General features: G+C 47.8%; 3 protein-coding genes across 7 annotated transcripts; 1 reads left to right on the plus strand and 2 right to left on the minus strand.

Moving 5' to 3' along the window:
- Positions 1-5,438: 5,438 nt before the first annotated feature.
- Positions 5,439-21,556, minus strand: KLRG1 (killer cell lectin like receptor G1). Of its 2 annotated transcripts, none has more exons than XM_048822469.2 (5): positions 21,170-21,556; positions 13,447-13,551; positions 12,440-12,591; positions 10,227-10,330; positions 5,439-7,157 (listed from the first exon to the last, which is right to left on the minus strand). In XM_048822469.2, the coding sequence occupies exons 1-5, from the start codon at positions 21,198-21,200 to the stop codon at positions 7,046-7,048; spliced, it is 504 nt and encodes a 167-aa protein (XP_048678426.2). In that variant the 5' UTR covers positions 21,201-21,556; the 3' UTR covers positions 5,439-7,045. The 2 variants fall into 2 exon arrangements, with proteins under 2 accessions (XP_048678426.2, XP_048678435.2); XM_048822478.2 differs by lacking the exon at positions 21,170-21,556 and adding an exon at positions 19,113-19,285.
- Positions 21,557-22,141: 585 nt separating this feature from the next.
- M6PR (mannose-6-phosphate receptor, cation dependent) lies at positions 22,142-31,609 on the plus strand. 2 transcript variants are annotated; one of them, XM_048822446.2, is made up of 7 exons: positions 22,142-22,592; positions 26,402-26,575; positions 27,159-27,328; positions 27,415-27,524; positions 27,977-28,107; positions 28,692-28,818; positions 29,500-31,609. In XM_048822446.2, exons 1-7 carry the CDS (start codon positions 22,561-22,563, stop codon positions 29,620-29,622), a joined length of 867 nt encoding a protein of 288 aa, XP_048678403.1. In that variant the 5' UTR covers positions 22,142-22,560; the 3' UTR covers positions 29,623-31,609. The 2 variants fall into 2 exon arrangements, with proteins under 2 accessions (XP_048678403.1, XP_048678412.1); XM_048822455.2 differs by having other exon boundaries at positions 22,142-22,338.
- A 7,033-nt stretch (positions 31,610-38,642) lies between these two features.
- Positions 38,643-58,190, minus strand: PHC1 (polyhomeotic homolog 1). 3 transcript variants are annotated; one of them, XM_048822415.2, is made up of 15 exons: positions 58,004-58,190; positions 52,946-53,105; positions 52,101-52,211; positions 50,649-50,726; positions 49,568-49,717; positions 48,362-48,517; positions 46,566-47,064; positions 45,396-46,162; positions 44,092-44,239; positions 43,645-43,853; positions 42,800-42,914; positions 42,066-42,174; positions 41,154-41,304; positions 40,350-40,581; positions 38,643-39,936 (listed from the first exon to the last, which is right to left on the minus strand). In XM_048822415.2, the coding sequence occupies exons 2-15, from the start codon at positions 53,057-53,059 to the stop codon at positions 39,782-39,784; spliced, it is 2,994 nt and encodes a 997-aa protein (XP_048678372.1). In that variant the 5' UTR covers positions 53,060-53,105; positions 58,004-58,190; the 3' UTR covers positions 38,643-39,781. The 3 variants fall into 3 exon arrangements, with proteins under 3 accessions (XP_048678372.1, XP_048678363.1, XP_048678391.1); XM_048822406.2 differs by lacking the exon at positions 58,004-58,190 and adding an exon at positions 57,509-57,976; XM_048822434.2 differs by lacking the exons at positions 48,362-48,517; positions 58,004-58,190 and adding an exon at positions 57,509-57,976.
- Between the last annotated feature and the right edge of the window lie 11,903 nt (positions 58,191-70,093).

A 70,093-nucleotide genomic window follows, 5' to 3' on the forward strand; every position in this document is an offset into this window, starting at 1 on the left:
TTTGTGATTTTGAGAATTATTGACTTGAGACGTTTATTACTTTTTATGTAAAAGGCTATTTGTTCTGATACCTGTTGTATAATCAGATTGATGTTTAAAAATAATAAGTGTGCTTATTTATTAAGCCATATAGCTTTCTTATACAGAACATACGCACGCACACAGATGCTCCTCCTGAGAGAGGCACAGAGAGATAGAGTGTAAGTGCAATGCAGATGCAAATATAGAAAAAAAACGGAGTGTGGATCACAGGTCAGATACAAGTTTATTCTCTTGGATGCGGTTCAGATGCAGATCCAAATTTTTGTATCCGTGCAGTCCGTGAAGGGCTCTAGAAATATTGTGCTGGGATCCCAGAGGGGAGTGATAAAGTCTCAGAAACTGGAAGGGGGAAAGGAGAGGTTACTCTAACTCCTCTACAACAGAAGGAAACAGTGTGTTGCCATGTATGGGAGGGGCTGAGGCTGGCTCCTGCAATGCAGAGAAAAGCAGCATGCCCATGGGGCTAAGGGTGGACAGCTGTGTTGTCAGTTACTAGTGTTTTGCAATTGAACAAGGGGTACACCCCACTCTAGAGAGCATAAGAGAGTGTGTCCTAAAGGAAGCCCCAGGAAAGGAAAAGGGTGGGGGGGGAGGTTTCTGAAGAAGATGGGGGATTGTACACGGAGGCTCCTATGGGAAAAAACAAATGCCTTGGGCAGCCCTATAAGCAGTTGGTTGTGCCTGCCCAGCACCATGGGGAATTAATGTTGCTAGCACATGACTGTCCTTTTACTGGTCACCTGGGGCACAGAGAACCCATGAAGGTAAAAGAAAAATTTCTACTGGCCAGCAATACAGGATGATGTGAGGAATTATTGCAGGAGACCTGCAGGTTACGAAAAGAGTTAAAAGACATGAAGGATGCTGTTCAAACTAACCTGAAAGACAGTCAGTCCAAACAAAAGGCGTGGTCTGATAAACATACTTGTAAGCATTCTACTGAAATAGGAGACTTGGTGTTGGTATTAAGCCCTGTGAAAAAATACACAATGCAAAATTCTTGGGAAGGAACTTTTGAGGTGATAGAGGTAAATGAAGATACATATCATGTTAAAAAGCTTCATGGTAATGTTGTCCCACAGCTACTACATGTAAACAGACAAAGCCTGTCACAACAGGAAAGCCATGGTTAATATGATCTTCTGTGTAGAAGGGAAAACTGAGGCACACCACCTCATTGATTTAATGGCTGAAGGCCAAAAACTGACTTCTCTGGAAAGCATTGATACCTGCAGTGCATTAAACACCAGTTGAAAGGGCAGAGGCGTTGATTGTGCTGGAAGAACACACAGAAGTGTTTTCTAACAAGTCAGGGAAGACACACTTGCTGACTCATTACAGAAAGGATCACAGCCACCTCCCAGCAGACCCCACAGGGACACTGGCAAGGTGCAGGAACAAATTCATACAGCTATACAAAGCATGTAAGATCTGGAAGTAATTAAAGAATCTGTCAGCTCATGGGCGTCATCTGTGGTCTTGGTCCCTAAGACAGACAACGCTGTAATGTTGTGTGTTAATTACAGAAAACTCAATACTGTCACAGTGCCAGATGTGTATCCCATAGAATTGATTATATGCTGGACATTTTAAGCAGAGCTAAATATCTCAGCTCTTTTGATTTAACTACAGGTTATTGGCAAATTCCTTTAGATAAGGTACCCAGAAAAAAATCTGCTTTCAGCACTGAGAGGGGATGGTACGAGTTCCCAATATTATTATTTGGCTTAATTAATGCAGAAGCTGCGTTTCAGAGGCTGGTCAACCAAGTGCTAAATGGTTTGCAGAGCTTTGCAAGGGTGTATGCCGACGACATCGCAGTGTTTAGCAACGCCTGGGCTAATCACAAAAAAAAAAAAAACACTTAAAAATTGTGCTGTCAGAGCTCAAAGCGGCAGACCTAACTATAAGAGCCTCCAAGTTCAAAACTGAAGCAGCCAGAGTTCCTTATCTGGGACACTGGGCAGGGGGAGGTCAAATATCCCCTGATCCCTTGAAAGTTGAAACCATTTTGTAAAGTGACCTGTATCCCAAATCAAAAAACAGGTCCAATTTTTCATAGGTGTGATAAACAGTTACAGAAGGTTTGTGTATGGGTTCAGTGACATTGTACCTGCAAGCACAGATCTATAAAAAAAAAAAAAAACCACAAAGCCTAACAACATTGTATGGACAAAGGCATGTCAAGAGGATTTTGATAAGGTAATAAAATCTTCTCTGAAAAGCCTGTTCTAACTAGTCCAGATTCTGACAAAATGTTTGAAATGTATACAGATGCATCAGACATTGGTCTAGGCATTGTACTGATGCCGAGAGGGGAAAACAACAAAAAACACTCCATTGCTTTCTTAAGAAAAAAATTGGTACCTACTGAACAAAATTATTTTGTCAGAGAAAGAATGTTATGAAATAGTTTGGGCAGGAAAGCAATTAAGGCCCTATCTTTTTAATAGAAAGTTCAAGGTTTAATGGATCATTCACCATTAAACTGGTTAAACAAAACTAAAAGCTCAAATTCCAGGCTTCTACATTGGAGTTTCATACTCCAACAATTTGATATGGATATTGTACATATAAAGAGAAAAGAAAACATGGTGGCAGATGCCCTAGCCAGGAAAGAGGGTCCTGACCTGCAGCCTCCAGGGCAGCCAACGGCTGACCCTACTATAGCTTTGTAAGGGAGGAAATGTGACAGAATATACCCCCGTGTTCACGCACTATTGTAAAAATGTCTGTACAAGGTATGCCTTGTGAGATATCATTTAAGAACTCAACTTGCTGATCAGTAATATCATGGAAAAATACACATAGCAACATTATATGTTGTTATGAACATACCCTGAAATCATGACTGAACTATGTCTCAGGATTGTGTCCTGGTATATCTCAAGACTTCGTTACCTGGTTGCCAAGTATATAGAAATAATGTACTTGAAAGATATTACCTGTCATTAGGTTATCGAGAAACTGAAGTACACCTTTTCTTACATCGATATTCCAGAGCAACTAGTGACAGAAAATGGGCCACAATTCATTGCAGTAGAATTTTAGTCATTTCAAACTAATTATGATGGATTCTGATCATATTACTAGCAGATCAGATTACCCATAAGCGACTGGAGGGGCTGAGAGAGCTGTACAGACAGCCAAGAAAATCCTACAGCAGAAAGATCCATTTCTTGCTCTTCTGAGTTACACCATTACAACTACTGGATATAGTCCAGCACAACTCCTGATGGGAAGACAACTCAGAACTACTGGTTCAGCTTTGGTAAATAATCTATTTCCAAAGTGGCCAGACATGAAGAGAGTAGGTAAGTTGGGTAAAAAGGCTTAACAAGCTTATGAACACTTTTACAACAGACATCACTCAGTTAGAGAACTGCCAGCTCTAGAACCTGGTGACCATGTTCATGTCAAATTGGATCGAGAAAAAGGATGGACATCTCCAGCTGTTATAAAGAAAAAGAATCCAGCACCCAGCTCATATGTGATCAAGACCAACAGTAGAGAGTTCAACAGCAACCACTGACATCTAAAGTTTGTTCCTCAGAAAGAACGATGAACAGAACAAATGGTACAGATGGCAGATGCAGAAGACGATGACGACTCAAGGATTCCAAACTGACCACAGCCAGTTGTTGCAACTAATGGATAGCCAGATGATCAAGTTGTTACACATTTGGGTCATGTAACTAGAAAACCTGTACGCTTCAGAGACACTTAATAGACTTACCTGTACTGAACCTCAAAAAGACCATGATAGTGTAAATATTGTAAATGGTAGGAATGTAGAACTTAAAGGGGGGAGATGTAATGGAAGGCCAAACTGTATTATACTATTCAGCCACTAGCTGGCACTGTGTGCAACACACCATTGTTAGACGAACCTCAGGCCTGGTCTCCAGTACAGAGTTAGGTTGATGTAAGGCAGCTTACGTTGACCTAACTACGTAACATGTAGCTCCAACTGATGTAACTTGCTCCCTACGCTGACTTAATAATTCCACCTCCATGAGAGGTGTAGTGCTTAGGTCGATGTAGTTAGGTTGACGCAGTGTCAATGTACACGCTGCATTGCTTACACTGAGTATTGCTGCCTTTTAGAAGCAGTCCCACAGTGCCCCACAATGACAGTTAAATCAGTGCAAGCACTCCTGGTGAGGATCTGCACCACCAACACAAGGAACGTAGTGTGGATGTTCAAAAGCAATTTAATTACGTCGGCGTACAGCCACCCCAGTAACTTAGGTCGAGTTACTTTTGTAGTGTAGACTTGCCCTCAGCTATACCTGGCAGAGTTTTAAAAGATTTTATGATAAACACATCTGGTGTGTATAACCAAGCTCTGTAGCCAGCCAACATCTGGCACAGGAGCATAACAGCTCCACCCCACATCTTGGGAGGAAGAAGGGGGTGCCAGCGGCCCTGACCATAGGGGAGGGAGGGATAGGGGTGCAACAAAGTGGGGCCCAGGCCTCTTCTTCTCTGGCTGGCTCTGAGCACAAACCCAGCAACCACCACCTCCCTCCTGGCCACACCCAGACAGCAGCGGAGGAGGTAATGGGGAGGGGCATTCGCATCCCCACCCAACAGGGGAGCCCCTGCCAGTGTTCTGGCACTATGGGTGGGGGGGGGGGGGGAAGGCCCTGGCACTTCCCCAAGTTCCCTGCTCCAGGCGAGGCAGCAGAGGGGAGGAGGACTGCAGCCTGGATGTTGGGAAGCAAAGGCGCTGAGGGCCCAGGGAACTGCATGGTACCTCCCCCTTGCTCTCCAGACTGTGCCTTGCCCTGGCCCGGGTGCCCAGACGCAGCATGTCCCTTCCACAAGGCAAATACTAGAATAGGATGTGCCAAGCCCAGGTCCCCACTGCATTACCTCCTGTGCAAGTGATGGGTCTCCCGCCGGAGGGCCACTCTGCTATGCTGTTTTGAGCATGGCCAAGAGGGGAAATGACAGCTGCTGCTGAGTCTCTGCTCAGAGCCAGCCAAGGGGGGTGGGGCGCCCCCCCCTCCACATTGTGCCCATCAGTAACGCTGTTCCACAGGGTTCCAGAAATACTCAAGTGCTGCCATGTCTCCCTTTCTTTTTCCATGTAAGTGATCCCCTCCCAAGCAACACCCCACACCATTCAAAAAAAAATCATGGCACTACCATGCCATTTGCTGCCACCCCACTGCTCGCTCTGGTTGTATGTTCTATTCCTTTTCTGCCCTGTTTCTGTCTTGCCCACTTGGACTGTAAGCTCGTCAGGGCCGGGACCATCTATTACTCTGTGTTTGTGCAGCGGTGAGCATAATGGGGGCCCATTCGTAGTTGGTCCCAAGGCACTACCATAATACACGCGATTATTAAATAATAACTACCCCAGAAGTACAGGCCTGAACCACTCAAGCTAAAGGAGGCCTGTAATTAGGCCTGGCAGAATTTGATTTTTATTCTTTTACAATTTCAATGGCTAATATTGATGTTAAATATTATTTTAGACTTTTAACTATTTAAATGTTATAGTTGTGGCAAATTATGGAGGAGTCAGGCAATATTTAATGACAGTAGATGTTGAAATTCAAAAAGTTAAAGCTGTATAACCATTAAAACACAAATTGCCAACATCACAAGTCAAAATACACAAGGTAAATAACCATAAATCAAACTCTAATAAGTTCTCAAGTAGCATTTATCTTACTTTGCCTCTGTAAATTTTGATTATAATTGGAAATATTTTTTCATCAGTTTGTGTGTACAGTGAAATCAACGTTTACCAACATTTACCAATAAAAGTCAAATCCTTCCAAATCTCATATATTGCTGAACAGTTCTGATTTGCTCCAAAAGAGGAGAGTGGTGATACAGACACAGACTAGCTGGTTCATTACACTACTGGACATAGATTGGTGCCTCCCCACACTAGGGGGCACAAGCTAAAGGCGAGGATATGTGACCACCCCAAGTTTTTCCTCCCCTCCCCCAGCCCGGGGCCCCTGTGCTCCCTGCCCGCTTCCTTCTCTGGGCTTGGCTTCCGGGGACAGTGGTCGAATATGCTGATGGCTAGGGGACTCCAGCTCACTCAGCCGCTGTCCCCGGAAGCCAAGCCTGGGTGGGGAGCAGCCCAACACCGCTGCAGCTAGGCACTCTTCCAGGAGCTGCTGTGCTGCACCGGGCAGCATTCCAGTGTGACCGGAAGAGGCTCTAGTCCAGCCCCTTCTGCTACAGCTCTGGCCCTGCCCCGCTCCCCTCCCGGGCAGCTACTGCAGGGGCATTTGATCCTGCATGCCCCCCCACCCCCCGACGCATCACCTCAAATATTGGAGTTAGAAGTTTACTTTTATTTCTGGGTTGACACATTCTCATTTCACCTTCCTCTGTTCCTTTCATAGCACTCCTAGTCTTGGGCACAAATGAGAGACAGATTTTGGGAGTGCAATGGAAGCTAGTTTACTGTACAGCAAGTAGAGAACAATTCAGTAGGGGCAGAAGTCCCAGTTTCTACAGCATTCCTGGTGCCAAAGAAATGAGAAACGTGGACTGAAAATAAAGTCTGTCATCTGATCAGCAACACAGAAGTGTAACCCTAAGGGGTCACTGGGCCCAGCCTCTGTCACACTAATGACCTACGCACTGGGGCAGAGTGAGAAAAACTAAGACTCGGAATCACACTCAAAACTTTCCATGGCAACAAAGATAATGTCAGCAGGTCTCTGCAATGCTCCCAGCCCTGAAAGATGAGGACTGAAAATGGATCTAGGTTTTCTGCACAGAACTCATCCTCAGAGCTCCAGCCTCAGGGAACTGAGAGTCCATGAATCAGATTTCAGTCTCCTACATGGCTGTGCAATTCTGACTCATTTCAACAGAGGGCAATGGTGACACAAAACTCCTAGGAGCATCACCAGCCTGGCCCCACTGGGAACAAGGATTAGGCATGTCTGGATGCGCTGCTGCGGTCCGGATCCATTGGCTGGGTGTGAGTGAAGACTATTCTGTGGGAAAGTGCAGGAGGTGGTTACTTGGGGGATTTCTCACAGATCCACGGGCAATGAACTTCACAACTGGAGGCCTGGAGGGTACCCTGCAACAGGACGCCACAGTGCTGCACGGGGCTGTTAGAGATGACCCTGCAAAAGATACACAGAGAACACAGACCGAGGAGAAATAGTAAGAGTCATCACTAAAAGGCAACCATAAAGAGTTTTCTGCCTTGTCAGGGGGAGGTGACAGGAACAGCCACAGAAGGGGCAGCTGTCACTGAATCCAAAACGAACACTAATAGAGACTGCATATATAGAATAACCCCCCTGGCCCATTATCATCATGATACCCATGCCAGTACTAGACAAGGACACGGTGAAGTGAATTAACTTTAGCAATTTGAGCGGTGTGTGTGTTCATGCCAGGAGCCATCTGGGTCAGGATGAGAGTGGCAAAGCTGGGAGCCTCAGTGAGAGACCATTTCCTTCCAGGCGTTCTTTAGAACATGGAAGTTGGAATTCCAAAGGGAAACTGGTCAAGTAGTATAGCATAGGATGGGGAGTCATGAGGGCCTCATCCTACTTCTGTCAGTGACACACTGCGTGACCCTGTGCATGCTGGCTTGCTTCTCTGGGCCTCACCTTCCTTATCTGCAAAATAGGAATACCAACGCTGAGCTCCCCCACAGAGCGGGTGTCAGGCTAGCTCATTACTTGGAGTGCTCTGAGAAGGTGCTAGAGAGAGGGAAAGTGTTCTGCCATTATAATAAAGTCCCAGGGCCAAATCCTGAGGTCCTTATTCAGGCAACTGAATGAGTAAAAATGAAGGCTCAAATGCTGGTGTAAATCCAGAATAACTTTACTAACGCCAAAGGGCCTATGTCAGGTCTACACTATGGAGACTATAGTCGTAGCTATGCCAGTGTAGGAACACCATCTCCCCGAGTGACAGTAGCTAGGTCAATGGAAGCATTCTTCTGTTGACCTACTGGCAGCGGGGCTTAGGTCAGCAAAGCTACGACACTTTGGGGGGTGGGGTGGATTTTTTGACACAGCTATGTCAACCTAAATTTTAAGCTTAGACTAGGCCTAATTCTTCACTGCCTTGAACTTTTTGTGCCACTTGCACCAGTGCAAAGTGGGTGTGAAATGCTCCCAAATCAGAAAAGTAGGGCTTGATTCTGATCTGACTTAAACCAGTTTAACAGCAGTGGGACTCTAGACTGTAACCAGTGTAACTCTATTCATTTCAGTAGAATAATTCTTGATTTACAGAGCTGCAGTTAACATCAGTTTCAGAGCTGTAAGATTTTTATAGCTACTTTTCATAGGTATAAAAGACATCATACTGTGCAAAGTGGCTGTCACGCTCCCCAGGAATACCCAGGGCTGTGAGGTACCTCACCACCACCACCTGCCATTAGCTTGAGGCAGTCTTGCCTGTGCCTGCTGTGGATTAGCTCTCTGAAACCACCAGCCTGTGGTAACATAAGCACACCATTCAGGCCTCACTCTTGCTCTACAGGTTAGTAATAGTCCCCAAGTCCTCTGAGCCTTCCCTGAAGTGTCCAGCCCCAGTATACTAGACACTCACAGAATTACCAGGCCTGCTGTTCCCAAAGGAATAGTACACAGCAGCTTGTCAGATTCAACTCAGGACCAGCATTTTGCTTAAATATATCTCAGTGCTGTGGTGTTAGAGTGAAAACAAGAATAAATTTATGATCAAAGCACAGCGATACAAGTGACAGTGAGTATGAGTATTGGAAACAAATGGTTACATACAAAAGAAAATCATAACACACTTTCTAGAGACAAAACTTAACTAACAAGTTATAAGCTTCTTTAACCAAGAGTGTCTCACCCACAGTTCTCTCCAGTGTTTTCAACTAAGCCTAGCTGAGAACGAGACCCCTCTTTCATGAAGCAAATATGCTATCTATTTACTTCCTAGGTGAAGGATGACATGTTGTTGTCTTGTCTCCCAAATACAGAAGAGTAAACCTTTGATGTGCACCTCAAGATAGTGTTCTCTCCCCCTACTCCACTGTGTGGTTCTTCCTGTTATTTTTCTCTGTCATGTTTTACAATCCTTCATGACCTCTCGAGGTCCCTTCCAGTCCTATGATTAACATGCAGTTTAGACTGATAAGAGGAAACCCATTGTGAACCACACAATAATTAATTAACATGTAAACAGCCATATAGATAAACATTTCTTGTCTGTCAGAAAACCTGTTATTGCTAGTGACCAGTCCCTAGACAAAGTCTATAAGAACTTGATTTTTAATGTATTTACATAACTCCTTACATAACATTCGTACACGTGCTTCATAATTATATAGATGATCAGTGTGACGTTGGCTTTTATTTGAGACCTCACATGACATTCTTTGGTGAACTAGAATGAAAAGACCAGACCCAGGAGTTCCCTGTAGCTCCTCTGCACCCCTTTGCCAGTTGGCATTAAGAGGGTCTTGGGTCAGAGTAGTAGAGAAAAAGGCTCAATGGCCTTGGAGTCATGCTGATGGCGGAAGAGCAGAATTTGACAGTGCGTAAGGTCTGGTTTAAACTTAGAATTTAGGTCAACATACCTACAGCACCCAGAGATTAAAAAAATCCACAACCCCTGAGCGCTATAGCTATGCTGACCTAACATCTGGTGTAGATGCAGCTAGGTCAACGGAAGAATGCTTCTGTCCACCTAGCCATAGGCACTGAATCTGTGGGTGCTCCAGGGCTGCAGCACCCATAGAAAAAAAAAGTGGGTGCTCAGCACCCACCAGTTGCTCAGCAGCGGGCACTGGGGGGAGGGAGCGGAGAGGGGGGTGAGAAGAGGCGGAGCGAGGCAGCGCATGCTTGCGAGAAGTGGCGGAACAGGAGCGGGAACAGGCAGAGTGAGAGTGGGGGCTTGGGGAAAGGGGTGGAGTAGAGGCAGGGCCTTGGGGTAGAGCAGGGATGAAGCAACCATCCAGAAAGAAGAAAGTCAGCACCTGTGCGTCCCTCAGGAATATTGTGTTCCTACATTGACAGGATAAACGCTTCCCTCAGTGTTGGGTGCATCTGCACTGTGGGGTTATGCCAGCATAGCTATGGTACTGTACCTGTACCTCAGTAGGTTTGCCTGGGTAAGGACTGATAAACACTGTTAGTACCTGAGGATCTAGCTCTTCCGAGTGCTGCTGTTTTTTTTAAAAACTGAAATCAAAAACTCACTTTGTATTGTTGAGTTTTGAGCCATCTTCCCAGGTCCAGCCAGTGCCTTTGCTCTTCCTCAGACCAATCCAGTGGGAATCTAGGTGCATTCCCAAGAACAGGTCCTAGAAGGGAGTGGGGAAGGACAAAGGAACTAATCAAAATCAACAGGAAAATTCAAGTCCTGATAGGCAAACAGAGCGATCAAATGTGAGGGAGCAAAATATACCAGCTGAGCCTAACTATTCTCAAGAACCTTTATTTTCAGTGATTATTTTGTTTTAAATTTCCTGGGAATGTCTCTCTGTTTATTACAAAAATTCTAAAATGTGTGAAAATCAGTGCAAAAAATTAAACTTGACAGTTTTCTGCATAAATATCCTGGTTAATATGGGGGGACAGGAGGACAGAAAAAAAAGTAACAGAGAAAAGTAAGAGTATTGAAAGTAAAAGCAGTTTAATGTTGTGGTTTATTTAATGAACTGTACATAAACAGTTTGTGACTATATGTACACATGTGCATGCGCGTGCGTATCTTCTACCACATTGCTTTACGTTGACCAACAGCCTCACATTTACACTTAGACTAACTTATTATTAACATAAAACACAACTAATAGAATGCACTGGATTTTCTTAAGATAATCAGTATTTTCATGTACCTGAGTGGCCAAAAATTGGATGAAAAAAATCAATAAAAGCTAAATAATAACTTTTGTAAAACTTGGGAATTTTTCAGTAAAAATTGAAAGGACCTTAACCTTAAGAAGCTGCGGGGGCAGCATGCAGAGCCCCTTGGCGGCTCCTATGCGTAGGAACCGGAGGGAGGACATCCCACTACTTCTGGGAGCTGCGCAGAGTGGGGCAAGCCCCTGACGCCACTCCCCAGCTGAAGCGCCGGAGAGGGCAAGCCCCGGACCTCACTCTCCATCGGGCACTTGAGGGCCAAATTAAAACGTCTGGAGGGCCGGAGGCGGCCCCCGGGCCATAGTGTGCCCACCCTTGCCCTACAGGCTTTCATTTCCATTTGTCTGACTTTGAGCTTGTGTTCATTGTTCATAGAAAGAATAACTGTACACAATAAATTCCGCCTTGGAATAAATCCACAAAAGTTGAGGAAATCACTCAGAATGAATTTGCCCCACTGGGTTTCTACCTAAATCATAATAAATACACCATGCCTCCTGCTGCCAGGAATGGTGATGCAAAGAAGCAAACAGCAAAGCTGACATCTTCCAGCAATGAAGTGTCTTTGTGAGGCAAGGGACTAGGAGGAGCCATAGAGATTCCTGGGGAATGGAAGCTTGGAGGCACCAGGGAGGGCTTCTGGCCATGTGGAGATAGGCCAGATTGGGAAACATCTCCAGGAAATCAAAGAATGTTTTCAGCAAAAGGGAGCCTATGGGTCACAACCTGTGCAGCATAAGGAACGCAGTAGCACGTGGCTGGAGTACAGGGGTGATTTGTAGAAGGAAAATCCAGTGTATGTGGAATTCATGACAGGAGATATCAAGGGAGGCCCCAGAAACTGAGAAGTGGGTGGGGAACTTTCAGCCGAGGGGTTAGGGAGGTTTTCTGGCAGTAGAAAAATGGGTCGTACCGGGGTTGAGGACGGCTCCCAGCAGCAAGGACTGTGGTCAGGATTTGCTTAAGCAAGAGTCCCAACTAGCTTTGCCTAGTTTGCCTGGTGCCTGAAACTCTGAAGTGAGCTGTAGCTCACGAAAGCTTATGCTCAAATAAATTGGTTAGTCTCTAAGGTGCCACAAGTACTCCTTTTCTTTTTGCAAATACAGACTAACAAGGCTGTTACTCTGAAATCTCTCATGGTCATCAGTTTTGTGCCCCCTACCTGGCACCTGAAGGTGAAAGACCTTACAGATGGCTCCCAGTATCACCCATACAATTGTGTTCAGTTGCTTACACTGGCTGAGCTAAGCTAACTCTCATCAGTGGAAGCTATTGGTGGGGGCGGGGGAAAGGAGATACGGGCCAGAGGATGCAAAAAGGCTCCCATGCAACATCCTTCCCTGACTGCTGATCATAACCTCCCCATGGGAGCCTCTTGGATGTAGACTGAAAATGTCAGCCTCCTGTAAAACATTGTTATAATCAAGGTTTTTTCTCTCCTTTATAGTAAATTGGTGTCAGCATGATAGCATGCACTGGGGGCAAATCACAGAAGCATTTGCAAGACAACAAAAGAGCCTCATGTAATGATACTGACAGACTTTTACCATTTTCTTGGCATCACTGATCATCAGGAGATGTGATCCTTCTGCAGAACAGGATGCCTGGCTGGAATTCCAATCCTTTTTTATCTTGGAGAAGTAGTAACAGCTGCTCCTGTAACCCAACCACTGGTCAGGGCATCCAGGATAGGAGCTATCTGCAAAGGAATCATAATAATGACTTTTCTCTATTTCTATTCACTCTGAAGAATTTTAGGGCATTTTATAGCCTGGATACATGCCGGGATTGTACATCCGCTTGCGGAAATGTAGCCACCTTGGGTAGAACACGACAGCCATGTGGAAATGATGGACTGTAATTAAGGCAGGGACCTGAGAGTCAGGAATAAAAGTATAAATGGCTATACAAGGCAATGGAATCACAGGCCCTGTGTGTAATTTGCACCACTCTGACACTGGGATAACTCCACAGACTTCAGTGGCTGCAGTTACTTAGTCCTGTGAGAGCAGAATTTAGCCCTCTGAAAGCAAGACAGGCACTGCGTGTGGTTGAAACACAGGGGAAAAGGTCACGACATACTGTGGGTGTGATCGTTTCACAGGATGAGAAGTGGAATAGGTGTGACTACAGCTTATAGCAGCTTGCAGCATACGCATATGGAGTTTAGCACCTTCTTGTGCATGCTACCCGCAGAATGTCATACCAGCAATACTTTTATTTCTCAATTCACTGTCTTAAGACTCATTTTTCTGGAAAAAAAAATTATTATATTTCATTGTTCTTCCTTTAACTAGGAAACAAGGCCTAGGATAGATCCTCTGGGGTCTCCATAGCGGGTGACCTCAGTAAGCTGCAGGCAAGCTTCTGCTTTCCTTTACAGGAAGTAAAGCTTCCTTTACAGGAAGCTAGAGTATCTCCAGTGGCATTACTCCCGATTTGCCATAGTATAATGGTAATCAGAATCTTGCCTTCTCTGCTTAGGTGAATTGAGAACAGATCTCCCATCTTGTGATCTCAGGTAGTTCACATCAATGTCTCTTTGGTCACTCACCAATCCTCCAAACCGCCCACGCTACCACTGTAATCACCAGGAGGGTGTTCAGCATCCCAACACCTACAGCCAAACTGCACAGGCCAGATGACCAGCGCTGGGGAGCTGGAAGAGAGAAAACAGGAACCATGGTAAATGTATGGTGTGTACACCTACCTGACTATGCAACCCCATTAACAGTTGTAATTTTTAGGCTTGTACACACACAGTACTGAACAATTTATAAATGGGTCCAACAATTACAGCATTCCTGTCCCAAACAGCTTATGGCTACAGAGAAGGTTATAGATTTTATACCCCAAAATGGACGCACTGCTTACATCTCCCTATACTTCCTTTAATAATATATCCATATCCAGAAATGGCTACCTACATCTGCAAAACCCAGGCATCAGTAATTCCACAACACTGAACTCAACAGCCCTGCACAGTGCTATGGGATATTTTGCAGCAGGGAGCACTCCTGGTAAGGGAGCACCTTCCTCTGAAACAGAACTGACCCCAATATCTCAGAGTCCAGCTAGGGCACTGTGTGCACGGGGATGGTGCATGTGACTCAACAAGAAGCGCTGTTCCTGAAGAATCATTACTGACTCCAATGTTCCATTGTGGTGCTGAAGAATGATTTTGTGCTGCTGGAGCAGCTACTTTTCATATACAATGTAAAAATAAGACCTTCTCCACATGTTGATTTAAAGATGCCCTGGTACCTTCTGCCTGAGTAGGTAGTTTTAATCTCAGCATCCTGCCCAGGTTCCTAATCATATAACTACATTCTGCCTCTCTAGAATTCTTCCTGGAGTTTCAGATGGAAAAGTTACTCCCTTCCTCTGGCATTGATCATGTCTTCGTTCATCTCTGTACAATGCCTAGGAGACCTTTGGATAACAATTCATTATTATTATTATAGTTTTACTAGCACAGTGTGGCTGTTGAGTGCTTCAAGATATTGGACTCAGTCTGAGGGCCTGAGAAATCCTGCAAACCCTGATGTTAGGAGGGAAGGGAGAGCTCCATATCCATCACATAATCTTTTGCACACATTGATTATAAACAGAAAATAGCTCAAACAGGAGATAAATCTCTGCTCACATTTAACACTGAATTCTGGTTTCACAGTTCTGAAAGGTTGCCTGTCCAAACTTTTCAGTTCCTCCCTCTCTCCCCCCTTCTCAAAAACAGAGTGTGTCCCGGACCCTCCTCTCTCAACTTCCCAGTCCAGACGTTGCATCTTTCCCACAAAACCAAAGTTCCCGCTGCCATGAAAAACTAATTTCAGCACAATATGAATGAGGCAAGACGAAAATAAAAGTGTGATGGGTACTGTTGCTTGGTTACATCTTCCCCAAACTGTAGCTGTGCTGGCTATGTTATTATTTTGACTTTTAAATGTCCCTCTCACTGGGCTCTTGGCACATGTACAATGAAAGAATCACAAATCAGAAATAAATGTATCACTATAAGTTCATCTGCCTTAATCAGTTAGTCCCAATAAGTTATCAATATCCCTTGAACTCACATACACTTTTCTAATCTTGCCTCTTCCCCAAAAGTTGGGGAAGCTAAAAGGCCTTGAACCAGACTATCAAGGTCAGCAGACTCAGGATCCAGGAGGCAGATGGAAACAAACCAAAATAAATGCTCTGGTACCCTTCCAAGATTCAGCCACAAGACTTCACTCACAGTCAATTGTATAGATGTTCAAAATGTGATCATGCTTGATCCTTGGGCTTGGTTCCCCCTCACTGCGGTGCAAAGACACCCATGGGCTCTGCGTGTTTGGTTTCTCCTAAGTGAGGCACATTACACCACTGGGCTTCTTGAGCTTGGCTCTCCTTTGGAGGGGGTGCGAGGGGGTCAGATGCTCCCTTGGGCTCCACTAGGCTCCTTAGGTTTGGCCCCTTCTTGACTGGGGAAAGTGACAGTATTCTCCCAAGGCCAATCAATCACTCACAGTAGATTGCACAGACCTTCATAATAGGATCATCCCTCTCCTTTCCTACATGCTCACAGTGAGCTGATTTCTTTTGTCGTCACCCACAATTATTTGAGCCCTGGGTTCAGTGGCTCCTCTCCTTAGCCTGGGCAAAGGGCCTTTAGCCATGGGCAGCGGGTATCGGGCTGGGAGAGGGACAGGCGTGGCTCACCCATGCTCCACCCCCAAACCTCCTGCTGCTTCCCACTCTGCGGTGGCATCGGCCTCCCTCCCTCCTGGTGCTTCAGGGCTGGGGGACCTGTGGTGACACTGCCCTCCCTCCCTCCAGGGCTGGGGGCGCTAGCCTGGGGCAGGGGCCAGCAGCCACAGTGGGAGGACTCTGGGTTCTGGCAGAAGGGGCAAGGCCCTGGGCAGAAGGGGCAGGGCTGGCGGCTAGTCTCCCCCAGCCAGCGATTCACGCACTGCCCATGCTTTCTTTTGTGGGCAGGTTTGTGCATGCCCACCTCCCCGGGACTTCAACAGGTGAGCAATGAAATAATTAATACTTGAAATGTCACCATTGTTATCCTTGTGTATCTGGCTTGGCTCCCACTGAGATAAATAGGGCAGTTCACACTACACAGAGTTATTGTTTCAGATTCTGGAAACACAGATAGAGATCACTGCATACATTAGCCTTGAAAACAGGAGCTGAGTGTATCTCCCCAACCAACCATTACAGATAGAGACTTTTTAAAACACATGAAAACTTGAATTTTGGAGAATAAGGTAGCAGCATACAAGCAGTGTTGGTATGCCGCACTGGTGCATACTGGCTGAATCTGAGTCTTGGCACGATCCATCCAACTAAGGAGGAAAGAAAACTCCAGAGTTGAGGGTCCTTCAGTGAGAATTTAGTGCCTGTAGTTCTGCCCTGTTGAACCAAGTTGCTGTAGGCCTGAGGGCCTCTGCTGATCTCAGCTGTTATGGTATCACATGAGGAGAGAGGCTTTGTGTGGGGAAAGGGAAAAAACCACTATGAGATGAAACTGAACAAGAGGTGGAAATCTCACACTGAATAATCACGAAATATTTCCTAACAGCGAGGAACCTGTGAAACTAGAGAAGAGTCTCCCCATAGGAAGAGGAGGGAACCTTTTTACAGACAGGACATTTAAACAAGAACTGGACAAAGCTCTTGGAGAGTTGACTGTGGTGAACTGCATTGTTCCCCAGGGAATGACAAGATGTGACCCAATAAGAGGTAGTAACAGCCTTGCTTCAGCCCAGAGAAAGATACTTCATTTGGAGAAATGAGGTGGACAGTGACCAGATGCTGTTTCCTGGGGAGGCAGAGGGATATGGGTTTGAAGAGAAGCTTCCCCTTTTCTGTTCCTCTGGTTTTGGCTCAGCAGGGGACAATGTGAAAAGGGAGATTTTGAAACAAAAGAGAAACTGCAAACATATAACTGAAATATACACAGTACAATCCCCATCTCCCACGTATTGGACTTGAAACACAGCCAGAAAACATAGCCAAAATCAAGGAGGTTTCCTACCAACTAAGTGAGACTTCACTGGCAGGTGGATATTTGAAGTTTCCTATAGCAGCTTTGTTCAAACAGATCAATATCTAGGCATGTGGCAACAACAGCCACAGGCACCAGGAATGTGTGTTTTAGCTGCATACACAGAAGCATCTGTGGCTAACGGGCTCTGTGGAGGAGGGGAAAGCAGTGGACGTGTTGTTCCTTGACTTTAGCAAAGCTTTTGACACGGTCTCTCACAGTATTCTTGCCAGCAAGTTAAAGTAGTATGGGCTGGATGAATGGACGATAAGGTGGATAGAAAACTGGCTAGATTGTCGGGCTCAACTGGTAGTGATCAATGGCTCCATGTCTAGTTGGCAGCCGGTGTCAAGTGGAGTGCCCCAAGGGTCGGTCCTGGGGCCGGTTTTGTTCAATATCTTCATAAATGACCTGGAGGATGGCGTGGATTGCACCCTCAGCAAGTTTGCAGATGACACTAAACTGGGAGGAGAGGCAGATACGCTGGAGGGTAGGGATAGGATACAGAGGGACCTAGACAAATTAGAGGATTGGGACAAAAGAAATCTGATGAGGTTCAACAAGGACAAGTGCAGAATCCTGCACTTAGAACGGAAGAATCCCATGCACCGCTACAGACTAGGGACCGAATGGCTAGGCAGCAGTTCTGCAGAAAAGGACCTAGGGGTTAGTGGATGAGAAGCTGGATGAGTCAACAGTGTGCCGTTGTTGCCAAGAAGGTCAATGGCATTTTGGGATGTATAAGTAGGGGCATTGCCAGCAGATCGAGGGACGTGATCGTTCCCCTCTATTGGACCTTGGTGAGGCCTCATCTGGAGTCCTGTGTCCAGTTTTGGGCCCCACACTACAAGAAGGATGTAGAAAAATTGGAAAACGTCCAGTGGAGGGCAACAAAAATGATTCGGGGACTGGAACACATGACTTGTGAGGAGAGGCTGAGGGAACTGGGCTTGTTTAGTCTGCGGAAGAGAAGAATGAGGGGGGATTTCCACTACCTGAAAGGGGGTTCCAAAGAGGACGGATCTAGACTGTTCTCAGTGGTAGCAGATGACAGAACGAGGAGTAATGGTCTCAAGTTGCAGTGGGGGATGTTTAGGTTGGATATTAGGAAAAACTTTTTCACTAGGAGGGTGGTGAAACACTGGAATGCGTTACCTAGGGAGCTGGTGGAATCTCCTTCCTTCGAAGTTTTTAAGGTCAGGCTTGACCAAGCCCTGGCAGCGATGATTTAGTTGGGGATTGGTCCTGCTTTGAGCAGGACGTTGAACTAGATGACCCCCTGAGGTTCCTTCCAACCCTGATATTGTATGATTCTATGATCTCTTCTTGAGACAGTGAAGCAATAGCCTCGCTCTACACAGTTCTGATGAGATCCTACCTGGAATATTACATTCAGTGTGGGCACCTCATTATTAGACATTAGCAAACTGGGGGGAGTTCAGAGAAGAACAAAAATGATCAGGGGATTGGAAGGAAACAATTATAAGGAGAAATTAAGAGAGCTAAAAATCAATCTTAACTAAATCACAACTAAGGTGGGGACTTCATAAGAGCCTGCAAATATGTGAAGGGTGTAAACTGCAAGAGGGGAGAGGAAGCTATGGAAGGAAAAATATAAGATGAATTCCAGGAAAATCTTCCTGATAGTGAGATGTGTTGAGCTGTGGAATGGTCTCTTAGGAGAAGAGATGGAAGCTCTGTCACAAGGGGACTTTTAAAACTAGACTGAAGAAAACACTGAAAAAATATAATATGCCACATGGAACAATCTTGCACTCGCCCTTGGAAGACAGACAGGATGATCTAAAAGATCTTTTCCCTTACTCATGTATGATTCATATATGCTAATAATTTATCTGTACCTTCATCTTTATTAATCTACATAGGCTTAAATTCTCCAGTCTATTGTCATGCAGTGAAGTTCAAGCAAGCTACAGATTTCAGGTGCCCAACCTGAGAATCCTACTAGGGGCCTTACTTTCAAGAGATGCTGTGCTCTTTCAGCTACCGCTGATTTCCGATAGTTGTGAGTGCTCAGCACTTTTAAAAATCAAACCCAAGATGTCTCAAGCTGGACACCCAAAATCAATGGCCAGCTCTAAACATTTCTGCCATAGCTCCTGTAGATACCATATGACAGAGCCTTTGCTCTGGGATTCACCAATTTCATTTGGCTTGCTTACCTCTCTTTGTCACGTCGTCGTTGGCACAGACTGGCGGTGTCCGTGAAAACTGTACAGAAGTATAGATTATTTCTTCACTCATTTCAGCCACAGAGGTTTCTGCCCTGCTTACCTCCATGCCAAGATGAGGTGTGTATGGCAAGCAGTTTGAATCAGGCTGTTGCGCGAAAGAGCTCAGAATAAGGCAAAACAGGAAACCTGAGGCTGCATTTAAATAAAAAAAACATGCAATCTGGCAGCCTCCACCTCTAGCTGTGTGAAATAAATGAATTTAAGGAAGGGGTAGCTTAAATGGAGGCAAGAGCAAATACACTGATACAAAACAGAGGGAGTACCAGGAAACAGATTATTATGATCGGTGTAATAAGCAGCAGTCACCAGTACACCAACTGCCTAATCATTGCCAAGCACTTTGGAGGCAACACAGCCAAGATGAGTTTTAAGAGGAGATTTGAGGAGGACAAGGTGGCGGCTTTGCAGACTTTTACAGAGAGCTCTTTCCAGGCATAAGGGGCAGCATGGTAGAAAGTGCAAAGTTGTTCTTGGAAAATCAACAATTTCAGCAAATGGGCAATGAAAGCTGGAATCAGTGGCAGAACAGAGGCAACAGTCACATCTCAAAAGTGTATATGAGATGACAGATAAAAGTGAAGCTCATCCATGAAGGCCTTTTAAAGGGAAGACAAATAGTGTTTGATGCGGTAGAGACGGGGAAGAGAGTGGAGGGATGCAGAGAAGGAGGAAATGGTCAAAGTGATAAAACAAGTAAATGATTTTTACAGCAATGCTTTGAATGAAGGTAAGTGGAACAAAAAGTGGTTTCTCAAGACCAGAGAGGAGGAACTTGTAGTTGAGACATGAGATAAGGTGAAGTTTATCTATACAGTGGATCTTAAAGACATTATTCAGGAAGAACCAGCAAGCAATAGATACAGCTTGGATGTGAGTATCTAGACCAGTGGTTCTCAACCTATTTATCATTATGGGCCACATATGCTGTGTGGGGGACCAGGCAGCAGCCAGCTGTTCGGACCCCAAGCTCCACCCTGCGGGGCCAGTGGCAGCCAACAACCCACCACACAGCACAGCAGATGGGAACTCACAGCCCTTAGCACACAGCTGAACTGGGCCGCAGCTGTGTCCTAATTGGGCCGCATGCAGCCTGCGGGTTGAGAACCACTGATTTAGACAGAGGACTAAGTCAAAGGTGACACTCAGTTACAGGTCTGAGTGACAAAGAGGATGGGTGGCGTAATCCATCGTGAGTGAAAAAGGGAGGATAGAGGCTTGAGGGAAAAGATTAAGAGCTTTGTTTTGGCCATGTTGAGCTTCAGCCGATGGCTGAAAGTCCATGAGAAGATGTCAGACCAGCCTAGATTTTAGCTAGGACAGGAAACAGTGGAGAGGTGTATCTGTGAGCCATTAGTGTAGATATAATTTACTTAAATTTACAAATAACTATAAAGATGCCTATCCAAGTCCCTTGGTGCCTTAACACTCATTAATACAATTCAAACCTCAGCAACATTAAAATGATCACGTCAGCAGAAGCTTACCAGCCACCTACAGAAGCTCCTTTCTTCCCCTTCACGGTCTAAGACACATACACTCAGCCCTCTCCAAAAACCTTATCAAACAGGTGTCGTTTGTAGCGTGCCTGGAAAATAATCAGATTCTGACTATTTCAGACCCAGAGGGGGAGGAGATCCCAGAGACGCCGAGCCTCACAGAGAGAGCGCCCTGCCAGCCACCCCCCTCTTTCCTAACTAGGGGGCTCCGCTGGAGTGCCCCCGGGACTGCAGCCGTGGCAGTAAGGCAGAGATAGGGGTGATCCCTCAGGGAGGCTGGTCACAGGCCACTGAGGTCTTTATCCAGGAGTAATCAATTATTTTTTGTGAAGGTCCAGATTTCTTGGTCAAGGCATAGGCGAGGTCCAGACTCCAGAGAAACGTTTTCACGCCACAATAATGACCACCGCGAGTGAATAAAAGGACTTTGCAGTCCATTACAAAGCGTCCAGCGGTCCGGATTTGGCCCACGTCGGCCTGTTGACTAACCCTGGCTCACACCCAAGAGCCTGCTCTCCATGTAGAGGCCTGTGGGCAGCCAGGGCAGATCCCGAAGCTCGGCTATGAGAGGTTCCCAGCGGCTCCCCCTGGCTGTCAGGTGCAGCCCTGAGGGGTCGCCGGGGGGAGCTCCGGCTCCCCACCGCACGGCAGGGCCGCGAGCTCCCGGCCAGGCGCAGAGGCGAGACGCGAGCCCACATCCCCGAGGAACCGCGGGGGTCGCAGCGCTTAGGGGACCCGGCCGCGGCGGCCGGTTGCTTCCCTCGCCCACCCCCGCCCGCGGCTGCCAGGGCCCCGGGGACCCCGCCGCAGCGCCCGGGCTACGACCCCCGGGCAGGGAAACCAGGGGGCGGGGCCTGCCATGGCCCGGGGGCTTCCACCATCCCCCCCCCCCCAGCGAGCAGCGGGGTCTCAGGACTACAACTCCCAGCAGGCACCGCGCCCGCCTTCTCCCAGCGCGTGGGGGGTGGCGGTGGTGGGAAAATCAGACGATGGGCGAGGAGCGCGTGAGGGTCTCGTGAGCCAGCCTCGGGAGGCGGCCGGGGTGCGGCTATGTTCGGTAACCAGCCCTGAGCTGCCATTGGGAGAGAGCCTTTTGCGGGGTGGGTCCTCCTTCTGTAACTCTCATCGCTCATTGGATCTTCTCATGTGCCAATTTTTGAATTCCACTATTCATTGGAAGAGATGAAGTCGTAGGCGGGGCCTCCGTGGTCGTTCTCCCAGCCCATTGGACAAATAAGGGGAGACAGCGTCGTTCTTGCTCTGGAACCGTCACCCATTAATTGGATGAGGAGAGCTCTGGGGGCCAGGCGCCTTCTATCCCCACCTCTCATTGGGCGAAAAGTATCCGGGGCCGAGTCACGTTTTGCCGTCCTCATATGCCATTGGGGAAACTGATCAGGGGCGGGGCCTGAGGCCCGGCGTTGTTGCCTAGCTTTAGCGCCCGCCCCTTACCCACTTCCGGCTTCCGGATCACGGGGTGGGACTGAGGGAGGCACCGGGCAGGCCGGTGGGGAGCGAGGAGGCGGTAGCGGTGGGGAGACCTTCCCCCACTGATACTCGCGCCTGGGAAGGGGCTCCCGCTCCAGTTAATGAGGGCCTAATTAGTTATTAATTTATGCGTGATGAATATTCATGAGCTTTTGTTAATAATTCATTAGGTGGGTAGAGGCCGGGCGGCTCACGGGATTCCCCAGGGTGGGCGCACGTGGCGCGGGCAGCGTGCGGATCATTGAGCTGGGCTGGGCTGGCACGACTTGGCTGCGTGGGGCTGACCGCGGGAGGTAGTGGCAGGGCACGTGGCCTTGTGGGTGGGTGGGTGGGTGGTGCAGACACCGGTGTCTGGGTAGCAACGGTGTGACGTGCAGCCTCGCAGATACTTCATGCCACACCTACCTCGCTGTCCCAGTGTCAGGTGAGTTTCTCCCTTTCCCCCCGTAATTTGTTTTCAGCATCTGTTAGTTGTCAGTGGTGGTGTTATTGGGGGTCGTGAAAGCCTGTGGGTGGGTGGATGTCGAGAGGATGGGCTGAGCAATGTATTGGGGGTGCAATAAGAGGCTGGCTGTTGGGGATGTGTGGCTGGGGGATCCCAAGTGCTCTCAGGATGCCCTTTACAGTTTAGGCCAATTGAACCTTACTTTGTTACAGCTGTGAACTGGGATGCAGTTTCAGCAGCACCACTGATCGTAGTGGCCAATTTGTGGTTGGAGAGGTGACTACAAGGGCCTTGAGGTCTGCTGTTGTGTGAGAGTATTGCTAGGTACCCATTGTACAGATTCCCATTCTGGGGGTGAAGGGACTTGGCTGTCAGGCCATCTGTCCACTCCTATATGAGAATATGGTGAATACTGATGGAAGAAACACCACCATGATCTCCTGACTTGGGATGGAGGAGAGAGATGGAAGAAATTTGTAAAGGAGAAAGAACTAATGAGAGGAGAGGACAAGGTCACTGAAGACTCCTAAATCCAGATATTGGATGGATCCTAACACACTTTGAAGTCCTTATATAACAGAATTATCCAGTTACTGAAATGCAGCAATCTCTGGGGTAGTACTCAGCAGCTGAATAGCCGCATGGCAACAGAACCCAACAATTTGAGTTTTGTGTCTAGAAAGAAAGCAGAACTCCAAATCCAGTTGAATCTTCAGGGGGTGTCTAAGGAGAGAGGATATAATCATCCAAGTTGGAATTTGACCAAAACACTGTGGTTAGCTCCCCTTCTGTGGCCAAAAAAAGTCACACAATCTTTAATGGCCATGAGTGGCTCTGGCCCTGGGCTTTCCATCTCAGCAAAAGTGGAAACTAATTGTGCTGCCTGTTATAAATCAGAAGGGGACACAGACCGGAAGTGAACAGTCTGGTGGGGATAGAGGAACTTGGTTAAATTTGAGTGTTTTGACAATGGAAACTATTGCCTGTTCAAAATCAATCCTTGGGCCAAACTCGCCCCGAGGGTGAGCCTGCTGCAGGCTGTGGATACACTAGGTGTGCACCTGGCCTTTTGTGCATTCATTGTTGATACTGTGTCCTGCCTGAACTCTAGCTATGGTCACTGGATTGTCTCTCCTAAATTTCCCCTCAGCAGTTTCAGTCCTCGCTTTCTGTCCTGAACTCTTGTATAGCATTGCTTGGTTCTGTTACATGGCTACTATATTCCATCCGATATGGCTGCATTTGTCTACTTCAGTCTTCAAAGCATGTTGAGGTCTTTGCCGCATGAGGGATGCTAAAGTACCGGAAGGCGCCAGTATTTTTATATCACTTTCAATTTGACAACCACATGAACTAAATATGTACAAGGTAGCCAGCCAGAAAGGTCTTTTCTACTGTTGAGAGAGAGGTGTGTTCTGAGCACGGAAGCCAGGAAACCACAAGTTCTTGTGCTGGTTCTGACTTGTTGTGTGCCTTTGTAGGGGGCAGGTCACAAGCTATTTGTGCCTCAGTTTCCTCTTTTATACAATAACCTCTTCAGATTTATTTGTCGACCATACACCCTGATCTAAGAGGTCTCACGATAGTTACAAGCTTTAGGGTATGTCTACACTAGACCTGGAGGTGTAATTTCCAGCTCAAGTAGACATACCCATGCTAACTGTGATCAAGCTAGCGTGCTAAAAGCAGAAGTGTAGCTGTGGCAGTGTGAGCGGCAAGAAGGGTTAGCCACACCAAGTATGCTCCCATCCAAGACCCTGAATACCATCCTTGGACAGCTAGCCACTCCCTCCTGCTCTCAGTACCACTCCAGTGTAGATAGTCCTTAGTGGCAGACCTTGTAACTCTGAATTCTTCAGTGTGGCTTTCATTATAACCCTCATGTAACTTCACTCGTCAACAGGCTGGCCCTTCCTTCTGTTAACTTCTTCGTGTTTTTGTAGCCATAGCCTGATTTTTATAAAATTTTGGGTCAGTGTATTAATCAGTTTCTGTCAATGTTAGGATCTTCGCTGGGAGTTGTGGTTGGAAAGGGAAATCGACTGTGTGGCTGCTATTGAATGGCAAGGTCATTGTCTGTTTCTCTGAGCAATTAGCTCAATGTTTAAAGGATGTTTTATGATTAAGACACAGGACTGTGTTGTTCCGTATCTTCATTAATGATCAGGAGGATGGCATGGATTGCACCCTCGGCAAGTTTGCAGATGATGCTAAACTGGGAGGAGAGGTAGTTATGCTGGAGGGTAGGGATAGGATACAGAGGGACCTAGACAAATTAGAGGATTGGGACAAAAGAAATCTGATGAAGTTCAACAAGGACAAGTGCAGAGTCCTGCACTTAGGATGGAAGAATCCCATGCACTGCTACAGATTAGGGATTGAGTGGCTAGGCAGCAGTTCTGCAGAAAAGGACCTAGGGGTTACAGTGGACAAGAAGCTGGATCTGAGTCAACAGTGTGCCCTTGTTGCCAAGGCTAACGGCGTTTTGGGCTGTATAGGTAGGGGCGCTGCCAGCAGATCAAGGGACGTGATCGTTCCCCTCTATTCGGCATTGGTGAGGCCTCATCTGGAGTACTGTGTCCAGTTTTGGGCCCCACACTACAAGAAGGATGTCCAGTGGAGGGCAGCAAAAATGATTAGGGGACTGAAACACATGATTTATGAGGAGAGACTGAGGGGACTGGGATTATTTAGTCGGCAGAAGAGAAGAATGAGGGGGGATTTGATAGCTGCTTTCAACTACCTGAAACGGGGTTCCAAAGAGGATGGACCTAGACTGTTCTCAGTGGTAGCGGATGACAAGAAGAAGAAGTAATGGTCTCAAGTTGCAGTGGGGGAGGTTTAGGTTGGATATTAGGAAAAACTTTTTCACTAGGAGGGTGGTGAAGCACTGGAATGGGTTACCTAGGGAGGTGGTGGAATCTCCTTCCTTAGAGGTTTTTTAGGTCAGGCTTGACCAAGCCCTGGCTGGGATGATTTAGTTGGGGATTGGTCCTACTTTGAGCAGGGGGTTGGACTAGATGACCTCCTGAGGTCCCTTCCAACCTTGAGATTCTATGATTCTATGACTGGAAACCTGGGCTTCTGGGTTTTATTCCCATCTTAGCCATTGACTTATGTGACCTTACACTCGTCACCTCTGTGCCTTGGTTTCCTCATATGTAAATCAGGGATGCCAGTCCTGACCTTGTGAAACTCAGTGCTTATAAAATACTTTCAGATTCTCGGTGGAAAGGAGCTAGGGAAGGGCAACATAAATTAATACAATTATTAGGATTAAGGAGCTTGAAATAGACAAAGCCTGACTAATCCTAGTCACTGTCCCCCACAAGCTCTTTACACAAGAGCTGCAAAGACAATTGATTAGAATGATACTAAGTCTGTCTCTGATGACAGATGCCCCTTTGGGATACAATAAATAGGGCTTATGTCTGAAACTGACCCTGGTTTCAATAGCTGGCCAGCCTAAAGCATGTTGGGTTCTGTTCTGGCCAAGCGAGTGTCAGTTGATGCACTCAGCAGCAAGATCTTACTACCCCAATGTAAAGTCAAGGAAGATTTGCAGATTGGGCCAGTGGTTTTGTGGGTCTCAAACTGGCCCTGGCTGTACCCAAGACAGGGCTTTGGAGTCTCCTGAGGATCTCTGAGATATTCTTGGGCCTCAGCTCCTCCCCTTTGAAGCCATGAATGAAGAAGACCTTGAGGTTTGTGTGTTGGGGTGGGAATGAGGTGTTTAAGTGTTAATCCTTCTTGTGCCTCTCTCTCTCTCTGCAATGGCACGTATACAGAATGTTCCCATCTCACTGTGGTTCCTGTACTGCGCTGCTAGTCCTTGTGGCCCTGGTCATGGTCGCGATGGCAGATCAGGAAGAGAAGCACTGTGACCTAGTAGGAGATCAGGACAAAGAGTCGAAAAGAGAACAGGCCTTACTGAAGAAGCTGGAACCCTTGATGCCCGGGAGGTACAGTGCATGCAACCCTCTGGCCCACTGCAAGGACTGGGATCTGGACCCTGTCCAGTCAGACCCAGATCAGGAGAGAGTGAATGGCTCATAGGGCATTGAAGAATGGGACACTGGTTGTAACTAACCTGGGTGAGACAAATTTGATGGATCTCATTCTGTTTCCTGGTGGGAAGGAGCCCACATCACAGAATCACCAGCACAATCAGCACTAACAGGCTCCTTTCATGGCAGTCTTGGCTGTCACTCTGTGGACTGAATGGGACACAGTGGCAGGATTCCCTTTTCCCTATAGAGGTGGATGCCTCCTGGCACAAGAGTGAGATGGTAAGGGAGGAGTTTGCATTGCTGCTGTCCAGGCTCTACCTCTTCTGGGGTCAACAGAGGAGCTCAGTTTCCAGAGGCCCCACCAGTGGAGAGGTAGGGAGCAAGTGAGCTTACCTGAAAGGCAAGGCCTAGCTTAAGCTGTAAGTGGGCCTTAGAAATGGAGACAGTGTGGTGAGGCATTTCTGAATGTTAAAGATCTAATAACCTGTGTGGGATTCAATAAAGCAGTTGTCTGTTATCTGTCCCCTTCGCACAGCTTTGATTGCACCGTGAGCTTGAGCCCAGAGGAGAAGTACAGCTACACGTTCAGGGTGTGCAGAGAGGTCAACAGCTCTCTGTCCCAATCAGGCCTGGTACAGATCAATTTAAAGGACCAAAAGCACACAGTGGTGGGAAGAATCAATGAGACACAGGTCTTCAGTGGAAGTAAGACTCCCCTCGACCCTCCTCTCCAGCTCTGCCAGTCCACCTCACTCCTGACCTGCAGCCCTCTTTGTTTTTTCCCTTGGCAGGTGACTGGATCATGCTGATTTATAAGGGAGGGGATTCGTATGGTAGCCACTGCCATGGTGAGAAGAGGAAGGCCATGATAATGATCTCTTGCAACCGGAAGACTCTATCAGTGAGTGGCATGGGAGGACTGTGGGGCAGGTGTAGAGGCTGAAGAGGAGAGTGTGGCTGTGAGGCAGGAGTGAATCCAAGAGAGAGTGGGGGATGGTATCGCTGTGGGTGGGGAGGCTGTGGAGCGGCCAGAGGGGTTTTACTTCTTCTGTCCAGTGGGTGTTGGGTCTCTGCACCAGTAATGGTTGTGCTGCCTGTTGACTGGCTTAGCAGGCAGCTAAAAGGAGATGGTATGTGGCTTATTTTAGAAGTGGCTGAAATGGGACAGCTTTGGGGGAGAGCTCTGGAGGGGGCAGGCCAGGGTCAGCTGGGAGCCTCCCCATGTGTGTGAGAATCCCAGAGTCGGGGGATTACTGGAATCTTTGGCAAAGCTGGGAGCATCTGTGCAAGTAGGGGGACTTATTTGTGACTAGCCTGCCACATGTTTCCTCTTCCCCACCCCCACCCAACCAGAGCGGCTTTACCTTGCTATCAGAAGAGCGGGAAAAGGAGCAGGACTGTTTGTACCTCTTTGAGATGGACAGCAGCTTGGCCTGCCCACCCGAGGACTCCCACCTCAGCATTGGGTCCATCCTGCTCATCACGTGAGTTACTGAAGGAGCGTATCTGTTCCAGGCCTCTGTACTTGTTAGGAACATAGCACATGACATACCAGAACAGATCACTGGCCTATCTTGCATGTTCGTGGCCAATGCTGGCTGTAACTCTGCCCTTGAGTAAGGCTTTTCATCCACTGATCTACAAGATCTTGGGGTATTCTGAGGCTTAATTCTCATCATGTGAGAGAGGGAAACGTTATCCTTTCCCATTTTAAGAAGATGGAAGAAGTGGAGGAGAAATGGAGAAGTTGAGGCACGTAGAGAAGAGACTTGCTCAAGATCGCACGGCAAGTCAGTAGCAGAGCAGGGACTAGAAGCCAGGAGTCCTAACTCCCAGACCCCTGTGCTAACCATGAGACAGCACTTCCTCTCGGCAATGCTGGGGATGGGTTTATGCATGCTGATCGACAGCCCTGGTACCTTTTCTGCAGGTGCAGCTGCTATTTATGGCCCCATTTTCTGAATCGTACAGAGCTGTTGGCTCCACTCCCAATTGGAGGTAGACAGTCAGCTGGGGAGAGGTTGCCTTCAGCTTCCTCTCACACTCCTGTTTCAACATTCTCCTCCAGGTTTGCTTCGCTGGTTGCAGTCTATATCATTGGGGGATTCCTCTACCAGCGCCTGGTAGTGGGAGCAAAGGGCATGGAGCAGTTCCCACATTTTACCTTCTGGCAGGATCTCGGCAACTTGATGGCGGTAAGTGAAAATCAGTACAGATCCCCAATCCAGCCCAGCTGTAAGGCAAAAGAAAAGAGCAGCTGCCCCACACTCGGGGCCTATGATTTTTGTCAAATTGCACAAGCTTTATGCTTATGTTCTTGGATGCGAGACCTCCCAAAGAGAACTCTGGTGCAGCAGGAAGCAGATGATTCATTTGAGGGGGGCATTCTCCCCTTTGAGTCATTGCTGGCCTTAATGTTCCACCATGGTGCTAATGCTGGGGAAGGTACCATCCTGCAATTGCTGTGTAAACCAGAGGTCCTGCCCAGGCGTAGAAATTCTTTTCACATGGTGCTTTTCACATGGGGAGAGAGTAACCTCAGTGTCTGGCCAAATTCCAACAGGGAAAAGTTCCACTTTGCTTCCCTAAAAATCGCTCCCAGCAGTTCTAGTCAGAGATATTATTCTTCACTTACTGACCTACTATAATGTTGCCTGGTGCTATAAATCAGCTACCATGTTCGACCCAAGAAGTGGTTGGATTCAGGATTACAGGCATTGTGTATTTAATCTTTGTAAAGAGTTCTGGGATCTCTCAGATACTTCAGTGATGGGTGCAATAGGAGAACAGAAAAGGAGAAACATGAGGGGGCTGCTATTGTTTAGCATAATCTGTTGCATGTGGTCTGATCCCAGTACAACAACTTGTTTCTGCAGGACGGTTGTGATTTCATCTGCCGGTCTAAGCCCCAGAATGCGCCAGCTGCATACCGTGGTGTGGGCGATGACCAACTGGGGGAGGAGTCAGAAGAACGGGATGACCATTTGCTACCAATGTGATCAGGCATTAGACATCAGTTCTTTTTCTCTTTCCGTCTTCCCCCGGCCATTCACTTAACCAGGTGTTACCTAACCACTTCTCTTTTCACGCTCTACTCTTCCGGTTTTCTTTAAATGATTTGCTTCTTCCACAGCTGGTGTGTCATCCCCCTGCTATTTCAGAGCAGCACTGGCCCTAGGGGCATGTCCTCTGAATGTAATGCTGTGATTGGCTTATGCAGAGTGCTATGCAGTTGGGAAGAATGGTATTTACCCAGAGTTCTGTGCGGCTATGAGATGGCAAAAGTGCTTATCCAGCATTCAGTGCCCGGCAGGCCTGGGAGTCCCCTCAATGAGATCTAGGGAGAAACCCTGGGTGGGCATGGGGTGGGGGGAATCCTTATGTAGAAACAGCTAGGATTAGGGGGAGCATTTCTGTGTCTTCTCTGTAAGGTTTATTCAATCTGTGAAACACTGGATTTGTTTTTAATTATTTAAATGCACTTTCTGCTTTCTTCGCTTCCGTGCTGTGACACAAGCAAAGCATTCACTGCCCGCCTTCTCCCTCTGCCCCGTGTAATCATAGCCTGGATCTCTCCCCTCTAGCCAGATCCTTAGCAGGGCTGGAGCAGGCAATAGCCACTTGGCAATCTTTCCTTTTCTTGATGGTAGCCTGAATTGAACAGTGCAGGCCAATTTCTTTTAGCTACCGCAAAGGGCCATCACCAAATAACCTCAGTTTTACTGAACAGGGAAGGGGTCAGGAAGAACTAATAGGGGTCAGGAAGATTTCATGACTTTTTCCTATTGAAAATGGTCAAGGGAAATAGTGTCTTTCTTTAAACCTCCTCCTTGGTTGCTGGGAAGCCAAATATAATGACATGCTGCTGAGCAAGAACCTAAAAGTGAAACTGACTTCCAGGGTGAGGGCAAGAGTCTAAAGACAGCAGAGTCACTTGATTTCTGTTACAGGGTTTCCCTACGTAGAGATGTTACTGCTAATGCAGTTGAGGAATTTTTAAGATTGTGATCCTGACTATGTCCTTCTAGGAAATGATGGTGTAAGTTAGTACAGTAATTGCTTTGCTGTGAAATAGTCTAGATTTTACTTTTAAAAGGGGAACACGTTTAAGAGAGCGCTGCTGTACCAAATGCTGACACCAGGGTAACTGTCTCCAGTTGTTACATTAAAAAGCAATGTAATGAGAAAGCAAAGCCAGGCCCTGTGCTGTTCCAATGAGCAGGTGGACTGGGTTAGATGTGACACTGCCCTATATTGGGTGAGCTGTCAGATTCACTCTTTCAGAGCCATAGGGATGGAACAGGTCAGCTCTGACTGTGGGTTGTTTCTATCCCTGCTCAGTTGTGCCACAAGGATGGTTGCTTCTGTGGCCCCTGCTGGCTGGGGAAGTCAGAGCTGCAGTTTTCTGGGGCACTGGAGCTGTTCCCATTGGAAGACCAGCAGCTCCAGGCAACCATTATAGGATTCATGAAGTCAGTGAAATATTCAGGCACCTTGATTTTTTTTGTTTTCATTTTTGTGGGGCGTGGGAGGGGTAACCTTTGTCAGAGAATAACAAGCCAGTCTGCTTCCCCAAGGGACTGGCTGGCAGAGAGCTATCTAGTAGAGGACACAGTTGAACCACTTGAGGAAAGGGGATATATTTTTGTAGGGTGGAAAAAAAACAGACTGCAAGGAACAGGATGAGGCTTATGCTCCCTATTCTCTGGAAGGGAGGCCTGCCCAGTAGGAAGTGGGCAGGGGAGGTGGGGTTTGAGGGGAAGAAAGCAGATTTTATTTTTTTTCCCCCCTTTGGCTGGGATTGGAGCAGGCAAATGTAGTTCCTAATTTCTTTGGCTTTTGTTACTTTCACTAAATCTTTTCATAAGATGGGGAAATAGGAAGTCACTGAACTTTTTCTGTTACTGTTTTTCATGTTGGTGTTTAAATAAAATGAACATTTTTTGTACAAAAACACAACTTTAAAAATAAAATGACCCAAAAATACCCCCTAAGCTCTTTATTGGTGCTTTTGAAATGATGGGAGCAGTATGTGAGTGAACAGAGGGGTGATGTTCAGTGCCAGGCCTCTGACACCCCTTCAGCAAGTGAGGGTGAACCCAACCCGCCTCCTGTAATGTTGTAAATTTAAGGTTAGAGAGGCTGTGTTTGTATTATGGACCTTAAATGTGATATAAATGATCTGGCTTAAAACTTTCCAGCATAGGCATAGCTTTTCATCTACTTATCCATAGAAGAGCTGGGAAGGGGCTATAACTTGACTGTTCAGGTTTGCAGGGCGGCTTGGAAATTACCTGCTTTCCTGGCTGCTTGGGATCCTAGACTCATTGCCAGTAGTGGGTGCTACAAGAACATGGCTAGCATAGGTGCCTTGTATTAATCCAAGAGCAGCTTTCTGCCAAGGGAGTGACTTTCTCACTCAGGTCCCTTCTGTTTCAGCTAAGCCCAAGCTGCTGTCTGTATAGATTGCTCGGAGCAGGCACCATCCCCTTAACTGGAACCCATGACTGCCAGAATCCTGTGCTCTGCCTCCTAGTTAGGTCTAAGCAGACCCCTCACAGGCTGAATTGGAGGGATGTGCATGCCATGCAGTGTATTGGCACTTCTCATCCCTGCCATGTGCTCCAGAATATAAGCTGTCCAAAAAACCTCCATAAACTCAAGTAGTTATGGTTTGGAAGAAAGTCTTAAATGTGAATGGCAGGTAACCAATGCCACATTGCATGCTTCAATTTGCAGAAAGCCTGCCACAGTAGCTTAGAAGTGGAAACTGGCTAGTACTTACTAGTGAGGTGTTCACTTATAGACGCTATGGTGATACTGGAGAGGTCTACTATTTTTTGCACAAAAAGAGGGAGGATCTTATTATTATCACCCCCTGATGACAGTTCATTTTGATGCTTGCCAGAGGGGAAGGAGAAAAAAAAATCTCCTACTCATACGAGAGTGGAACACAGCAGAGCATAAGAGTGCATTTGAACCCTACTGAGGGCTTTCACTTTGACCCCTGGGTAAGGTGGCTCCTCTGAAGATCTCCAAGCAGAAGGCTAGAAACACGTCATTTCCCCTTCCTGCCATACAAGGTAAGATGGGCTTATCTGTCACCATTAGTTGCTGATGAATTTTATCACAAATCTAGAACTTGCTAAATGCTGTCTCACTTTGCCTTTGACACCAGTCAGCCACTGGCACAGAAGCCAGCAAACAGAGCTGTAAGTGGGGGAGTTTGTGTGGAAGTTTAGGGGAGGGAGGGTGTAGGGGTTTTTTTTTCCTTGACAGGACTTTAGATAGGAAGGCTATGGCAGATACAGAGGCCACAGTGGTAGTAACTCAAGCAATGGAAGAGACAAAGATGATGACTGGATATGGAAGCTATGGGATGTACATAATCCTGGAGCAGGTACCTGAAAAGAGCTTCGTTTGTATAAAGTGCCAGCTATAGAACTGATGGAAGAGAAGATCTGAAGTTTGGAGATGCAGGTGAAAAATATGGCTGAGTTTTGAAGAGGATTTGAGCAGATGATGGAGCAAAGGCAAGAGGAGGCTGAAGGGAAACGTTAAAAGATACAAGCTGGCCTGAAGAACTCTGAGGCAAGACTGCTGGGTGAAAAAAGTGGCCAGTGGAAGCATGCGACTATAGGAACCAGGCAGAAGAAAAGACCAACTTGTGAAGAAGAAACAGAGCTCAGGAAGAGGTTTGCTGAGCTGGAAAATGAAGAAGGGGCACAGCAGGCTGTAACTGAAGGAGGGAGAGCAAGGAAGAAGAGAAGAGTGGCTAGTCCTATAAGAAGAGGGCAAGAGCCAATGGATATACTCAGAGCCTCAGGAGGATACAGGTTGACTCACAGAAGATTGCAAGGGAGAATAAAAGACAAGAGGACTTGCAGCCAGAAAGAACAGGAGGAAAGCCAGAGAATTGCACCAAAACCAGGAAAAGGCAGGTCTACATGATTGGTTACTCCCTACTAAGAAGGACAGACAGACCTGTCATCAGAGCTGATCTGGAGAACAAAAGGGTATGCTGTCTGGCAGGAGCTAAGATTCAGGATGTGGACCTGAGTTTGAGGAGGATCCTAATGGGAGCAGGAAAGAATCCACTGATTGTCTTTTATGTGGGAACAAATGATACAGCTAGATTCACACAAATGTATCAAGGGAGACTATGCAAGGCTGGAAAAGATGCTTATGGAAACGGAGGCTCAGGTGATCTTCAGTGTGATTCTGACCCTCTCTAGCAGAGGAGAGTGAAGGAAAGACAAGATTATGATGATCAGCAGATGGCTCAGGCAGTGGTGCTATAAGGAAGGCTTTGGGATGTTTAACCATGGGAAGGTTTCAGAGTAACAGCCGTGTTAGTCTGTATTCGCAAAAAGAACAGGAGTACTTGTGGCACCTTAGAGACTAACCAATTTATTTGAGCATATGCTTTCGTGAGCTACAGCTCACTTCTCAGTATGCATCCGATGAAGTGAGCTGTAACTCACGAAAGCTTATGCTCAAATAAATTGGTTAGTCTCTAAGGTGCCACAAGTACTCCTGTTCTTTTAACCACTGGAAGGCATCCTTGGACAGAGGACTATTCTCATGGGATGGACATAGACTTCTGGGACAGAGGCTGGCACAACTGATTAAAAGAGCTTTAAACTAGGAATTCAGGGGAGACTGTCCAAGAGATGCTCATGATCTCCATGTCTGATTTTAACATTGAGAGGGAGGAAAATCAAGTAAGAAAGGATACTGCAATGGCTAAAGGAACAGCAGTGGGTAGAAGAATGGACATTAAGAAGGACAGGGCAGATATCAGTCAGATAAGCAATACTGGCAGTATGACTGTATTCAATCAGGCAAGGAATGTGGGTGAAGCCAAGCAGCAACCATTAAGATGTTTGTACACCAATGCAAGGAGCCTGGGTAACAAAATGGAGGAACTAGAACTACTGGTGGTGAAACCAGATACTATAAGGAAAACAGTCGTGACTGGAGTACAGATATTGAAGGGTAGGTGTTGTTCAGGAAAGACAGAAATAAAGGCTAGGGTGATGGAGTAGCATTGTACATTAATGATGAGGTAGACTGCAAAGAAATTAGAAATGATGGAATGGATAAGACAGTTCGCTTGGGCCAAAATCACTTTTGGGGAAGAAAGCTATTAGAGGTTCCCCTGGGATAGTGCTTGGGGTATGCTACAGCTCACTAGGATCTAATTTGGATATGGATAGAGACCTCTAATGTTTTTAATTGAAATAAATACTACTGGAAATTGTGTGATTATGGGAGACTTTAACTTCCCAGATATAGATTGGAGGACAAGTGACACTAACAACAGTAGGGCCCAGATTTTCCTGGATGTGGTAGCTGACCAATTTACTAAATAGTTGCTGAACCAACAAGAGGCTATGCCATTTTAGATTTGGTGTTGGTAAGCAATGAGGAGCTCATCGAAGAACTGGTTGTAGAGGACAAGCTTGGTTTGAATGATCATGAGCTAATTCAGTTTAAACTAAACGGAAGGATAAACAAAAATAGGTCTGCAACTAGGGTCCTTGATATCAAAAGGTCTACCTTTAAAAAATTTAAGGGAATTAGTTAGGGAAGTGGACTGGACAACAAGAATCTGAATGGTGGAGGAGGCTTGGAATTATTTTAAGTCAAAGTTGCAAAACTGTCTGAAGCCTGCATCCCAAAGGGAAAAACTTCATAGGGAAGGGTTTCAGACCAAGCTGGATGCACGAGGATATCAAACAGATGATTAAAAGAAGCAGAAACCCTACAAGGATTGGAAGGTGGGATGGATCAGCAAGGAAAGTTACCTCTTGGAGGTCAGAAAGTGTAGAGATAAAGTGAGAACTGCCAAAAGCCAAGCAGAGTTGGACCTTGCAGATGGAATTAAAACCAGTAGTAGAACTTTCTAGAGCCATATAAAAAAAAAGAAAACAAGGAAAGTGGAACCACTAAACACTGAGGATGGGGTGGAGATTAAAGATAATCTAGGCATGGCCCAACACCTAAACAAATACTTTGTTTCAATTTTTAATGAAGTGTTATGGGGTGGTAGCACAGTGACTAACAGGAATGAGGATACGGGGGTAGAAATTACCACATCCGAGGTGGAAGTCAAACTCAAACAGTTTAATAGGACTAAATCAGGGGGCCCAGATAATCTTCATCCAAGAATATTAAAGGAACTGGTACATGAATTTGCAAGCCCAATAACAAGGATTTTTAATCTGTAAATTTAGGGGCTGTGCCCTATGACTGAAGAATTGTTAATATAGTTCCTATTTTTAAGAAAGGAGGGGGGAAAGTGATTGAGGAAACTACAGGCCTGTTAGTTTGACCTCAATTGTATGCAAGGTCTTGGAACAAATTCCAAAAGAGAAAGTAGTTAAGGATATAGAGCTTAACAGTCATTAGTATAAAATACAACATGATTTTACAAAAGGTAGATCATGCCAGACCAACCTGATCTTTGAGATAACTGATTTTTTTAGACAAAGGAAATGCAGTAGATCTAATCTACCTGGATTTCAATAAGGCATCTGATACAGTTTCACAGTTTCACATGGGAAATGATTACATTGGAAAAAATGGAGATTAATATGAGAATTGAAAGGTGGATAAGGAACTGATTAAAGGGGTCATACTGAAAGGTGAACTGTCAGGCTGGAGGGAAGTTACTAAGGGAGTTCCTCAGGGATCAGCCTTGGGACCACTCTTATTTTTATTACTGACCTTGGCACTAAAAAAGTGGGAATGTGATAAAATTTGCAGATGACACAAAATTGGGAGGTATTGCCAATATGGAGGAGGACCAGAAAAGTATACAAAAAGATCTGGATGACCTTGTAAGCTGGAGAAATAGAAATGGGATGAAATTTAATAGCGCAAAGTGGAAAGTCATACACCTAGGGGCTAACAAGAACTTTTGCTATAAGTTGGGGACGTATCAGTTGGAAGTGACAGGAGGAGAAAGACCAAGGTGTATTGGTTGATCACAGGATGACTATGAGCTGCCAATGTGATGTGGCTGTGAAAAAGGCTAATGCAGTCTTAGGGTACATTAGGCAAGGTATTTCCAGTAGAGACATGGAAGTGTTTGTAGCATTATACAAGGCACTGGTGAGACCTCATCTGGAATACTGTGTGCAATTCTGGTCTCCCATGTTTAAGAAAGATTAATTCAAACTGGAACAGGTGCAGAGAAGGGCAACAGGGATGATATGAGGAATGGAAAAGTTACCTTTGGCTGTTTGTTTAGCCTAACCAAAAGAAGGTTGAGGAGATATGATGCCCCTCTGATGCATTTGTAGAGAGAAAATGCCATGGAGGGAAAGGAATTATTTAAGTTCAGTGCCAATGTGGACACAAACAAATGGATATAAACTGGCCTTCAACAAGTTTAGGTTTGAATTTAGATGAAAGATTCTAACCATCAGAGAAGTTCAGCCTTCCAAGGGGAACAGTGGGGGCAAAAAACCTAACTTGGTTCAAGACTGAGCTTGATAAGTTTATGGAGGGGATGGTAGGATGAGACTGCCTACAATGGCATGTAGTCAATCTGTGACTGCTAGCACAGATATGGAACACTAGCTCGGGAAGGCTCCGAGTTACTACGGCGAATTCTCTCTCAGCTGTCTGGCTGGCGAGTCTTGCCCACATGCTCAGGGTCTAACCACTCGCCATATATGGCATCAGGAAGGAATTTTCACCTAGGTCAGATTGGCACCTTCTTCTGCAGCATGGGGCAAGGGTCACTTGCAAATTTAAACTAGGGTAAATGGTGGATTCTCTAACGTGTAGTCTTTAAACCATGATTTGAGGACTTCAATAACTCAGCCAGAGGTTATAAGTCTATTACAGGAGGGGGTAGGTGAGATTCTGTGGCCTGAAATGTGCAGGTCAGACTAGATGATCGAAGGTCCCTTCTGACCGTAAAGTCTGAGTTTATGATCAGCTTTTAACCTCTGAGTATTCAAAATATGGGCCATGTGCTTTGTTATCCAGTGTTTTAGTCAGATGGGTCACAAGAAGTGCTGGTTTCTTGAGGCCTGTATTCAATAAGTAAATAAAACCTACAGAAGTTCCCTTCCAAACAAGTGAGAATTTTAATTATAAAATTCAAACGCAGTATTTCACTGTAAGCAAGTTAAGGTTCCTGCACCGACCCTCAATTCCTGTCCTCCCTCCTCTAAACACCTTCCCTCACTGCGGTCCCCTTTTCTAATGCAACTCTGATACATACCCTTGACCAAAGTCTCACAAAATCACTACTATATACAAGAGCAAGACTCAGCCCTTCTACTCAATTATGGTGTAGCTTCATTACTTTCAGCCAGGCCAACAGCCCTCCAGTAACCTATGCAATTGCCTGCTAGTGATCAGAGAGAACACCTTTTAGCTACAGCCATCAGATGGGTAATAAAACCATATCCTAGCAGACCTTATTAGCATCACGCATGAGGGTGGAGGGGGGCTGGGAGGACTCTCTCAATATGGCCCTCCTGCAGCACCATGCCATTGCTGTTCATGTATACAGAGCAGACTTACATTTCATCGGACTATTTATGCGAGTAGCTCTTATGCAGAGACAGCAGGTGGGGCTGAGACACATGGCACAGAACGAATCCCAGTGTTGAATTTACTCACTGCTGAGCATTAGGGACGCATTTTCCAAAAGCATTCACCCCAGGAGCAGAGTTAGGTCAGGGTCGGACACTTTTGAAACTCCCATCCTACTGCACTCTAGCAACCAAGTCTCATCCTTATCTCTTACATTTTCTGGAAGTTTCCTTGATGTGTGTTTTGTTTTTAAGCAGAAGCTTCCTTAACTGGAGCTCTGCCTGATCCATTAGTGGAGCCTGGAACCTCTGAAGCTGTCAAACAAGTTTGCAAAGTATTGCATTTTGCCTACCAACTTTTTGTGTAGAGGAGAGCAGTAAGTGTAGAATTAAAAGGGGAGAAAAGCTTAGGTTTTGCTCAGGTCTGTTTACATATGTCATTAAGATGCAGAATTAAGCAGTTTTTGAAGCATTCTTTTTATGAGGAAAAGAAATATTTGTTTTACAACCAAAAATAAAAGAGACCCGAGGCAGATGGGTACAGTCCTGCCCATTGAAACTTTGTCCCGTACACTCTCCTGAGGAGAGTGGAGAAGAGATACAAAATAATACAAACTGAAAGAGAACACTAAAATGAAAAGTCCCCTAGGACAGGTTGGAGCCTTAGCACTCTTAAACTCCTGCTTTGGATCCATAAGTAACGTCCCAGTCTTGGGGAGAGAGACAAACCCCTGAGGCTGCAGGGCTCCCAAAATGAACGCTCCCCCTTGTTCTCCAAACTCCTTGGCAGAAGTGCTCTAATTAAACCCCCTTCTGCTGGCCCAATGGGGGTGAATCTGGAGTGAGCAGCTACTACAACATTTACAGCCTTCAAGCTGCACCGCTAAAGGAGACAGTAAAGCAAAGCAACTGCTTTTGCCCTGGGCCTCCAGGGTTCGGTACATGTGCCATGATGGCTATTAAACCCAACTCAGAACCATAGTCTAGCAGGCTTTAAGAAAGCGGAATGGGAGGTGGCACTTTAAGTGCTAATTCTTACCTGTCAACCTCTCCTAACATCTGGAATTCACTAGCTTTCCTCCCCCACAGATAAGCAAGGCAGCTGCACTGGGTAGGTTCTACTCCATGCATCACATCCTGGTATGGTGAAAAATTCAAAAGAAATAACTGAGGATCTAGCAGCCCCACTGTGGCAGGAAGCGGCCAGCTCAGCTCTCCTTCCCCTCCCCCGCAAAAAACTGGTTACTTCCAGAAGCCTCTGAGGTGGAAGGATGTCCTTTTTTCCCCCCTTTCTAGGAGTTTCACTTTCTCTGGTTCTCCATGGGGGGGAAGGATTTAAAAGAAAGTGAGATGCACTTCATGAAGGGAAGAAAAGTTTCAAGGCCCCAGGTGGGAGTTTTCCTCCCCCTTGTAGCACCGTTAAGAGACCAAGACACAGGCTGCCAAGTGATAGTTTCACTCATTTAAAACTTCCTTTCTCATTTTCTTTCCTTTGTTATGCAAGATCATAGGAAATGGTCCCATTCCCCCAGCCATGCGCTCCCGAGGCAGGTGGTTCCACTGGGGTTGGGGGAAAGGGAGACCTCTGGCACCAAGGCCGTTAGGTCTCCTTGAGGATGTTGATCTTGGCGCAGATCTTGAGGGCAGGTCCCAGCTTGATGTTCATGGCGCTCATGAGGTGCTCCTCCTTAAGCAGCAGCAGGGCCTGGCCATCAATCTCCTGTGAGCGGAACTCCTCTGCGATCTCCTGGCAGCCTGCCGGGGGGGGGGGGGGGGGGGCGGCAAGAGAGAAGGCCAAGTGAGACAGGTCTCTGACCCACACACTCCCACTCCATTAAAAATGGACTCCTGCTTCCAGTCTCCCAGGCCATCCTGGTGAGCAAGAAAGGGGGGAGGGGGTGTTTCTAAGAATCTGCCCTGGCCCCTGCTCTCCTGGTAGGCTGGGGAGTACAAAGGATCTGACTGCACTGCCTCAGAGTCTGCTTCAATTAGAAGCCCCAGGAGTGAAGCAAGAAGAATGAGGAAAGGATTACCCAGCTCCCCACATCCCAAGCTTCCATGCTGGGCACCCTGCACCCCTGGCTGTCAGACATGCTGTTAGCCCTTCGTGCTCTATTGGGTCACACATGTAGGGGAGGGGACAGGACAGGGCAAGAGCTTGGCCTCACCTTGCAGGGATGCGATGAACTCATACACCTCCTCTACACTCCAGCGGCTGGGGTTGCTGGACAGGAAGTCTGGGTTGATGCCATGTAGGTCTGGAGTAGGTGGGGCCATGTTGGAGCTGGTCAGGTCTCGCTCTCCATGACTAACCCTCACTGACAAGGGCCCTGGGGACGTGGGGGACAGAGCCTCATCATAGCTAGAGTTGTCGGAGCCTCGACTGGAGTCTTCCTGCCCCTACAGGCACCAGGGAAGTGGGAGAGGAGAAAAAGGAAGATGGTTAAAAGAAACCTATTAACATCAAGAGCAGCCTGGAGAAATCTGAGAAACTGGACAGAATGAGCAGCCCCAGTGGGTCTTGGTAGCAGTTTCTCTTCTGCAATGCATTCTCCACACACTGTGTAAGCAGGGATAACTCATCCCAATGCAGCCACTTCTGGGGTGAAATGCAACAACTGTTCAAACAGGCAGTGCCATACATCACACCATTGTCATGGGAGAGAAGTACTCGAACTCTGAGGAGGGAGTGACTTAGAGAGGCAGAATGAGTTAGGACAGAACACCCGATTCTTAGCCAAAGTGCCAGCGGATCTTGGCGTAAGCCCTACAAGTAGCCAGGACTTTGGATTTAGTCCCAACCAAAGGAGTACATCCAGGGCTTGAGGGGCCAGCAGCAGAGACAACTATAGTACTGTGATGGGGACCGAGTATGTCCAGGGTACAAAAGACAACACCTCCAGTAAGGTAATGCTCCATCGTGCCAGGCTAGAGGTCTGGCAGGACAAGGGCAAATGGGGCTGTGTACTCACCCGATGGCGCTTGCCCTGGATCTTGGCTCGGGCAATCTCGGAGCTGCTGCGCCGCGGTCCACGCCGACGCACACGGACATAGTTAGCTTCCTGGAACTCCTTCATCTTCTTCCTCTGCAGCCGAAACTGATGGCTGCAGCTCACATTGTACCTGAGACAAAGAAGAGCAGACAAGCAGTGAGGAAACAGTCCTGCTCATCTCCTACTCCCTCCCCTAGATGGGGACAGAAGGTGACTGACTCCTCTTTGCCATTGGATTTCAAGGTCTGTCCCCCCTCTTCCAGCCCTCCTCCTGAAAGGAAGCAGTGCTGACCTTTAGCACAAGCAACATTTTCAGACCACAGAATCCTGCACTAACTCAGCAGCTGATGGACCAACCAGACCCCTCCCTCCAGAGGGAGAAAGCAAGATGTTCTGGGTTGTGTCCTCTTGGGACAGCAACTCCTGGCGTGATTTTCCCACATTTCCCTCCCCTCACGGCCCACCCCCAAACACACACATTCCAGATCTGGGCGTTCCAGGCCCCATAGGACTAACACAAGCCAGCAGAGTGTTATTAACAGGCCTTTGCTAACTAGCTGTGGACTTGACCATTGCTGAGGGAAGAGAATTCTTTCAGTGTGTAGGAACAATTCCCTCACCCCACTTCCTGGGGGAGTCAAGAGCATTTTAGGTGCAACACCCTGACCCACCACCCCAAAGGATTAATCGTGGACAGATGCTCAGCAGTGACTATCCAAGTTATAGGTCCAATCCAGCAGGCTCTCTGCACACAGAGCTCCCAACTTGGCCAATGTAGTTCTTGCATGGAGGTCCAGATGGAATGAGCACTGTATGTAACTTGGGGAAGGGAACATATCCAGCTGTGGGGGAAGTATAGTCAGAGAGGAGGGGGATAAAGCCTGGTGTTACCTTTTAGCACAGGTCATGGAGCAAAACCTCTTGGAGCCCCGGAACTGATTGGCTGGGGCATATTTCCCACAGTACTCGCACTTCAGCAGGTTTGTCTTCTTGTCCAGCTCTAGAGCGAGATCCTTTATTACAACCAAAGAAAAATCACACAACCCCCCTGCCCCCAATTACTACCAGGAACAAGAGAGTCACTCAGCAATCTCAGCCATTTGTTTTGGGAGAATCTACTGAGCTATTAGGCTGTGGAAGAGCCTCCCTGAGGGATGGGATGGAAACCCCACTGACTGAGATATTGACGACAAGGATTGGACAAAGACATGAGCAAAACAGAGAGGTACATTCCTCTCCTAATGCCTCTTAGAGTCTCCCCTCTTGCCACGCATGGACACCCCTATCCTCCACACAAAGGCAGGAATCCCCTCAATTCACCCCTCCCTATTGGCTCTGCACTGCATTGGAACCTCCAGGCTTCCAACAGAGAGGATCCAGACTGCCCAAGTTAGTGCTGACCAGGGATCTCTAGTTAGTGTGTAAGGACTCTTCTCTCCCTCCCTCCCTCCAAACCCAAGAAATGAAGACCCTAGATCTCCGAGTTTGAGCATCATGCTCCTAGTCCCTCGAGAAAGGAGAGAGCAGCACCCACCTCCAACTGTGAAGTATGGGAAGAGGAAACAAGAGAAGGCCGAAAAGCTGTTTTCCTGATACAAGCTAGGCTCCCTGGAGCTGAGACTCACCCAGGGTTGCACTATCTCCTCCTGGGGAGTTGCTGGACTGGTTCTCACTCTGCCCGGAGGGAGCCCCTCCCTGGAGTGGCTTCTCAGACTCTTTCAGCAGCTGAGAGCAGCCAACCTGCAAAGGGTGGAGAAGTGAACTGAGTCAGGGAGTGAGGCTCCTTGCCCCCAGCAGGGATCCCAGCCCCAATCCTTCTCAGAGCTCACTGAGAAGGGGAGACCTTGAACCACATAGTGGTCATTCCTTCCTGACCCAGCCAGCTGGTGTCCAGTGCTTGCTCAGAAACCAGACATACTGATTATTTGTATCCTGGCACCATCACTGTAGATGCTCTTCTTGATCTTTAATCTTGCTAAACCACTCGCCTTGAATATCCTGACCTCTAGAGGTCTCTTCCAGTCCTATGATTCTATGATCCTGCAGCAGCGAGTTCCAAAGGACAGTGACCCACCACATGAAGCAGTATTTCCCTTACCTGGTTTAAATTTACAGCTCTTTACGAGCAGCAGTGCCCCCTTTTCCCTGTATTATGAGTCAGTCTAAAGAGAAGAACCCGCTGACATTCCCTGTCCCATTCGTTGTGTCAGAGACCTTTGGAGAAATCAACCAGCCCAACTTTGCCTTCCATCCTCCCACTTATCTACTTGCCTTTAATCCCTCTGCCTCTTTCCCTGGTAATTACAGCACAAATCCCTCCCTTCCCCTCTTTTGTCACTGCACCTGGGGGGCAGGGGAGAGAGGGGTGGGGAAAGAAACTTCTCCAGCGATGGAAGAATACCAGTCCCACAAAAAGCAGCTTCTCCCCAGGGCGGCTCTGACTCCTTCCCCTGTGGACCCCGGCTCTTACCGGGAATGGCTCTGCCCCTTCCTGGATGACAAAGCCCTCGATGATGTGCGTTAGGATCTGGGGCTTGACGATGGCCTGTGGGGGTTTGGAGTCTCCAGTCTGTCGTGACACCATTGCCAGGGTAGGGGCAGGGGAAGATGTGGTGGTGACGGACGCTGCTTCACTTGTGGGGGCATTTGGAGTTGTGCTGAGGACAGGCTCAGATTTCTCTGGAAGAATAAAAGCTCATAAGGAAGAAAGGACTCACCACAACTGATCTGACCACTGGCCCATCTAGTCCATCCTGCCAGCTATATTATAGCAGTCCACACCTTTGGCCCATCCAGTCCACCATCCGACTTCATATCACTGGCCCATCTAGCCTGTGTCCTGTCCATCACCATGCCCCTCTGCTTTACATCATCAGGCCACAGACCGAGCAATCAGAGCCCTTCTCTACCCACTCACCTCCAAAGCCACTCTTCTCCTCCATGGTTTTGGGACTCTCTGCCACAGGAGACGACTTGGCGGGCAGGAGTGTAGTGGCACTGGGCAACTCCTCCTTCTCCTCCTCAGACTCTGCTTTGCGCTTCACTGCCAAGGTCTGGGGCTTTCCCTGTGTGGGAGGACCAGGAATGTGTAAGGGGAGAAGTGGAACCCAAAGTGCAGGGAAAAGCAGAACACATACGAAAAGGTCAGAAGGGAAATAGCCAGCACCTCCTCAACCCTCCAGCTCCAGCCTGGTTCCTTCCCATGGTCAACCCCTCATGTTCCCCACCACCATGGATCTAGGCTGCCATGCATTCCTATTAGGGAACAACAACATCACAACACTGACATCTCCATTGCCGCCATCACCATCTTGGTGCTCTACATCTCCTCCTCCTACGTCAACCACACTGATTTAGCAGCGCCATGACACAGTGACTCACAATGTCCCCAGTCTGTGGTGATGGGCCCCATGAGAAGGAGGTGGAATGGCAGCCATCTGCCAGTTTCCAGATAGGTTGGTCACTGGCCAGAGTCTGCTCCCACAAGTGAGCAGGGATTGATACGGTGGTGGTCTTGGATGGGAACAGAGAGCTGCAGAATCTGGGAGCTGTCACAGAAGCTCACTGTCTTGACAGCAGAGTTTAGAAACAACGGAGCCAAATTCCACCTTTAGCTACCCTGGTGAAACCCACAGAAAATCAACAGGGCTGCAGTAGGGCGCACAGCAAGATCCCCAAATGAAGTCCCTGTGAACACTGAGACAGGGACCCATGCAGCCTTATGAAGATAAAGAAAGCAGTGGGGGTAGCTTTCACTGAGGGACCACTGGAAAATAGGAAGTCCCCTGCCACCAGGGGATCCTAAAAGGCCTACAGCTGGCCTGATCTTAGAGGCTGATACAACACAACAAAGGGTCTCTGACCTGGAAAGGCCCACATCTAGTGGGAAGAGGGGAGCTCAGGCTCTGTGGCTCATTCTGCCCCTGATCCCTCTGCCAAGACTGACAACAAGGAGGCCAGTTAATGCTATCTGTGACAGATACCTGCCCCGTTTTGGGGAGGACTAAGCTCCAACTCATTTCATGAAGGCTACTGAATCGCCATATCAGAGAGAATGACTATTGGTCACTAACTCCTCGGCTGGATTAGAATCAGTGCCCTAGAGGGGAAAAGCTTCATCCCCATCTCATCTCACTGGCATGCAGCTGGATTGAAACTGGTGCCCTAGAAGTGAATGTAAAGAACCCCTAACCTATTCTCCTTCCCATTGGCATCACTTACGGGTAATTGGACAGGCTGCATGTAGAATGCTGCAGGCACCTGAGCCATGACTGGGGACGAGGCCGTGCTCTTCACCACATGGGCCGTGCCTTGAACTTGTGCCAAGTTGACTCCAGTTGTGAGGGGAGGGGCTTCCTGGGGGGAAGCTGTGGCAGAAGGAGCTTGGGATGATGGGGAAGTGGCATGGGCTTGGGAGACGGGCTGGACCACTGCTGGCATACCCCGGGGGGCCGACGCCGTAGGGGTAATCTGAGCCAAACCCAGTGCCTGGGCTTGGGCTGAGCCCTGCTGCCGGCTCCCCACCACCTGCACTGGGATGTGTGGTGGGGGCTGCTGTGCTGCTGACACTTTGGCAGCCCCAAGCTGTGGTGGTTTGATGGGGGCTGAAGGTGGCTTGGACTGAATGGGTACAGGTGACTTGGTGGCTGGCAGGCAGGGGCTGTCTGGCTGGAGCTGTATGGGCTGAGGCTGTGACTGCAGCATGGGTTGGACCACAAGGGTCTGAGCCTGCTGCTGATTTTGTGGAGGCGAAGGCTGCTGCTGGGGAGGCGGAGCTTGCTGCTGCTGCTGGGTCAGAGGTGAAGCTTGCTGTTGCTGCTGCTGGGCCAGCTGGAGGTGGGTGGCGGTGTGGAGGAGCTGGGACTGGCGGTGCTGGAACTGCTGCTGGTGATGAATGGCAATCTGCTGCTGGATCACCACCTGCTTCTGCAGGTGAATCTGCTGCTGTTGCTGGATCAGTGAGTGGGGCTGGATCTGTGTGTATGTGGCTAGAGACAAGAGAAGGGGAGAAGAAAAGGAGAGTGCACAGCATTAACAACAAAGGGGCAGCAGGAGATGAAGGTAGTGGGAAATGTGGGATACAGACCCTTTCACCTCTGGGGCACTGGTTCCAACCCATCTCTCTACAAGTGACCACCACAACTAGCCCCACTTTTGGTAGTTTCAGCAGAGAAGCCAAGGACTAAAGAGGCTGAGAGAGACTTCCCCTCTCAGTCTGGCTGGGGAGGGACCTCTTTGGTGGGAGCATGCTGGAGGGGAGGTATGTGTGGGAAGTTCCCACTGCTGGACTTTCAAGGGTCAGCCCTTGTCACAGAGCTGAGTTAGGGAGCTAAACAGCAAGAGCAAGGGGGAAACAGAGGAAGCGGAGGTAAAGGCTGGATCATCACCTACCTGAACTGATCAAGGTCTGGCTGGGCGCTGGCGTAGCTGTCCTAGTCAGGTTCATGCCAACGGTTTGCTGCCCACCGTCTGCTTCAGACTTCTTTGTTGCCGCTGCATTCTCTGTCTCTGTCTGGCTCCCCTGGCTCACTGTCACTGCCTGGGCAGCTGCTACTGGTAACGGCTGCACCACCCCAGTGCCTTTCCTCTGGCAGCTGCCCCCAAGGCCAGACGAGGCTGCCTGGCCCACCCCTGTGGTGGCCTGGCTCCCACCACCTGCCACCACGCCCCCAGAGACACCATTACTGCCTGTTGCCCCTTGGCTCAGATTCAGGGACTGGCCTGTGTTGCCAGAAGAGGCCTGAGCCACTGCCAAGGTCTGGCTGGCATTTGTGGCCTGTGACAGGCCCGAAGCCTGGGAGTTTCCTGGAAGGGCTGCTTTCTGAGCAGAGCTCTGCAGCTGGGCATTAACGACTGAGGTCTGCTGGCTCCTCACAGCCAAGTTCTGCACCTAGAAACACACACATACAAAACAACCCATTTGTTTAGGTTATAATGATGCTCATGTATTTCCCTGTAGTTTGACAGAGAGAGAGGCAGGGAGCCTGGAAACACCATAAAAGGTCCATTTTGGCTCCACTGGCAAAGTCAGTCAGTCAGTCCATGGGCTCTAGCCTCTTGCACTCAGATTTGGCCCATACTTCAGAGAAATACTGAAAGTGCTACACTATTAGAGGGGTCATCTCTTCGTAGAAGACATTAACCTGAACACCCTTCTGCCCCAGCTCTGGTGGAAGTTAAAGATTTCATGGCACTTTCTGAAGGGAACTTGAAAATAGCACCATTCTCTCAGAATAGCAGGTTCTAACAGCACAGACTGCATGAGCAGCATGGGACGGCCTCTGTATGTGTCTGCCTGGCCTTCGAGCTGTTGGGATTCACCTCAGCATTGTCTATAGCACCTTGGGATCCCCTTTCCAGCTCAGTAAATCTCTTTTTACTTTCGGGCTGCCTATCTCCTTTCCCTGGGCACGGGGCACTCCACCCAGGAGGCCCAAATCTCCTCTCATTGTTTGCAGCCCACTCTGAGCTCTCCAGTTCTCTTTGCTCTTTGGTGCTGCCATCCTTTGTGCTCACTCCCCCTCCAATTGCAATGTTATCTGCAAGTGTGATCGCGGTTGGCTTTACTCCAAAGAAACAGCAGACAAGACAGATGTGAAGCAGCTGCAGTGGGGCAGGAGCCCAGGGGATCAAAAAAAGGCCTCTGGAAATACCCAGAATGGTCGGATGGGGCAAGACAACTGGTGGGGAGCATCCATGCTGCTTGACCTGAAGGAAACCTTTTAAGGGAAAGCCCAGCCTCTGTGGCCTAGTCAATCCTTGGCCTCTTTAAGATGGCCAGGGAACAGGACCAGTCAGTATTAATACTGGCAAGGGCTCTTTCTTGTGGAGCACCTGCCTCACTAGGAACTGGACTATGAATCCACCAATTTGTTTCACTCAACGTAACCAAACAAACAGTCATGAAGATGGAAATGACCCAACTAGTGGGTCACCCAGAAAACTAGGCAGGAAATGAACCTGCTCTCTGGAAGTGACAGGTCAGCACAATAACACACTGAAGAGAGAATGGAGCCTGCAGACCCCACTGTCCACAGGGGGCCCAAGGATACAGAAAGGCAGGCAGAGCAGAGTTAACCTTCTACAAAGGGAGAGCTTGAACTGGAGACAGAGATCCGAGAGTGGGGTGAGTGTGCGTGTGTGGGAAGGGTTGGGAGTGCGAACCCCAGGAGGGGGGCATCACTGACCTGGTCTGTGTCTGTGTGGACCCCGGGAGACTGAGCGGGTGGCACCTCCTGCTGGACAGCAGCCACGGCCCCGTTAGGCATCAGGATGAGCTGGGAAGTAAGAGGCACATTGCGGCCCAAGGTCCGGTTCACCTGCAACAGGTTCCCCAGCTGCGGCTGTGGGGGTGGGTTGGGTGATGTGGAGGAGGAAGGAGTGGAGGGGGAGAGAGAGAGAAAGAAAGAAAGCGAACCACAAGCAAACAAATTACAAAGCAACACTGGGCTGGGGTGTCACACACTGCAAAAATCACCCACCCTCCCAACCCTGTGATCCAGACTGCAGCCCTTGGAACCTGGAAACCAGAAACTGCTTCCTTTTGGAGCTCTCTTCCATCACACGCACAGCTGGACTGCTTACCAAAGGGCTGTCCAGGATTGGCTAAGAGACCAGAATTTCATTTTCACATGTATGTCTAGGACTGGTTGAGAGGCAGATATCTATTTGAGATGTACATCCAGGAGTGATTGAAAAGAAGAGAATTATAACCTGAGTCCATCACTGGTGGAGAGGAGGGAGAATTATTATTATAACTGAACCCCAGAGTTCCTAAAAAGGGGGTTTAATTTTTGATGTATAGCCTCACCCAGGACTGGTTTAGAGGACATTTTTTCAGACCCATCTCTGCACCCAGAATTGAAAGAGAGGCAGACATTAATTCTGAATTATGAACCTGAGCCGGGCAGTGGCTGAAGAGATTAATTTGTCAGATAAATATTTGTTCCAGAATTGGTAGAGTGGAAGAAATTTATTTTTGTGATCTATATATCTGAACCTGAGATTTGCTGAGAGGAGGGGATCTATGTTTCATACATGTACCCTACTCTAATGAGAAGTGCCATGGGATCTTCAACATCCATGCAAAGCACAGACAGCTTGGTTCCTAAAGGTTTCATCCACTAGCACTCCCTACACAGTAGAGCATACTGAACTCAGTACATCTACCTTGGAACGCTGAGTCAACTCTGCTCAGAATCAAACCTGTGGTGGTTCCAGAAACTAGGGCCTTCCAACCTAAAGCTTAAAATATATCAAACCCATTCCCTGTCCTGCTATATCAGAGCCTGAGACTGGGTCCAGAGTCAGGGATTTATTCTGGTGGCCATATGACAGAGCACTGGACTGAGCAAAAGGCAGGTGTGGGCATGTTGTGTGCACATTTCTCTTACCCGGAGATACATCTGGGCCTGTGATTGATTGAGAGGCGGCGAGGTGGTGTTCCCCAGGAGCACAGACTGAGTAAGTGTGGTGGCGCTGGGAGAGCTCACGCTCTGTGAGCGGCTGATTAGCTGGGCGGCCGATGTAGTGGCCAGATTGATCTTAAAACAGAGAAAAGCCCCAAATCACACAGGAAGAGATGGGGATAAAAGAGATGAGGCCCAGCCCCCTTCCCTCTACACACGCAGGGGGAACAGCAGGAACTGGCATTTTAAGGCCCAGCCTTTCCCTGTTTCCAAAAAACAGAACTAGACAGATCAGGGAGAGAATGACAGAGACTGACTTTTGGCACCATTATCCCCTCCCTTTCCAGCAGCAATATCTTGGGTGGGGCAAGCAATTGTTTCTGGTCCCCATCGCAGTATAGCCTCAGCAGCTCACGGTAGGAGCCCTTGTTCCAAGAGGCTCTGGAATCCGAAGTCAGCCACAGCGTTGGGACACTAACCCACTTACACACTGCACATCATCCAGTTACCATCAAACTCGTAATGATGGACACAAACACTGCTACTAATAGGATCTAAAGCCTAATGAAGGAATGGGGGCCTTTCTCCAGACACTGCCAGCCTCTGACTAGTTTCCCCCAGCCTTCTGCTGGCCACCCCATTTCTCTCTCTCCCCCTCCAATTAACCCTGATTCTTCAATCCCACACAAGTTCCTGACCTCCTCCCAAACAGCACTCTCCCCTACTCCCCCGCAGGACTCATCCAGCTGCCTACTGCTCATCACTCCTCTTCTCTCCACCCATGAGCCATGATCCCTTCCTCACCCTAACAGACTTTATCCCCATTCTCCCAATCACAAGAGATCAGTTTTTACCTTTCCAGCTGTGGATACCTCCACTACCAAGGGGTCTACCCCTCTCCCAATTCCGTAACCCCCACATAATGATGAGTGCCCCAAACGCTTACTGCTGACAGTTTCCTGCCATAACCTGTGGCTTCCTGGCATCCCCAGTGGCTGTGTGCTGCTGGCTGACTGAGTTCTGAAGGGAAGAGGGGATGCATGTAGGGAAGAGGGCAGTTACTTACTGAGGCCTGGGTGGTGGTGGTCTGCTGTGGGGTGCTGGTGTTGGGGGAGCTTGCCTGCCTGCTGGCTGCAATTGTAGCCTGTAAGAAAGGGATAGAGGGAGAGAATGAGCAACTGCAGTGAACCTTTTAATCCAATTCGAACATTTAGCCAAAAAAGAATTCCCAGTCCCAACACTTACAATCTAAGTATCAGCAGATTCCCTCCCTTCTGTACTATGACAACTCCTTCCCCAACCCCAGGGAACTGGAGCACCACATACCACACACTGCGACCTGAACTCTGTCCCCTCAATCCACTCTTCCGACTGCACCCTGTTCTCCCCACCAGTATTAGCTATGGATGTTCGGTGTTGTAGTTCAAGATGTTGCAGATGGGGAGATTGGCTTCTATGGAGGGTAGAGTTCAGGTTGTGGTGTGTGGGTTCTGTGGCGTATGGCATTGTGATACTGGTAAGTTGTGTGTCTGGGGATAGAGGAAAAGAGGGAATGTACTATTAGGTGATGCACTTCTCATTTCTTTACCTTTGTGGTTTTGGGTTGAATTTGTTTTGTGGACAGCAACCTGAACTGTTGCACAACTAAGATTTGTGTGTATCCACTTCCCAGGTACTCCTCCCCACTATGTCGAGGGTAGGAAACAGGGATTCCCATAGACGTGCCACAGCTGAGGAAGAATTTATCTGCCAGTAAGTGCAACAGTCTGTCAGCCACCACACACAAAATCATTTGCAATGTAGGATCAATCTGACTGAAAGATGTACCTGCCAATGGAGAACATTGTGTGTCCAACAGCAAAACAAATAAACCTCCATTAAAAAAAAAGAATATATTCCCTGTTGCACCAGATCGTCTCAAGATACATCTCACTACTAACCTGTGTGTAGACAGATAGTGGTTTTTAAAAGGTATCAGTCAACAGAAAAGTTGGATTGTTATGGACTAATTTTAGCCAGAGACAGATTACTAACACTTCCTATTAACAAAGTTTGAAAAGAAACCAAGCAAAAATTACAGAGAAAATACAAAGGGCAGAAAACCTGACTCTGAAATTTCACATTGAAAGGGCTACCTATATGCTCAGAAAAAACAGCAAGTCACTGCCCATTCTGAGCACATTTCAGAATGTACCTGCATCCATTGTCTCCATAATAATCTATTTCATATTTAAAGGGGATGAGGGGCTGGTGAGGTGACTCCCAGCAATATGTTCCCAATGGAGACCTGGAGGACCTATCCAAGCTCTCTTCTTTACTTGAAAGTTAATTCCATCTCTCCACAAAGCCCCCAGTTTATAATTATTTTTATTACTGTCATGCCTAGATGCTGTAGTCATGGAGCAGGACCCCAGCATGCTAGGTGTTGTACAAATAGAACAAAAAGACAGCCCCGGCTCCCAAAGGTTTTCTATCTAAGTATCAGAAGATTCCTTCCTTCTGTCCCATGACAACTCACCTGCTGGACAGCTGCCAGACTGTGGAGCTGGGCACTGTTGAGCTGCTGCTGGAGCATGAACTGATGGAAGTACTGGGCTGCATTGGGCTGTCTCTGCAATGCCTGAAGGGCCTGGAGAAAGAGAAGAAAACAACTCTGAAAAAAACAGATGCCACCACACACCATGTGCCCATGGGGTGCAGTCAGAGAGAGACATAACGATCTAAAGAACTGCTACAAGGAAAAAAATATCATCCAAAGTTCCCAGGATGTAGTGGGGCCATCTGCCACAGGATTTGTTATGTGAGCAGGATGCAGGACACCAGAGTAGGTGGATCAGTGGCCTGAGCTGGTACAGCCAAAGGGAGATACATGATTCAATGGACTTCAGATTGAATCATGCAGTTCATATACTAGACCTAATAAACTCCAGGAAGTTGGAAGTTTGCATGCTAAACTAGGTGGACAAGTGCTCTGACCCAGTGCTGGCAGAGTACCAGACACAAAAGACCAATGGCTGTTCTAATACAGCCAAAGGAGCTGGGACACTGAACTAAACGAACCAATGGCCTGCTCTGAGATTAGAGCTGTGCAATAATGTGATTCAATAGAATAAGAGGCTGCACGCTGTACTAAAAATGAAACAATGGCTGCTCCAGTAAAAATGGAAGCAGGATACTGGACTACATGGACTAAATGTCTGGCCAGGCTTGGCAACCCTTATCTGCCCAAGTCTGAAACATGCCAACCCTCTGATCACACTCCCACTCCAGGTGAATGGGCATACAAAGTGAAGGATGTAGAAGACCCTTCTCACTACACCCTCTTGTTCACCCATCCAACTCAGAACACAGCTAGCTCCTCACCTGCACTGCCTGTCGCTCATACAGAGACATCTGAGATATCTGAGGGCGAGTGCTTCCTCCAGAGCCTGAACTCCCATTGGTGGAGTTGGAGTTCTGCTCGCTTTCAGTCTCCATGGTGACAGGTCCCAGGGATCTCAAACAGAGGAGACTGATTCAAGACCTAAATGGAGAGAATTAGAAACCACGTCACACTAACAAAAGAACCAAACTAGTATTTCATTGCATCACAGATGGCTTTTTAACTTAAATATGCCAGTCTTGAGTTCCCCACACAGCTCTGCCAGTGCCCTTCAGTCCTGTCCTTCAGCCCCCCTGCTATTCCAGTACTGGGACCCCACTCAGCTCTGTTGATGCCCCTCAATTCAGCCTTGCAGCACTGAGAGAAAAGAGTCTCAATTTACCCAGAGGTTAGGCCCACAGTTCAGTTTAAACACAACTGTCATTTATTATCACAATTAGTTTAAGTGAAATGAACAAATTTCCACAATTTATGGCCATGCTGCTGCTGTAATAGGCAGTTACATAGCAAGCTCTAAACTCCTATAAAGGCAGGAAAATACCAGTTGTATATTATTCAAACAGTTATTCAATTACCTGACCCCCTCATCTCCATTCAAACATAAGTGAACTGAGGAAAAGAATATTGTGCTTCTAGTAACCTGTCTTCCCTTCCCAGCTGATTCTTCTTCCCAGTTCCATTATCCCGCTGCGAAAACACGCAAATGCAACCCTTCCCTTCTTGGCTTGGTCCCCCACTCAGGTTGGCTCTTCCTTCTTGCTCACAGACATACACTTCTGGCTGGGCTGTAACCCCTGATCGTTTCTGATTTAACTGTTAGATTGGGACCTGCCAGTGGGGGTGAAAAGTTGTGTGGAGAATGCACAGCCAGGGGGAATCGGGTCAGGAACATGGAGTGGTAAGGGATTACCAGCAGGAAGTGAAATGGGTGACATGGAGAATGCATGTCAGAGGGATCAGGAAAGGTTTCTAAGGGAGGTCTTCTGAGGGTCAGAGAGATTTTCCAACAGCAGAAAGATAGGTCATGCTAATATGGGGGATGGGAAGAATTGGAGAGGGTTTCCATCAACAGGGAGGCAGATGAAATGGAAAGCCCTCATCCAGGGGATCAAGAAGGGTTTCTCACAAAAGGGGAAGATGTGCCTGAGTGATCATAGAGGGCTTCCAGCAGCAGGAGATAGGGGTTGACTGGGTAATGGGAGGAGATTTTGTGATGGGGGCTCTGCATGTCTGAAGGAAACCAGAGAGGCTGAGGAATTATGCCAGTCCTGAACCATCTCCCCACACCTTCCTAGTCTGTGGTCTAGTGCCCCTACCCAATCCAAAGTGTATAATCACAGGGTATTATCTATCACAATACATGTAGCAGTCACTTAAGATCCATCCAGGGAGGACACAAAAAGTGATGATTTTTAAACATTTTAAGTAAACACATTTTCTTTTAAAAAATAAACCTATTTAAAATTAAATCTGAAATTATGACAATTTATGTTAAGGCCTAAACATACTACAATAAATTAATATTATTTTTAATTTTTTAAATTGTTAGTAGTACACATTTGCTGATGAAGTTTTAAAGAAATCCAACCACTATAACTGGTGGAAGTCACTGGCTAAACACCTGGAACAAGAGTTTGTTGAACTGTAAACCGGATTTTGACAGCAGTAGCCTTTTCTGAATGTAAAGAGAGAGTATTTTCTTCCTTTCAGTTTATTCATGAGAACATAAGATATGGCCATACTGGATCAAACCAATGGTCCATTCAGACCAATAGCCTGTTTTCTGACTGTGGCCAATGCCTCATGCTTCAAGTGAGTGAACAGAACAGGGCAATTTATCAAATGATCCATCCCATTGGCCAGTCCCAGCTAATAACCATTGATGGACCTATCCCCCATGAACTTCTTCTAATTCTTTTTTGAACCCAGTTATACTTTTGATTCAACTAGTTCAGTTCAATGACTAGTTCACTGAAAGTTAAGAAACTGATTAGGAGTTGAAAAAGCAGAAAAGCTTGGTTTTCCTCTTCCAATTTATAAATAAAATACGAATATGAATTTAAACTTGGTGTGAGAGAATGAGATCTGCTAGTTGTAAAATCTTGAAGAATATTCTGACCAGAAACAATCAGTTCAGTTCACTACCAACTTATTTCTTTGATTTATCATAGCACCTACGAGCTTTAGTCGTGGTCAGAATATAGTATGTACTTTATTTAATAATGAGTTTTTAATGGAAAACATGTTTTGATCAACTTTTGATTTTATGTATCTAACACATTTAAGATTGTTAGTTAGATAAAACAAAAACAATTTTAAAATGCTGATTTTGTGTGCTTTAACTGTATTTCAATTTCCACCTAAAAAGAGCTCGACACAAATTATGAGTAAAAAAATTAATAATCTAGTAAATAAAAGCACCACTCATGATTGTCTAATAATAAAAATGGTAAAAATTAAGAATCTTAATAAGTGTATTTTAAGCTATAAATTAGCTTAAATAAATGTGTCTAGATATAGTCTCCTCCTGGTTAACAAAGCATAGCAAATTAAGTGTAAAGGCTATAATTAACTGAAAAATCAACATGTTTTAATGGTTACCAACCAATGAGAATCAACTTTTCTTTAGGAAAATAATTAGAAAGTACAAGTTCAAAACAAAATTAAAAATCAATTATTTAAATAAAAGTTTCCAGCTTGCTGATTTAAATCACGATTAAACGCTGTGATTTAAATAGCATTGATTTAATTCAACCCATCCCAGATCCATCAGTGATGCATTTAGTTGCCCAGACCAGTGGTTCGTATACTGTGACCTGCGCAGCTCTTTCTGAGGAACTGCAGCATTCTAGTGATTGAAACACATATGACAATCAGATAGCAGGGGACACAGCCAGAGATGAGGGAGCTCCATAAAAGTCTCTCTCTCTAGCCAATGTTGTACGCAGTGTTGTTGTGGCCATGTTGGTCCCAGGATATTAGAGAGACAAGGTGGGTGAGGTAACATCTTTTATTGGACCAACTTCAGGTTGCTCATTACATCAGGCAAGAAATATTTTTGGTTTAGGGTACTGGGCCATATAAGCAAATCGTCACTTTTGAAAATCTATGCAGAGCAGACAGAGCCTCACCAGTCAAATCCTGTGGAGAGCACAAAACTGAGGCGCAAGGATCACTGTGCGGTGGGTCTGAGAGGCAGATAACGTGGGAGCACAGAGAACTGTTAGCATGCAGGAGAGGGCCTACTGAACAACAAAACCTATAGTTTTACTTCACTGCTTGCATATTGTAGGGAATAATTCCACATGGACAGAGTGGGAAAATGCACATAATATAGTCTCATGGATCATTTGCATCTCTGAATTCTACCGGCCAAACCCTTCAGTTCTTACTCAGCAATTGACCTGCTTATACTAGGTCTGAATTTATCCCACAGGGCCCAATCCTGCTCCCACTGAAGTCAATAGGAGTTTTGCCATACAATATATGTTTGACACAAGTCTGTGATCACCTAGGATGTCATGGATGTCACTATGTTGCACATCATGACCATCCAGAGCATCATAGCAACAGCAGGGATAGAACTGCTCTAAAAGCATGGGACCATGTCAACTAAAGGAGAATCTTCATTAATTATCAGCCATCTGAGGTCTCTGACAAACCATTAAATAGGTCTGATTCTACCCGTGCATTCCCACACCCACCCAGAGAGAACAATCCAGTACAGTCCCAAAGCAGAGAAAGAGGCAGTTAAGGTGAGGGGAAATTAATTGCAGTATGCTGGAGGCAGAGAGTGGAGAAGAAAAATAAGGTTACACAAATATTTAAAATCAAAGTAATCAATTCAGGAACAAAACTTACACTAGAATCTGGTGTTACCTAAGAGAAGGAGAGCAAAGCTAAAACATTAGAGTGCGATCAGAGGCAATGGACAGCAACAGGTAAAGATCATACGTGGCCCATGGCAGACAAGAGGCTGCCATAAGCAGCCCATACTGGAAATTTTAACTGTTGGGTTAAAAAAAATCAACAACCCAGATCCTGTAGATCATCACATGCACAACTCTTATTGACTTCAAGGTATACATATATATTTGAATCCTAATATCTTTACTTGCCACACTAACACCCGAATTAATTAAAACGTTATCAGTTTTGAAGAGCTAATTTATTTTTCACCTTTACTGTTTAGTTACTTTTTTCCTCTGCCAGAGAATTTCAATGGAGTTTGTTTATTTATGTATTCCATTTACAGAAAAGTTTAACCCGCCGGGTCAAATTAGGGCCCAATCCTGCAAACAGTGATACACAGAATCACAGAAATGAAGGGTTTGAAGGGACCTTGAGAGATCTAGTTCAGCCCCTGCAGTGGGGCAGGACCAAGTAAACCTAGACCATGCCTGGCCGGTGTTTGTCCGACCTGGTCTTACAAACTGCCCAGGACGGAGGGTCTATCACCGCCCTTGGAAGCCGGTTCCAGAGCTTACCTGTGTGTCTCTGTCACTTTATGTGCGGGGACCGCTCCCATGAGTAAAGTTACCCACCTTGTGTGTTTGCAGGACTGAGTCTGCAACTGGACCGGTGAGCCCATTAACCCTGGGCACAGCCCCAATGACCGCAGCTGGGCTCTGCATGGGGGCAAGGGCCAAACTGCTTCCGTCTCCGGGAAACTAAGCGAGGGGGCGATTTCGGGCCGTCCTGGAGGGCTGGGGGTGAACCCTTGTTTTTAACGCAACCTCAGCGCCGGGCAGAAAACAGCCGGGCAGCGGGGTGGGGCCCTCCCCTGGCAAGGGCGGAGAGCGGACACAGCGGGACGCCTGAGCCCCCGCGGGCCGGGGGAAGAGGGACAGGCCGGCTCCCGGGAGGCAAATCCCCGCCGCCGGCCCCACGCCGCCTCTCTTCCCGAGGCTGTCGGGGCCGGGGCCTCGGAGGAGTCGGGGGCCTCCGGGGGCCGGAGACACAAAGCGAGGAGGGGGCGGGCGCAGCAGAGCCGGAGGCGCGGGGGGCCCGGCCCGGCAGGCACCGCGGGGGGCTGTTACCTCTGATCCCCGCCCAGCGGCCCGCTCCGCGCGGCGCCGCGCTCCTCATGGGGCGGCGGCGGAGCCCCGCGCGGCCGGCCCCCGGGGAAGGCTCCCAGCGGCCCGTCTGCCGGGCGGGGGTGCCGCAGCTCGGGCCCGGGCGGCCCCGCCAGCGCCGCGTCCTGCGTTTGGGGGGGTTTCCCTTTTTTATTTTTATTTCCCCTCCCCCCCCCCTTTTTTTTTTTTTTTTTTTTTTTTTTGGGGCCTCCGGGGCTGCCTGTGCCTCGCGCCGTCACTTCCGGCCACAAGGGGGCGCTTCCGGGACACGTGACCCTCGCGCCCGGCTGCTTGCTGTTACCATGGAAACGAGAGCCCTGGCTGGAGGGCGGGGGGCGGGGCTGGGTGGACAGACTGCTGTGGTCTGGAGTGGACAGAGTGGTTGGTTGAAGCGGCCGGCTATGAACTGGGCTCAATGCCCCTCCCCGACACACACACAATGGGCTGCCCCCCCCCAGTATTGCCAACCCCACGCCTTGAAAAATTGAGTCCGACACACCCCGCTCCCCATTACGCCCCCCTTTTGGCCAGGACAGTCAGTCCCCTTTTTAAACCCAGCCCGGGGCAGCCCGACTCTTTGGGCAAATCTGGGTATTTGTCCCAGCCCGAGCCACAGCTTCAAAGCGCCGGCTACACAGCTACTGTGAGAGCGTGAGCCGGAGCCCTGCACCTTGGAGTGTGTTGACCCAGGCTGGGAGCTTCACTGCTGTGGCCTGGGTAGAGGAATCCTAAAAGTGACCTAGTTTTCAGGCTAACACTCAGGCCAGTCTGAGCTACTGGGTACTCAGCACCTTTGAAAATCAGGCAACTTAATACGGGGTTTAGACGCTTCACTTTAGGTTTCCACTTTGGAAAATCTTGGCCTAAGTCTTTCTTCTGAAGGATCAGGTATACCCACTGTTGGAGGAACCGTGGTCAACTGCACGGCCCAGTGGTCTTGTTGCCGGCACCCAGTGCCGAGAGGCAGAACAACAGCAGGGGTTGGTTCGCTACCTGGTGTGCTTCACCCAATAATCACAACGGGGTGGAGAAGCAGAAGAGTTTATTTGCAGCTGCAAAAAGGTACAGGGAGAATAAGATCTCAAATCCTGCACCCAGAGCAGGAAGTTACACAGGCTTTTATACATCCTTTTTCCCAGCATACTTATCCAATAGCAAGCTGCCCTAAGTATCCATATAGCCAGCCAATCCAGTTCCCAGCTAGTGCCCTTGTTTTTTGTATCATTTGTTACATAAAGCTGCTGTATTCAGCATTTTTCTTCCATATCTGCCCTGTTTGGCCTTGTTTAGTTTCAGGCAGTCTGACTGTGCAACATATTGTTGCAGATCCTCAGCATAACTGCTGCGAGTGCCTCCAGGCGGGGGGGCCAAGGACACTTGGGCCTAGTACACAGAGCTGCTGCGAGTGTCTCCAGGCGGGGGTGGGTGGGCCAAGGACACTTGGGCCTAATGCGAGGGGGCTTCATCGACACTCGTGGTCTTCCATCCCCTCGAGTTACCTAGTGGCCATGCCCCAGTGTCCCCAACAACTCCCTCCTTTGAGAACACTCAACAGCCCTGGCTCTGAGTTTTCTCACTTGGGCTACTTATTTCTTCACAATAGGACTTTGCATAAGCACTTTGTGATAGCCCTGAAGAGAATGACTTATTAACTTTTGCAAAAGGGCCCTGGCACATGATACTGCACAGCATAATACCATTAATACAAGCAATACAGGAAAGAGAAGTTTCAATAACAGGCTAAATAAACCACCAAGCCAAGACGACAAACCCCAGACTGAAAACAAGGTTTGCAACCAATCGCTCTCTGGGGCAGTATAGGCAACCTGTGCTCTGGCTCGGGCATGGGTCTCAGCCTGTACCACCTTTTCATAGATTTCATAACTGCTATCATTTACATATACACAACATCAGGGCCCAACGAGGGCACAAACCCCTCCTTGGGATGCCAAGAGATAGTCCAAAGCCAGCCTGTTTTGGAGGGAAAATGTCCTGAGCTGCTGTACCTCTTTATTTAATGTTTTTACTGCTGACCCTAAATCACTAACCGAGTCCTCTAACTCTAAGGCAACTTTCTCAAGTATCATTTGCAGCCTTACAGTACAGCGGCCTATGCATGCCATGGCTGGCCTGGAAAACAGTGGCGCTATTCCCAGTACAGAGCACCCTACAAGCTTCTTGGCTGTGGGGGAATTCTTCATATTGCCCTCCAATGCTGTAGTCAGTCGCCGCAGGGTCTTTTCTCGTGACTCAACAGAGGTGTCTCAGGCATTTCTAATCTTTCCTTTGGGCAGTGTGGCAGTTATTGACAGATGAGGAACTCCATGAGCTATATAACAGCTACCTGTCCAGTTGGCTGGCAGCACCTTGTAAGCCTTTTGGCCACATACAAAATAGTGACCCTGTAGGGCCCAGTAAGGACTGTTTCTTAAGGGGATTCCTGGGATATTTAAAGCTGTTTTTCCCAACAGTTCATATGCCCCTAAGGGGGCATCCCATCCTCCTGATTGGGTACAAGTGGGGACGTTTCTAATTGTGCCGTTCAAATTACACTCGCCATAGGGACCACTACAAACCCACCATTGGCTTGCTACATTGGAGATATTAACTGGACGGCAAGTTATATTTCCAAACCCTTTTTTTTTTGTAAGAGTTTTCCTAAAAGGGGAGGAACCATTACACCCATACTGCTGTCCTCCCCTTTTGGCCTTTATCCAATACCCATCAGCCCACTGTGTAATAACACAAGAGCTTTTTCCCACAGGACGCCCATAGTAATCAGATTGGTTTCAGGTAAAACATAATACTCCCTCAGTGAGTACTGCAACTGAATACTCCTGGTCCTGATAGGTGGCTTGCTGTAAAGAGGTCTTATTCCAGAACGGCAAGTCCGTTCTTTCCTGCTCTTTGGTGGTGGCTAATTCTGCTAGGGTCAGGGGCAGCATGTCAAGGGGCATTCCCGTTTTGGGGGACAGTGGAGTTGGAGCACATATCCAACAATCAGTCTGGTTTGTTAAAGTAGCAACATGGTGCGCAAGCAAAACAAAGGAGTTATGCTCCCGATATGCACAGTTTGGAAATACCAATACAGAGCACAACAATGTTACCCAATTAATTATCACCAGAGTCTTCCCAACCCAGGGTCTCCAGTACCTGGGTGGGCCCATTTTAGCGTAAAGGTGCCCACTATTTGTGTCTTTTAAACAGCAGCTTTAGCCCGAGATCGTCACTAGATGAGGAGTCAGCAGGTTGGACGGTCCACTGTTCTGCTGACGAGGGGGCGGGTACTGCCTTCAGACGAGAGTGATGGATCCAGTTCTTGTGTCCCTCGATCTTTGCCGCTGTATGGGAGACCAGCAGGACGGTATAGGGTCCTTTCCACTTTTCCTGGAGAGGCTTGTCTTTCCAGGTACGAACAAGCACAGAGTCACCGGGCTGTAAGGAGTGGATGGGAGAGTCCAAGGGGAGAGGCTGGGAATCCTTGGTATACCTGTGAAGAGACAAGAGAACAGCAGACAGGGAACACATATACTGTAACAAAAAAACATTACCCAACTCCCATTCCCCTGACAGAACCGGGGTGCCATTCATAGGCCATGCCCTTCCAAACATAATTTCAAAGGGACTAAGCCCTAATCTACCCTTAGGGAGAATGCGGATACGAAGTAGGACGAGGGGCAAAGCATCAGGCCATCGCAGTGAGGCTTCTTGGCACACTTCTGAGAGATGCCGTTTAAGGGTCTGATTGGTACGCTCCACTACACCACTGGCTTGTGGTCTCCAGGGCGTATGGAGTTTCCAGGGGATCTGTAAGGCATGTGAGATGCTTTGAATGATTTTTGACGTAAAATGTGTCCCGTTGTCAGATTCCATCCACAGGAGGAGTCCAAAGCGAGGAATGATCTCCTTAACAAACTTGAGGGCCACTGTTCTGGAAATGCAATTACGGCATGGGAAGGCTTCTGGCCACCCGCTGAACCGATCCACTATGACAAGGAGATATTTGAACCCTTGGGTCCGAGGAAACTCAGTAAAGTCTATTTGCCACACTTGTCCGGGGCCCGGAGTGGGTTCTAGGGCAGCTGCTGGCATAGGATGTCCCGGTCGGGGGTTATTCTTTTGGCAGACTAAGCAGTCCGCTTGTAACTGGGCAGCCAGGGGTCGGAGTCCAGAAGTGATAAAGTATTTTCCCATTAGCTGGATAAGTGCTTCCCTGCCAGCATGAGTGGTTTGATGTAGTTTCTGCAGTACCGGCCGGATCAGGCCCTTTGGTAAGAGGACCTTCCCTTCCGGGGAATGGAGCCATCCCTCCTTTTCCCGGAGACCGAGTTTGTTTGTTAGCTGTCTCTCCTCCCCAGAGTACTGAGGGGTTGGAAGCTCTCCTACTGATGGGATAAGGGCATGCATATGGGCGTTCTCAGTCTGAGGGGATGGCAGGGTGGCAGCATGCTTAGCTCTCTATCTGCCCGGGCGTTACCTCTGGCCACATCTTGATCCTCCCTTTGATGGGCTTTACAGTGTACCACCGCCACTTCCGAGGGAAGTTGTACGGCTTCTAGGAGCTGGAGGATTTGGGGCCCGTACTTGACTGGGGAGCCTTGGGCTGTCAGCATTCCCCTTTGCTTCCATAGGCCAGCATGAGCATGTAGCACACCAAAAGCATACTTTGAATCGGTAAAAATGTTGACCCGCTTTCCTTTTGGCAGTTCAAGTGCACGGGTCAGGGCTATTAGTTCGGCAAGCTGGGCAGAGGTCCCAGCTGGCAAACCTTCAGCTTCCACAGTGTCATGGAGAGTCACAACAGCATAACCCGCCCTCCTTTGCCCATCTATTACAGTACTGCTACCATCAGTGTACCACTCACAATCTGCATTTGGGAGGGGTACATCCTTTAAATCCGGACAGCTGGAGTATTGGGCATCTATGATCTCTAAACAGTCATGTTTTTGTTCCTCTGTTTCTGGCAAGAGAGTGGCTGGGTTAAGGGAGGGGCCAGGCTGTAAGGTGACTTCAGAGTTCTCTAAGAGCTTAGCCTGGTATCGAGCAATCCGAGCCTGGGTGAGCCAAAGCCCTCCCTTTGCATCCAGTAAGGCTCGGACCATATGGGGAGTATAGATTTGCATAACCCCTCCCAATGTTAGCTTCTCGGCTTCCTCAAGCACTAGGGCAGTAGCTGCGACCGCCTGTAAACATGCCGGCCAACCCTTTGCAACCTGATCCAGTTGCTTAGAAAAATAAGCCACTGGACGTCTCCATGCTCCTAACAGCTGTGTGAGCACTCCTAGGGCCACCCCCTTTCGTTCATGTACATACAACTGAAATGGCTTAGAGAGATCCGGCAGGCCCAGAGCCGGGGCTTCCATCAGTTTTCTTTTCAGGATTTTAAATGCCCTGTCAGCCTCTGGGGTCCAATAGAAGGGGTCATGATCTGCTCCTTTTACACAGTCGTACAGGGGTTTAGCCCACAGTCCAAACTCTGGGATCCATATCCTGCAAAAGCCTGCCATACCCAGAAATGCCCTGAGCCGCTTACGATTACTTGGGGTAGGAACTTGACAGATAGCTTCCTTTCTTTCGCTTGAAAGTTGACGCTCCCCTTGCCGTATGTGAAACCCAAGGTACCGTACCTCTGGGAGGGCGATTTGAGCCTTACTCCGTGCTACCCAATATCCCCGGAGTCCAATAAAATTCAGGAGGCTCACGGTGGCTTTAAAGCAGGGGGTTTGGCCCACAGTGGCAATTAACAAATCATCTACATACTGCAAAAGGAGGGCCTCCTCATTATCCCACTCCTCTAGGTCCCTGGCCAGAGCCTGGCCAAAGAGGGTGGGGGAGTTTTTAAATCCCTGGGCCAACACCGTCCAGCAAAGTTGCTTTTTAACCCTTTTTCGATCCTCCCATTCGAAGGAGAAGATCTGCTGTGACGGGGTGGCAACTGGGATGGTAAAGAAAGCATCTTTCAGATCGAGGACTGAAAAATGGGCATACTGTCCCCCTATAGAAGCCAATAAGGTATACGGGTTAGGGACAAGAGGGTGCAAAGTCTTAACCCGTTCATTGACAGCCCTTAGGTCCTGTACCAGCCGATACGTGCCATCAGGCTTCTTTACGGGTAGAATGGGAGTGTTCCAGGCTGACTGACATTCCCAGAGAATACCATACATTAGGAATCGATCTATAGTTTCCTGTAAACCTTCTCTGGCTTCCCTCTTGATTGGATACTGTTTTACTTGCACTGGGACTTTCCCTGGTATGAGCTGAATAGTAATGGGGGTCTGGTGGGTGGCCTTTCCTGGAATTCCTGATGCCCACACGAGGGGATACACCGGTCTTCCCATGGGCTCCATTCTGGGGCTTGCATGGCTGAGGGCTCAACTGCAAGCGTCATGATCCATGCATTCTCAGGGGGTAAGGTAAGGGTTATTACCTAGGGAGGTGGTAGAATCTCCTTCCTTAGAGGTTTTTAAGGTCAGGCTTGACAAAGCCCTGGCTGGGATGATTTAACTGGGATTTGGTCCTGCTTCGAGCAGGGGGTTGGACTAGATGACCTTCTGGGGTCCCTTCCAACCCTTATATTCTATGATTCTATGATTCTATGATTCTATTTCATCCTCAGTAAAATGCAGGGTGGCACCGAGGCGACAAAGAAGATCCTGTCCCAGCAGAGGTGTTGGACACTCAGGGAGGTATACCAGCTTGTGGGATATAGTCCTGTTTCCCAAAGCGCATTCCGCTGGGGCATACACTGGGCACTTGGTGTCCCTGCCTGTGGCTCCCACCACAGTAAGGGAATCTGCTACTGGCAACTGAAGGGGTCGATTTACAGCAGTTCGTGCCGCTCCAGAGTCCACTAAAAAATCTATTTCTGAGTTTCCTACCCGCATCTTTACTCGGGGTTCCGGGGGTAGGGTGGTCCGGCTCCCCTGACACCCCTATTCCTGCTCCGCCATCGCCATCATAGAGGCACCCCCTTTTCTTTCCTCTTTGGGCACTCATTTTTCCAGTGTCCCTCTTGTCGACACAAGGCACACTGGTTGCGACCCAGTCGTCTCTCCTGCAAGCCTGGATGTTCATGTCCACGGCCCCTTCCTCCCCGGCCACTTCCCTTAGTGCCGGCCTGTACCGCTGTTACCATCAGTCTCACTTGCTTTCTCTCCTTCTCTGTCTCTCTCAGACTATAAGCTCGGTTTGCAGTCTCTAAGATTTGTGCCATGGTCATGCCCATTAAATCCTCCTTTTTTTGTAACTTTCTCTTAATATCAGGGGCTGCTCTGCTCGTAAAAATTCCCTTAATAATTGACTCAGTTGCCTGATCATCGGGGTCTGCATTAGTGTTCTGTCGAATTGTGTCCTGAATATGCTGTAGAAAGGCCCCTGGGCTTTCTTTTAAATCCTGCATTACTTCATATGGCTTTGCCCAATTATTATGTCGGACAGCCGAGTGACGGAGTCCATGCAAAAGCAACTCCTTATAGGAGGTAAGGTGGGTCATATCCCCATGATCATTTGGATCCCACCTGGGGTCTGCTCGGGGGACTTGTGCATCCGGGTCAGGGACATTAATACGATCCTGGTCGTACCGCTTCTGCGCCTCCTCCCTTGCTTTGGACACAACCTGTTGTCTTTCAACCTCAGACAATAGGGTTCGCAGGAGGATGTTACAATCACCCCAGTCCGGCTTGTGACTACTGAGGCACCCCTCAAAGACTGATATAAACCTGCTTGGGTTGGTGGAAAACTCTCCTGCCTGTGCTTTGGAAGCAGCCAAATCCACAGGATTAAAGGGCACATGAGTATAAACCTGCATAGTCGTGGCCGGACGCCTGTCCGATCCAGACCGGGCGACTTTAGTTTTGGTGATTAAGGGGTATAGGCCAACCATTGGGGACTTACAAGGTGTGGGTGTAGGGGCCGAAGGGGACACCGGCTCTGCCATTACAGTGGGGGTGGGGGTCTGGGGACTAACATTACCTGCTACCGAACCAGTCAGAGTCAGATTACAGCTCTGTAAAATATCTGGTCGAGTACATAAAGTCAGAAACAAATGCGCATACATATGTTCATTCTATTTCCTTGTTCTCTGACAGAACAGGAGTAACTGAAGGATCGTGTTGTAATTAATTGACCCTCCTGGTGGCCACCACTCCTGGTCCTCTAGTTGATATTGAGGCCAGTCAAGTGTACAAAATCGTTTTAATTGGCTCTTAGTCATTGGATCCGCACCAAATACCTTCCAGTTTGCTAGAATGCATTCTAGGGGCGTACACCGTGCCCTAACCCCCGAACTCTGTCCCTGTCCTATACCTACAGGGTAACTCTGGGTGTCCCCAGGTTCCAACAGAGCATACAATCCGGATTTCAAAAGGTTCCTACCTTATCCAAGGGACCGATTCCTCACCGTCGTCCACAGCTGCTTCTCCACTATATGAGTGCGTTGCACCGTTGTGCCCTCCGGGGTCGATCAAATCGCATCTCCTCCGAGGCCCCTGATGAACTCACCGGTGTGCGCTGGGCGTCGGTTCTCACCGCAATCCTTGACCTCCAGGAGGGGTCCAGGCAAGGCTAAATAGCAGCCTCGTCGCCCACCCAGGGACGCCAAAAGCTGTTGCCAGCACCCAGTGCCGAGAGGCAAAACAACAGCAGGGGTTGGTTCGCTACCCGGTGTGCTACACCCAATAATCACAACGGGGTGGAGAAGCAGAAAAGTTTATTTGCAGCTGCAAAAAGGTACAGGGAGAATAAGATCTCAAATCCTGCAGCCAGAGCAGGAAGTTACACAGGCTTTTATACATCCTTTCTTCAGCATACTTATCCAATAGCAAGCTGCCCTAAGTATCCATATAGCCAGCCAATCCAGTTCCCAGCTAGTGCCCTTGTTTTTTGTATCATTTGTTAAACTATACATAAAGCTGCTTTATTCAGCATTTTTCTTCCATATCTGCCCTGTTTGGCCTTGTTTAGTTTCAGGCACTCTGACTCTGCAACATATTGTTGCAGATCCTCAGCATAACTGCTGCAAGTGCCTCCAGGCGGGGGGTGGGGGGGCAAGGACACTTGGGCCTAGTGCGAGGGGGCTTCATCGACACTCGTGGTCTTCCATCCCCTCGAGTTACCTAGTGGCCATGCCCCAGTGTCCCCAACAGTCTGATCCACTATGGCAGAAGGTGGGATACCAGACCTAAGACTCCTGTATAGAAGGCAGCATACCAGATTAGGGGGGAAAAAGGATCTTGCAGTTCTGTGGTACTTTTGGTCAGTTTGTTGACCTATAGGTGGAAGCACTGATTGGTGGTTTTGTGGCTCCGCAAGTGACAGAGAAGGAAAGTGAATTTCCATTACATCATCTACGGAGAAAATAAAGGAACGTTGGCAAGAGTTCAAGCATACATCTCCACAAGCACACTCACACAAACACCCTACTGAGAACCAGCAGCTCATGGCACACAGGCTATCCAACAACTTTCAGAGGAAAAGCTACAGATGTGGAGTGGGAACTAGGGTCCTAGCGGTGAAGGGCTCAATTTTCCATTCCCTGTGAACCAGCCAGAGCCCCTGATCTGGGAGTAGACTGGAACCAGGGTCCCAGAGTGTGAAAGGCTCCGTATTCCCAATCCTGCAAGATAGCCAGACACTTTCATTTACTCCTTTCTAATTGAAAACACTCTTCTGCATTTCATGGCGCTCCTCTAAGATACAAAGGCAATATTCCTTTTTGCATGTAACCCTTCTGCCAGGTGGAGCAGGCAGCAATTGGGGCCGGGTTCAATATCTAGGGGTTCCTTTTCAACAATATAACACAAAACTGGCTCGAGCCCCCACCTAGTAAGCTGGGAAAATTACACACCACCCTTGGGTGCCTCTGAGAGGCAATACTTCCCCACTCGGAAGCACACAGTCTGAGTACAGAAAAGAAACATTTAATGAAAGGAGGGAAGTCACCTGACACTAATTAGTGAAAATGCCAGAAGCAGGATTCATAATCATAAAACTGTGAGCAGGAGACCCAGCCCAAAGTGTGTGGGGCACTGCCTTCTGCCTCATTCTTGAGTTCTACTACCACAGTTCCTTTTCTGTGCTCCTCTCTGTTCCCTCACTATAGCCCACTCACAGTGGTTGTCCTCGGGCAGTGAAGACCCAGGGTTCAGAAGTGCATCTGTGTGAGTTCACCTCCCACCCCAGGAAGAAGGCACACTGCTTGCTCCACCATCTGAGCATTTGCTCTGGGTGGTCGCCCTGCCAGCCGTAGTTCCTCTCCGCTGGCCACCCCACCAGCTGCGGTTCCTCTCCGCTGGCCACCCCTTCATTCTGCTTGCTGCCTCACCAGCAACTTGTTCGGTGACCGACTATCAGTCACCTTCTGCTGCCACCTGCCTCTCTGCTATTGACCTCTGCACATCAGTCTCTTAGTGATTTTCAGCTTTTTGCAAACTGGGCAAAAACACTGCCCCATCACAACTGATTTCAGCTCTGATTGAGCAATTAAAATAACAAAGAGGCTTCTAATAAATCCTATTTAGCTCTTTCATTAAACGGTGGGGGAAAATAGGTTCAACCAGTCCAGGGACCCCTAGAGCATCCATACCTCCTGACTGAGATACCTGTCCTCACCCATCTTACTTTCACAAGGCTCTGGCATTCAAGCCCCTGGCTTAATGAAGTCCTTTTGGCTGAGGGTGACCCCCTCATTTGGGACAGGTGAATCACAGTCCTGCTTCCCTGTATTCATACAATAATTACAACAACATTGGTAACAGCATTTCACTACCCCTGCATTCAGTACTGCAGTGATTTGTAACCCAATACTAGCCAAAGTTGATTATTTTGAGCAACACCGCTCTATCTGCTGGATATCTAAGCAGAGTAGGTGTGTTCGTGTAAATACAGTTTGCTCCTGAAATCTCTCCCCCACCCAGCTAGCTGTCAGGGCCCAAGGAGAATTCATTCAGTTCATTCAGATCCTGCTTACATACACATAGGGAGCTGAGACACAGAGAAATTAAGTGAGTTGTGCAAGGCACACAGGAAGTGTGCAGTAGAGCCAGGAATAGAATGCAGCTCAGCCATGTTCCAGTCTAGGGCTTTACCCACAAGACTATCAATCTTCATCTAGTGAAAAAGGGGCATTGTTAGACAAACGACATCCGCACAATGGCCTCTCTAGATGTTTATAGAACATTACAAGATGAACTTGTTCATTGTTCTTCCTGCCTGTTGCCAATAAAGTTGTTTCAAGACTAGCTCTGTGCGCAATCCAACTGCAGGAGCGTCTCTGACCACCCCAGAAAGCCTAAGAATGCCACTTCTACAATGGTGTGATGTGTCATTGAACCAAACTCCCTAACTGGATGTCTGTCATATACATCTTGTACATGGTAAATTGCAGGACTGCTACTAGCAGGGCATGCTTCTCTACTAGATAGCGACTGGCTACAGAGCTTCCTTCCCAAAGATGCACCAGCTGTATTCACTATATGATTCTTTAATGCACTGCCAGGAGTCGGAACGGCTGTTTTGAGCTTAAGTATATTATACATGGAGCCACCTAATGGCTGAACAGTATAATACAATTTAGCATTCCCTTGCATGTCCCCCTTTAAGTTCTATGTTCCTACCATTTACAAAATTTACACTATGACACTCTTTAAAATTCATTATGGATCAGTCTGTGTAGTATCTCTCAGTTGTACTGGTTTTTTAATTACACAACCCAAACATATAACAACTTGGTCATATGGCTATCCATTAGTTGTAACTATTGTCTCTGGTCAGTTCAGAATCTTTTGACTATTCTTGATCTGCATCTGCCACCTGTAGAGTTTGCTCTGTTGATTGTTCTTTCTGAGGAACAAACTATAAATGTTGATGGATTCTGCTGAACTCTCCACTGTTGATCTCAATCACATATGATTGGGTGCTGAATTCTTTTTCTTTAGGACAGCTGGAGTTGTCCATCCTTTTTCTTCATCCAGTTTGATACAGTCAGGGTTATTGGGTTCTAGACCCAGCAGTTCTCTGAGTGTCATCTGTTGCCAAAGTGTTCATAAACTCTTTTAG

The sequence above is a fragment of the Caretta caretta genome, chromosome 1 (genome assembly GCF_965140235.1).
Source record: "Caretta caretta isolate rCarCar2 chromosome 1, rCarCar1.hap1, whole genome shotgun sequence".
In the NCBI taxonomy this organism is placed as follows: Eukaryota; Metazoa; Chordata; order Testudines; family Cheloniidae; genus Caretta; species Caretta caretta.

Coding starts and splice junctions, on each gene's coding strand:
- M6PR (XM_048822446.2), top strand. CDS start 22,561: ATGCCACACCTACCTCGCTGTCCCAGTGTCAG. Junction 22,593..26,401: donor CCTCGCTGTCCCAGTGTCAG/GTGAGTTTCTCC, acceptor GCACGTATACAG/AATGTTCCCATCTCACTGTG. Junction 27,525..27,976: donor GCAACCGGAAGACTCTATCA/GTGAGTGGCATG, acceptor CCACCCAACCAG/AGCGGCTTTACCTTGCTATC.
- PHC1 (XM_048822415.2), bottom strand. CDS start 53,059: ATGGAGACTGAAAGCGAGCAGAACTCCAACTCCACCAATGGGAGTTCA. Junction 52,212..52,945: donor ATGAGCGACAGGCAGTGCAG/GTGAGGAGCTAG, acceptor CTCTTTCTCCAG/GCCCTTCAGGCATTGCAGAG. Junction 46,163..46,565: donor CCAGACCTTGATCAGTTCAG/GTAGGTGATGAT, acceptor TCTTGTCTCTAG/CCACATACACACAGATCCAG.
- KLRG1 (XM_048822478.2), bottom strand. CDS start 19,230: ATGGAGGTAAGCAGGGCAGAAACCTCTGTGGCTGAAATGAGTGAAGAA. Junction 12,592..13,446: donor GTGGGCGGTTTGGAGGATTG/GTGAGTGACCAA, acceptor ATTCCTTTGCAG/ATAGCTCCTATCCTGGATGC. Junction 10,331..12,439: donor TCAGTGATGCCAAGAAAATG/GTAAAAGTCTGT, acceptor ACTCCCTTCTAG/GACCTGTTCTTGGGAATGCA.